This window comes from Physcomitrium patens, chromosome 6 (assembly GCF_059467195.1).
Source record: "Physcomitrium patens ecotype Gransden chromosome 6, ASM5946719v1, whole genome shotgun sequence".
In the NCBI taxonomy this organism is placed as follows: Eukaryota; Viridiplantae; Streptophyta; class Bryopsida; order Funariales; family Funariaceae; genus Physcomitrium; species Physcomitrium patens.
The window spans coordinates 12,918,055-12,989,601 of NC_143415.1; the positions used below are offsets into that span (position 1 = coordinate 12,918,055).

General features: G+C 36.2%; 5 protein-coding genes across 17 annotated transcripts; 2 read left to right on the plus strand and 3 right to left on the minus strand.

The window, feature by feature from the left end:
- Window positions 1-15,627: 15,627 nt before the first annotated feature.
- On the minus strand, window positions 15,628-18,178 carry LOC112283612 (uncharacterized). 3 transcript variants are annotated; one of them, XM_024522539.2, is made up of 5 exons: window positions 17,358-18,178; window positions 16,876-16,964; window positions 16,656-16,757; window positions 16,250-16,351; window positions 15,628-16,060 (listed from the first exon to the last, which is right to left on the minus strand). In XM_024522539.2, exons 1-5 carry the CDS (start codon window positions 17,569-17,571, stop codon window positions 15,890-15,892), a joined length of 678 nt encoding a protein of 225 aa, XP_024378307.1. In that variant the 5' UTR covers window positions 17,572-18,178; the 3' UTR covers window positions 15,628-15,889. The 3 variants fall into 3 exon arrangements, with proteins under 3 accessions (XP_024378307.1, XP_024378306.1, XP_024378305.1); XM_024522538.2 differs by having other exon boundaries at window positions 17,247-18,178; XM_024522537.2 differs by having other exon boundaries at window positions 17,241-18,178.
- Window positions 18,179-18,583: 405 nt separating this feature from the next.
- Window positions 18,584-23,351, minus strand: LOC112283610 (uncharacterized). 4 transcript variants are annotated; one of them, XM_090251306.1, is made up of 8 exons: window positions 22,285-23,351; window positions 21,835-22,069; window positions 21,136-21,648; window positions 20,827-21,006; window positions 20,268-20,708; window positions 19,662-20,163; window positions 19,400-19,481; window positions 18,584-19,254 (listed from the first exon to the last, which is right to left on the minus strand). In XM_090251306.1, exons 1-8 carry the CDS (start codon window positions 22,591-22,593, stop codon window positions 19,039-19,041), a joined length of 2,478 nt encoding a protein of 825 aa, XP_090107432.1. In that variant the 5' UTR covers window positions 22,594-23,351; the 3' UTR covers window positions 18,584-19,038. The 4 variants fall into 4 exon arrangements, with proteins under 4 accessions (XP_090107432.1, XP_024378303.1, XP_024378304.1 ...); XM_024522535.3 differs by having other exon boundaries at window positions 20,268-20,711; window positions 22,285-23,016; XM_024522536.3 differs by having other exon boundaries at window positions 21,136-21,651; window positions 22,285-23,016.
- A 7,013-nt stretch (window positions 23,352-30,364) lies between these two features.
- Window positions 30,365-34,852, plus strand: LOC112283405 (O-fucosyltransferase 30). The gene is made up of 2 exons (XM_090251307.1): window positions 30,365-32,439; window positions 33,290-34,852. Exons 1-2 carry the CDS (start codon window positions 31,901-31,903, stop codon window positions 34,482-34,484), a joined length of 1,734 nt encoding a protein of 577 aa, XP_090107433.1. The 5' UTR covers window positions 30,365-31,900; the 3' UTR covers window positions 34,485-34,852.
- Window positions 34,853-46,778: 11,926 nt separating this feature from the next.
- LOC112283818 (mRNA-decapping enzyme-like protein) lies at window positions 46,779-51,798 on the plus strand. 4 transcript variants are annotated; one of them, XR_002970204.3, is made up of 10 exons: window positions 46,801-47,444; window positions 48,148-48,188; window positions 48,298-48,347; window positions 48,673-48,817; window positions 49,346-49,399; window positions 49,779-49,902; window positions 50,051-50,506; window positions 50,767-50,851; window positions 51,220-51,323; window positions 51,536-51,798. XR_002970204.3 is itself a non-coding variant. In XM_090251309.1 (9 exons), exons 1-8 carry the CDS (start codon window positions 47,283-47,285, stop codon window positions 50,821-50,823), a joined length of 1,089 nt encoding a protein of 362 aa, XP_090107435.1. In that variant the 5' UTR covers window positions 46,779-47,282; the 3' UTR covers window positions 50,824-50,851; window positions 51,220-51,798. The 4 variants fall into 4 exon arrangements, 2 of the variants coding, with proteins under 2 accessions (XP_090107435.1, XP_090107436.1); XM_090251309.1 differs by having other exon boundaries at window positions 46,779-47,444; window positions 51,220-51,798; XR_016503366.1 differs by lacking the exon at window positions 48,148-48,188 and having other exon boundaries at window positions 46,782-47,444.
- A 2,045-nt stretch (window positions 51,799-53,843) lies between these two features.
- Window positions 53,844-57,777, minus strand: LOC112283178 (glucan endo-1,3-beta-glucosidase 5). 5 transcript variants are annotated; one of them, XM_024521587.3, is made up of 4 exons: window positions 56,530-57,777; window positions 55,763-56,234; window positions 54,870-55,564; window positions 53,844-54,766 (listed from the first exon to the last, which is right to left on the minus strand). In XM_024521587.3, exons 2-4 carry the CDS (start codon window positions 56,128-56,130, stop codon window positions 54,306-54,308), a joined length of 1,524 nt encoding a protein of 507 aa, XP_024377355.1. In that variant the 5' UTR covers window positions 56,131-56,234; window positions 56,530-57,777; the 3' UTR covers window positions 53,844-54,305. The 5 variants fall into 5 exon arrangements, with proteins under 5 accessions (XP_024377355.1, XP_024377353.1, XP_024377354.1 ...); XM_024521585.3 differs by having other exon boundaries at window positions 55,763-56,237; XM_024521586.3 differs by having other exon boundaries at window positions 55,763-56,366.
- Window positions 57,778-71,547: the final 13,770 nt, after the last annotated feature.

The following is a 71,547-nucleotide window of genomic DNA, read 5'->3' on the forward strand; positions in this document are numbered from 1 at the left end:
ATCAATCATCTTCGAAGAGAACAAAGATTAGAATATGTTGCGAATATAATGCGTCGCATCATAGATTTCCTCAACATATGATGACCGCTCCTCATGGAACTCGTCCCTAAAAGGGGGGTAATATCATGGACATACTCATGTAAGCCAGTAATTACATATATAAATAAGTAGAAGTAAGTAAAAGTAGATCAAAATAAGTTAATTCTATAGTATTTGATATGGAAGCTTCCTAGAAGCTTCATAAATACTGTTTTGATGTCATAGGTGTCTTTAATTGACTTTTTAGATTAGAAACGTGGTCAATAAGTTGGCCATGTACCACACATGTTCTTAACTTGAAGACCAAGCTAATAATGTATCCCACACGTACAAGGATTGAAAGTAGAATGTACTAAGAAGCTTCCATATCAAATACTATAGAATTAACTTACTTTTACCTACTTTTACTTACTTCTATCTATTTATACATGTAATTATTAGCTTACATGCATATGTCCATGACATTACCTCTCTTCTAAGGATAAGCTCCACGAAGAGCAGTCATCATATATTGAAGAAATCTATGATGCAACAAATTGTATTCGCCAAATACTCTAATCTTTATTCTCTTCGAAGATGATTGATAGGGCCTCTCAACTATCAGTAGTATCCCATATCAGGGCAAAAAGACCACCCAGTTATTTGATCATTATTGAGGCCTTTATAACTTCCTTCGAATAGAACATTTGGAACACCATCAAGAGTTGTTCCTACTTCTAGTAAAATCACCTAACATCGAGAGTCCCTTCCAAGGTCATGATACCAAATGCGTTGTATCTCGCCATCTATTCGAGGAAGAACATGTCATTCTTGAAGATCTTCACCTCGATTATATCGTCTTGAAGGTTATAACAATCGTAATATCTTATCCAATGCATCAACAAATAAAGGCTCTTGAGTCGAATCCATTGGTTGTTGGTTCTTCATTTCCTAAGCTTCACAACTATAAAGAAGCTACAAACAAGGATTGAAAGTAGAATGTTATCTTGCCTAGATCTTGTTTAATTTATAAAGAAGATTTTTATCTTGATTTTAATAGATGTTGTCGATGAAAAGCCTCCACCGCCTTTGTTGCATTTGTAAGATTCTTTACTGACTTCCATATGTGTTCACTAATATCATATCCGTGCTAATGGGTAAGATATTCTAATTTATTTCGACGCCGCCTTGAATCTAAGACTTCTTCTACTTCAAACTCTTTATTATTGTCGACTTCTATAAGAGGAGGTAGAGCTTGTTGTCTTCTTGGTATGTCTAGTGTCTTGTATGATTCAAGAAGAGATACGTAGAATACTAGATAGATTTTCATTGACTCCGATAGATGTAAACGATCTGCAATTGAATTGATTTGTACAGAAATAGAAAACGGTCCAAGCCTTCGATAGTCCAACTTGTCACAAGGACGAGTGGTCTTGATATTGTGATGAAGTAATCATATCTTATCACCCATGTGGAATGGTGGTTGTTCCTTTTGATAGACATCTGCATTGACCTTTTATTTTTCTTGAGCTTCTTTTAACAGCGCCTTCATCGTTGCATGTAGCTTTGATAAATGAATTGCTAAATCTTTCGCAGCAGGATTATCAACTTTTTAAAAGTCAAAAGTACCAAGTCATAGATAATAATCATAATTAGCAAAGAAAGGTGTTTATTTTGTAGAAGAATGTACTATGTTATTATAAGCAAACTCTGCCAATGGCAAAAGAGTTGTCCAATCATCTTGTTGGTAGTTAATGGTACATCTTAAATATTGCTCCAAAACTTATTTAACATGCTCCGATTGTCCATCAGTTTGAGGATGGAATGCCGAAGATAGTTTTATTTCAACTTTTAGAATCTTGAAAAGAGTCAGCGAAAATCTTGATACAAATTGAGTTCCCCTATCTGATATAATATCCTTGGGTAATCCATAATAGTGATAGATATTGTCAAGAAAGAGCTTAGCTGTTTCTTCACCTGTGATAGATTTTGTATATAGTAAAAAATATACCATCTTGGTAAAACGATCTACTATCATGAATATAGAATCATAAGAACCTCAGATTGGAAAATTCGTGATGAAATCTATAAAAATAGAAGACCATGGTTGTTCTGGAATGGATAATGGCTGAAGAAGTCCGTAAGGTCAATGACGAGGAGTTTTTGATCTTGAAAAAATATCACAAGATTATACAAAATGTTTGACTGCTTTCTACATTTGTGGCCACCAAAAATCCCTAGATATTAGTTCCAAAGTTTTATTGTACCCAAAATCTCCTGCTGCTGGAAAGTCTAGACAAGCTTGAAGAACACGTAATCAAGCTTCACCTTCTGGAACATATAGGCGTCCATCAAAATGTAGTAGATTCTTCTTGAATTCAAACTTAGAAGTATCATGAGACTTTGAAGGATTTCTCTTCATATCACAAATAAGAAGATTAGAAGATATACTTGACTAAACTTGCTTAATAAAAGTTGAATCAATAGTTAGTATTGATTTCATTAGTCAAATTAAAGATGCTCTAGCTTCAAGAGAATTGTTCATTGTTCATCAAAAGCAGCATCTCCTTCTTTTGGTGTAAGATAAGATCATCTAAAGAGTGCATCTGACAAACCTTGTTGTTTTCCTGATCAATAAGTGATCTTGAATTCGAATCATGACAAAGACATACTTCAATGGACTTGGCAACAATTCAAAACACGTGCTGACATAAAATATTCAAGGACTTGTGATCCATATACACTGTGACTGGATTAGAAGCACCTTCTAGATAATGGTGCCATTCTTGAAATGAATCTACAATTGTAAGAAGTTCTTTATCGTGGATCTTGTAGTTAAACTCGGCTGCTGAAAATTTTCTAGAATGAAAAGCTATTGGGTGAAGTTTATCATCTATTTCTATTTGTGACAATATCGCATCTAAAGCAATGTCTGATGTGTCTATTTCCATAAAAAATGGCTTAGAAAAATCAACGCTATACAAGATTAGTACGGAAACAAAGGCTTTTTTTAAAGCTTCAAATAATACTTCTGCTTCTTAATTCCATTGAAGTTTGTCTTTACAAGTCAAACATGTAAGTGGAGCTACAACTTGAAAGAAGTCTTTGATGAAGATCCAATAGTAGTTAGCAAATCTCAGAAAGCATTAGACATCTCTTACCGTTGTCGTGTTGTAACACAAATATACCGTGAAAATATAAAGAAAGTGGACTTTTATTAATGTTCAGTTACCTCAAATATTGGGAGCAATCACCGATTCCAGTGCCAATATTCAGGGGCCAGTTTCAAACACCCTGTCACAGTCAATCAGGGCATACTTACCAGTAACAAAATGCTCCATTCGAGTCCATTAGTGAGAGTCAACAGAATCGAAAGGACTAAATTGATGACTGAGCGAGCCTGACACGAAGGACCAATTTGATCCAATTACAAGAACATCCAGGTCTTATTACAGGCCTCTTAGCCAATATGAGACCTGAATTGGTCGGGCGACTCAATGTGGTCCCGATTATAGGGGTTTTGATTTTGTTTCAGGCTGTCCTGTTCTCTGTGCCATTTCAGGGAACATTGTTTCCAAAAAAAGAACCTTTTAAAAGGCAAAAAGTGGAGGAGAAAGCTTTGATAGTAGAGCCAATTCCAGATCCAAGATGGAAGATTGAAGAAATTCAGAGGCTAGGGTTTGAAAGAGGGGAGAATTAGGGTTAAAGGGAAGGATAGGTTAAGAAATGGAGGGGAGAGAATCAGGGTTTGAGAGGGGAGAGCTAGCTTCATACTTTCGGAGGAAAAAAAAGACAGAGAATTGGGATTTTTTTTTTTTTCTCTTCATAGGATTTTGGGAAGACTGAGGCAATCGTTCCTGAAGTCAGTGTTGCACTAGTGAATCGGGGTTTTAATGAAGTGGGTGTGATTATTCTTGATTGTTTTGTGAAATCGAAGTTACGTCTGTGATTGAAGAATTAAAAGGGTATCTATAGGATTGAGTATGTGGAGTGAATGAAAATTTTTGGATTAATCTAACAAGACAGTCAGTGGATACAAGGTCGTGAGTATAAAGCGATATCGGAGATTAGCAGATTGGATTGTTCGGGGTTCTCTGTAATGTCTAGAGACCTATCGACTGGGCAAAAAGGATTTTGGCGAGCAGTCAAAGGACATCCGTATAGATTTACAATATATTCTTGCAATCGTTTATATTCCAACAGTCAAAAACCGATAGACTGCTTGAATATTAGCGAATCTCCATACTACCTTCTACAGCCAGACGCCCAGTGTATTCTCGAGCAAGAAAGCACATAATACGACACCATTTTTGGGATCTTCCAATCCATAATAGTTTGAACTTTTTTAGGATCCATCATAAGTCCATCATTTGAAATGATATATCCTAAGAAATCGACTTGAGTAGTATAAAATATATACTTTTCTATCTTGGCATAGAGTCTTGCATCTCTTAGTTTTTGTAACACATGACGAAAATGAAGTTCATGTTCTTTTGGATTCTTAGAATAGATTAAGATGTCGTCTGGGTAAAAAATAATAAAAACATCTAAAAACTCCAAAAAGACATCATTCATTAGATGTTGGAATGCTCCTAATGCATTTGTAAGTCCAAAAGGCATGACGTTGTATTCAAAATGCCCATACCTTATTCGAAATGCAATCTTCCATTATTTTCCTTCTTTGTTGTGTACCAAATTGTATACTCTCCGTAGATCTGTTTTTATATAGATCTTAGCTTGATTCAAGTGATCAAGAAGTCCAGATATCAAAGGTAGCAGGTACCTATTTTTAATAGCAATTTTTTTGAGTCCTCGATAATCAACACATATCCGCTATGATCCATCTTTTTTCTTCACAAATAAAATTGGAGCTCCTGCTGGAGATTTGGAATGGCGTATGAAGTTTTTGGCCAGATTCTCTTTAATATACTCCTTGAATTCAGCTAACTAATTTTAAGATAAATTGTAGATTGGTCCAAATGGCAATTGTGCTTTTTCTTGAAGGTCAATTGAGCAGTCATAGGAACGATGTTTTGGAAGAGTATCCACATCTTTTTTTCTCAAATGCATCTTTAAAATCTTGATATTTGCTTAAAATGCCACTTGAAGTCTTTCCACCAATAGAAATAGGTATGGCATAAATGACACAAGGTGATCCTTCTTTTGTAGCGTGTAAGGAAGCACTTGTACCTATAAATATAGGTTCAATTATACTAAACTTATGACTTTCTACTACACTCTTAGTTATACTTTCAAAAAAGTCAAGACTACGAGAAGTCCAATCTATTTTAGGATCATATTTTTCTAGCCATAATAAACCTAAAATGACTAGATTAGAAGGAAATCTAATGATACTAAATATTACAAAGCTACTATGACCATTAGTTGCTATTTCTATAGGAAGGGTTTAATGAGTAACATCTCCAAAAGATAATAAAAGACCATCTATGACTTCTACATGAATAAGTTTAGTTTTCTTTACTAAAAATATGCTATATCTTTTAGTAAATTTTTCATCCAAGAAACATATTGAGGCTCTTGAATCTAGCAAGGCAAAGGCTTTGAGATGTTTAGGTCCTAGAATAACATTTATCGTAAAACATGGAGAGGGTTTTGAGGAGAGGATAGGACCTTCACTAGGTGTTCTACAAGGTTCCAACTGCACAGTCCCTATTGTAACTGAACAAATTCATTTTCCAACATGCTATCTTCTTTGATCGTCATACTCCTCATTTTATGGTTGCGTCGCTTCTTTGGACAATGTTGAGTATTGTACTTAGATTCTCTATAATATAAGCATAATCCTTCTTAATGACAACGAGTCTTTTCTTGCTTAGTAAGAGATTTGAAATGTATTGCATCAATTTGCATATCCTCTACTTTCGAATGTATGTGTTGAAGAGATGTTGGTGTTGCCATTGAATTATAGTTACGTTAAAATTCACTTGTACGGTTCTCAGATTGAAATTCAAAAAGGCGATTGTCGCACTTCACAACAAAGTCAATTGCTTGACTCAATGTTTCAAGATTAAGTAAGTTGAGCATTAATTTTTTTACCTCATATTGTAATCCATAGAGATATTGGCTAATAAGTGCAGCATCATCCCACTTGATATCAGTTACAAGTTGTCAAAATTGAGAAGCATAGAACGTTACTAATTAATTGTCTTGTCGTAAAATACAAATCTTATTGGTTGCAACACAAATTGCATCATGTTCTCCATATATAGGTCGAAACTCCGCCAGAAAAGCCTCTAGATTATTCAATATTAGATCTCGTCATTCAAGAAAAGATGAAAACCACGATAGTGCTGAACCTGAAAGAAGCGTACCAATGAATCTAACTTGCGATCTTGGAGTTGGATAGCTTTGGGGTTGAAGTTCAATCACAAGTTGCACTTGATTGATAAATCCTCGAAACTTGGATTTGGTGCCATTAAACTTCTCGGGTAGGTCAATTCTTAGTTCTCTAACATTGGAAGGACGTTCCACCATAATAGAAGGGACATGATTTGGTGCAGATATTGAAGCAGCTCCAATCATTTCTATATCTTCACATCTTGCCAATCTTGTTGCTCATTGTAGTGGTAAATTGAATTGATACATCACAAGCATTAACTCCCTTAATTGCTCTTGCATTTGTGCCATTGCACTCTTCATTTCAAGAAGTTTTGCCATGATAACACTTAGAAAAGAGAAGATGTCTAATATTACTCAAGACAAATAGAAGAGAAGACTTGAGAACAAAGAAAATACAAAGGACAATATCAGTTTAGAAGAGGGTAATCTGCAACTTCTAATATGCTTGTGTCTTATCAAAAAAAATGAGCAATCCACTCTTAATCAAGATTAGATATTGTAGGTGTATTCTTGTCAATCTGTCAAGGACAAGAACTTGATGAAAAAGCTCTGATATTGTAGGTGTACTCTTGTCAATCTGTCAAGGACAAGAACTTGATGAAAAAGTAATTCAGAGAAGTGAGCCTTTACTCATAGAAAGATGACAAAATAGAAATAACTTAATATATATATATATATATATTAAGAAAGAAACTGGAATGGTTATTGCCAAAAGCCAAGAAAACTAGAGATCCTTGAAACTAGATTGGAAGCAAGAAAGGAGTTGATAAGAATGAAGAAGACTTCACTCTTGTTTCTATATATACTATCTAATTAGAGGCTACGTGGCGACGTTCTATAGGACCTCCAATATGTGTTGACTTTGTAAGACACATGCCTTAACTTACAAGGCAAGTTTTTCTATGTGTGGGCGACATAGTTAGCTTGGTCTTCAAGCTAACAACATGTATGGCACATAGTCAACTTGTTGACCACTTTTCTAATCCCAAAAACTCAATTAAAGATACCTATAAAGTCAGAGCAGCATCTATAATGCTTCTAGGAAGCTTTCATACTAAATACTATAGAATTAAATTACTTTTATCTATTTTTACTTACTTCTACCTATTTATATATGTAATTATTGGCTTACATGCATATATCTGTGACAATATGCATTGACTTCAACTCTCTATAACTTCTTTGTTTGGACTCCAAATATAAAAAAAAAATTATAAAAGATATAAGTCATAAAATCGTTATTTCAATTGCATCTTTTGATCTCCAAAAATTGTTGTAAAACTCCTCGTATGCTCAAAAGAGCAAGAATATATCTTAAAATGATACCTTAACTTTAAATGGCTATAACTTCTTCAATCTAACTCCAAACTTACTAATTTTTGTGCCCAAATTGTAGCACAAACTCTAAACATTAATATCCATACTTTTAATTCTCAAACCTCTTCTGAAGTCACCAAAACCCTTGTTACGGGCACAAACAGCCTACTGAATGCCCATTGGACATGGATTTTAACCAATAGGAATAAAGATCTTTACCCTTTGCCTTCATCCAACCATGTCTTGATTTCATTCCTTCCTATAAGCCTCCTAGTAGTTTAGATTTTCATCCTTGGGCTTCTACCTTCTCTTAAAGCTCTATACAAAACATCTAAATCTTATATAATTTAAATATTATAATATAAATAAATAAATTCAAAATAAAGTTTTTTATATCTAATCTCTTTAAATTAATTTATTAACTATTCTAACACACTTCAAGACTTATGAATATAAAATATGTTTTAACTAATTTTTATATAATATAAGCATTTATAGTATGAAACCGATCAGCATCTGATTATGCTAGCAACTCTCTATCGTCCGATCAACATCAACAACCAGAAAATAGAGGAATTTATACAATGGCTTACAAAGGCCTTATAAGAGTCATAGCACTGCCTCTTTACTGTACAAAATCAATAGAAACAACATATAGATAATCATTGACAATATAAGATATTTTGAAAGGATAATCACGTGTTATCCTCCAATGCCAACTTGCCACTTGCTACATCAATCCAAATCTATAAACTAGTACCTTAGTCGCTTGAATCTTTCTACATTTTTGCAGTGATTTTGAATGTTGCATAGCGCCTCAAACTTCTACCATATATTTTGGTCCATCTAGTCTTCCATGTTTTGCAATTGAAGGAATTTCATACCAAGCCAAAGTGCTTTACAGATTGACACCAACCACCACCACTACCACTAGTTGTAATTGATGACCAATAAGAATATGAAATGCACAACATTTTGAAGCATCGCTACCTTTGACGTGGTAGTGGACATCCACAATTTTAGTAAAAAGTTCTTTCGAAAGGTTATTCCATTCATGATGCAACGTGAGAACTTGCACAAAACTTCACCCATTGCTAAGAGACAATTTGGAAATACCATCAAGAGCAAAACGAGAACATTCCACATTAGTGGAAGAAGATTAAATGTAACATGGTATAGATAAGATATTTGTGTAGGGATAGATAGTTAGAAACATGGGAGTTTTTATAATTAGAATTAAATTAGTGGACTAGATAGGACCTATCATAAAATATTTTAAAAAGAATTTAGGATAGTTATTTAGGTGGAGCCTACTATGGAACCTTCTAAAAAAAGCTTAGGATGGTTATTTAGGTGGAGCCTATCATAGAACCTTCTAAAAGGAATTTAAGGTGGTTATCTAAATGAGATCCACTACCTAAGAACATTCTAGAAAGTCCAAGGTGGTAGAACAAAGTATAAATAGGACTAGCCATGGCCTTTTAGAGCATTTGATTAAGTATGGCTTCAAACCTACTCTCTTAGTAAAGTTTGGTTTTGCATCTTCCTATTTAATTTTGTTTTGTTCTATTTTTGTTTGCTCAATTTTGTCTTCTGTGTTCCATTTTGTTTAGTTCTGTTCAATTCTGTTCTGGTTCAGTTTGTCCTATCTTGTGATGAGATTTTATATTGCAATAGATTATAAGGATCTTGGATACTTGAGATAGATTAGTCTTGCTTCATATTCATTCCTTCAATTGCTCTTATATTTGTGCCATTATATTCTTTATTTTAATAATCTTTCCTATAATAATATTAGAATAAAGAAGACATATAATATCACTCAAAACAAGTAGAAGAAAAGAATAAGAACAAAGAAATTGCTAAAAACAAAATTAAATTAAAAGTCAATAATCCAGAACATTTAATATACTTATGTCTTATCAAGAAAAAAGTAATAATCTACTCTTAATTAAGAAAAGATAAAGCTCTAATATTATAAGTGTATTCTAATTAATTTGTTTAAAAATAAAAATAAAAAATAAAAAAAAAAATAAAAATGATGATGAAGCCAAATAAATAAGTGAGACTTTTCTCAAAAAAAGATTGTGAGCTAAAATAAACCTCCATTAATTGGAAGTTTATTCTAATTCATCATAAGTAAATTAACTATGTAAATTTTTAGAAGTTATAGCCATTATTTAAATCCTAATCAAATCACTCTATACTCTTCTTAAATCACCTAAGAATTCAATCAAATTCCTCCACCAACTCACAATTATACTAATAAGTTGCTCTAAAAATTCATGCATTGGTAATTCTATTTATCTAATTAATTTTTTATTAATTTTTTATATTATATGTTTATTATATTTTTTATTTTTTTATTTTTTATATTAATACTTTTTAAATTAGAATTCATCCATCAACAACATTCATCCATGAATGAAATTGCATCCAACATAGTTCATCCAAATATGCCTTCATTTGTCATAGAATTTGTACCAAGGTATATAGGTGATAAGCTTGGAGCAGCTATGTCACTCCTGTTGGGATGGCAAACTCGCCTACAATGTTGTTCACTTCTTGAAATCTCCCCCGGAATGAAGTTGGGCACAATTGCCTCCAAGATTGCTTGCAGCTACTTCTTCAAGGACTAAAAAATTAATTTATTAGAATGGTATCACATTGATCCAACACGCTCCAGCCAGTCTTGGCCTTGGCACAAGAGAGAGCATGATTAAGAAATTACAATACGGTTTACTTTGTTGTCTAATTCCACACAGTTATTAGTCCTATGGGCTGGTCGTGCAACTCAGATACACTTCCAAGCTGTGTGATAAAATATAAATGCGTCTATACTCAACATTCACTACTAGCGAGCTTTTTGACCACTAGACCGAACCGCACTTGCTCGATGTGGGAACCAGCCTCTTGATTAATTTGGCAGTAATAGTTACTGCTTGCTCAATGCAAGGAGCAAAGAATCATCAACCCAATAGCTGGAACATCGGCCGCCACCAATCTGAATTCCTTCCACAACAGCTTGGAAGAAAACCAAAAAGCAACGCAAGATCGCCGCTTGCAGACTGGTCCACTTAACAACTTGGAACTTGCCAATCTCTGTTTAATTGCCGCGATTGAAGGAAAGTCGGCCAACTCCCTCTTGTAATTGTGGGAAAAAACGACCCACTAGCTCCTCAAGAATATAGATCACAATTCAATAGAATAGATGAATTGGATCCAATGCCTCTGGTATCCAATACAACGCCACCACGGCAATACCAAATTCGCATCGAGGAAAAAAACACAACACTTGATTCACTAGCCGCTCTAGTGCCAAGACGAGTCGAGGTCGAGCTTTGCAACACCAAATAAAAAGAACACGAGTAAAAGTCGAATCAAATCAATCACCGGCTGAAATCGACGGCGCTGCAAGTGCGCCGGATCACGTCGACGATGAATGGCTCAGCCCGACCGTAGCTTCCCACGCTGGAATGGAAGCCTTGCACGTTGACACTAGGGGCGGAAGGACTCGAATACCGCCCCGCTGCTGAATGATAATTTACGCCACAGCAAAACCAGATCTAACACTGCAATCGACACGCATCAGTCCACACTAGAACACCGCAACGTCAATCGCTCCAGGACGCTTTTGAAACAGCTCCATAACGCAGACTCCAGCTTTGCATGATCCTTGGAACAATGACTACGCCCTGTCCTTCGACCAGTTGCAACAGCCGCGGATGAAGTACCGATGACTAGGTCGAGTAGCTGCAAAAATACCGCTCTCCTAGTAGCACTACATCCACGTACTCACGAGCGGAAGTCAACTCAATGTATTCAATCTGGCACCCGAATAGAAGTAAACGGAGATGACGTAATCCGGCGACACCGTCACCAACACCAAGATTCTCGATCACACTTTTCGACGGCCTGCAGCTCAACCGTCGACGTCACCAAACCACTATGCCGCACACTCACAACCGATCGCAGCCGCTCTACACCACAAAACCGCAACACAACACCACTTCAGCGACAACGTCTCCAACTCCAGAACAACACCAAAGGAAGTCCAGCGCCGCACTTCCGCCACCGGAACCGTATTTAGGCAAGGATAGGAGTCGCTCCTTCGACACCACCGGCGTCACAAAAACGGGGTTGGCACGGAACGAAATGCCTCCTCCTTCCGTCGTAATGCACAACCACAGAAAACAAGTAGAAGGAAGCTTCCAAAAAAATTGGAGCACGGAACTCATCAACAAAAAAAACTGACAAAAAAGAAGAGATGGGATCCGGGGCTGCCCGGACCCCTATCGACAAAGAGGCTGCCGCAGAACCAAATGTATCCAATCTCTGGGGGTGTTCGGCACCTCTGTCTTTGTAGTCGATACTACCCCGACCCGCCATGAACTAGCCTGTCGATCACAAAAATGCATTTATCAAGGTCCCGATGACCACACCGAGGGTGCTCGCTGTTTTGACCCATCTACCCGCCGAGTCATCGTTTCCAAAGATATTCGCTCTCTCGACGAATCCACACCACGCGCGGCCCCTGCTCTTCTCCCTCCATCCCAGCAAGTATTCTTTTTTGGTATTCCACATCCTCAAAGTCGGACACCGAGTCCCGCACCTCTTCTCGCTCCGCTGGATCTGCGCATGGCTCTCGTCCCGACTGCATCGTCGGACTCCCTCAACTCCCTATCTTCCTCTTCATCCACAGCCTGTGACCCCCCCCCGCGACTTTGATCGGCCTCGCCACCCCCCAGCATTTCACATTGACTACATTCCTCTTCATCTCACCGAAACCTTCGTCGGCGTAATTAAAGAGGGTGGCAAGCCCCTCTCATACACCCAGGCTGCCGGCAATCCCCGATGGGCTCAAGCGATGATGAAAGAATATACCGCTATCGTAGCTAATCATACGTGGGACCTTGTCCCTCCACCTAGCAGCATCCGCCCCATTACGGCCCGCTGGGTTTATAAATTAAAACCCGATACACATGGAGAAATTGCCCGATACAAAGCACGTCCATGGAATTGACTACCAAGAAACGTTTGCCCCTACCGTCCGCTTGGAGTCGATTCGCACGGTCACAGCTCTCTATGCTCATCATGGTTGGCTCGTCCATCACATGGACGTATCAACCGCATTTCTCAACGGTCGATCTCTGGCTCTTCCAACGCTTGGTCGGCGAACTGAATTATTTGCTCAAGTCCCGATGGGACGTCGGGTTCGCAGTCTCGGTAGTAAGCCGCTACATGCATCGACCCCAGCAGGTACATCTCCAGGCAACACTTGACTTTCTATGGTACCTTTTGCCCCATCCCTCGATCTGGAAAGAGAAGGAACTACTCCTCTCGGGATACTCTGATGCCGATTACGCTGGTAATCCAAATGACCACACGTCCACCGGAGCATTCATCTTTCTTTGCGGCAGCTCCCCAATCTCGTGGTGCAGTTAAAAAAACACAACATCACATCACGATCCTCATGTGAGTCCAAATATAGGGCACTAGCCAAAGCCACCTGTGAAGCAATTTGGCTACGTTGATTGATATACGAACTTGGATTCAATTTGGCTACGTTGACTGATATACGAACTTGGATTCAGAGATGACACACCCACAACTATTTGGTGTGATAACCAGAGCTCTATCTAAGTAACAAAAAACCCAGTCTTCCATGACAGAAAAAAACATTTTGAAATAGATCTGCATTTCACACAACAGAAAGTGGAAGAAGGCACAATCCAGGTACAATTCAAAACTTCTGCCGATCAAATTGCGGATATATTAACAAAAGCTCTTGGAAGAGCTAAGTTTGAAAAATGCAAAAACAAAATCAGCTTTAGAACCCTTGATGAAATACAAACCTACTCTCAAATTACTACATAGATGACACCAGATCCTACGTTCTAGAACCTAGATAGTCACATGCCTCCTCTCTACTCCTAAAGCTCTTATACTAAGCGCCACGGTATCCAACCACTTTGCGCCTACACTTTGATAAAGAAGTAAAAATTCCAGTTCGTCTTCCCATCCGCACCGCATAGTAACAACTCACAAGATCCGAAGAAGTCTCTGCTGACGAGGTTGCCGCCGAACTAGAAGAGTGCCGACCATCCTGGCGACTGGGCGACGTTCGCACTGGCCTCACCAGTTCTCGATGCTGCTCACGAAAAACTATCCAATCCATAACGGAAACAAGCTCTGCGACGCATTGGTGTACAATCAACAGAATCGACCAAAACAGCACCAAGACGACCTGCGCCTGCCTTCATTCCAGTCACTTGTTAAACTCTAGCAATGGAATCGATCATCCACTCGGACAAACAATTTGAAACAGTAGCTCACAAATCCCGCACTTGACGAATTCGGTCCATCATAGAGCTAAAGAAGTGTTGCGAGCAAAAGGGGGTGTTAGCAGTTGCTCTCACCCTTAAGGTTGACACCCCTTTGCGGCTACAATCTCGTTCCCTATTACGAGAACGACGTTCTCTGATCAAACACTAGAGACTCTTTTAGTTCCCATCGTAGTACTTAGCTCGACTGTTTTCTCTTTGTTCAATGAACTGATTGTTCCCTCTAGTCTTCGGGTACAGTGTCTCTGTCTGCACAGTGTTTTACATGATCTCTTCTGTCTGCACAGTGTTTTACATGATCTCTTCTGTCTGCACAGTGTTTTACATGATCTCTTCTGTATGCACAGAGTTCTACATCTGCATGGCCCCATTCGCAGGACTTGGTAGCCCCTATCTGTCGATATTGACCTTTCTTCCAGTACCTCTTGGTTGTGTTCATTCTCTTGGCATTATTGTGGTTGTAGGATGCCTTCGGCGTAGAGGCTGGTGCTTTGGATGCTTCTGGTCTTTTTTTTTTGACTTTTTCGTGCGGATCATATTGAGTGTATGTCTTTAACAGAAAGATCATGTGTCGGTTATCTTGCTGGTGGTGGTGTCCAGATGAGTTTCTTTCATTACTTCTCCTATCATGTCTGTTTTTGACAACAAGAGTAGCCTACTCCCGAAATCAGCATCCTTCTAAAGATAGAAAAACATGGTACAATATCCAGTATTTTCTGTGTACAGTACACATGGACAACATTGATTTATACACCATAGCGAAAAATGTATCATTATTTGTACGATTATTCTTCAACCAATCATCAATCCTCTTATAGAACACTCACAGCTCCCGTAAGATAAAGTGTGATTGTACTCATTGAAAATGAACAAAACCTCTTACATTTGTGAGACGCTAATGCTCTAACCAAGTTTTATGACTGCAAAAGGTGCGACATTAGCAATAAGATAGCACGATCCTGTGCAAAGGGTGAGGACACTGACACACGTGTAACTTAACTAGCAAGGCAACATTGTGTGTGTGTATGAATGAATGAATGTATACACATCTCACTCCTGCCGCTCCAACAGTATGTATCGTCTTACTGTACCCGGAAAGTTGGTGCACCGTGGTCTGTTGATTGGCGAAGTCTACAGCGACTTTTTCCTCGAAAGTGGAGAGATGAGACGCAACTGACCAATGACTACTATAATTGATTAATTCAGTCCAATCTCTGAACAGCCATTGGATAGACAGTGCCCATATCAGAAATAAAACCTGGGTGACGTAGACTCCGAATCAATTCATTAACGTTTTGCAGTATTGATGCATTATTACTCTCCATTTTATGAAATGGTAAGTGCATGGGGAAAACGCAGGATACATAGCATAACATTCAACAAAAAGCTTAAAAGCAATGACTACACTGACTATGGAATCAAAGATCGATCTAGGTTTCGATGGCGTTCAACTGAAAGCCTCCAGGTAGTCGAATGAGTATAAGATTATCACCTTTATATTTTAGGTTACATGAATAAGATAAAATTCGGCAGAACACATGAAATGCAGAGGTCGGGGTCACCAAAACACATTAGTGTACTATATCGATTGTCAAAAGAATAAACCCCATCATTGGGTGCCAACTTGAGATAGAGGGTTGTATTTACAGTGTTGCAGTGTACAAAAACATGGTACAATACACAGGAAAAGTACACTAATCACAATTTATCAAGGCTACTTCCTTGTCCACCTTCTTACGGTCTGCAATAGCAGATACTCCTTCAAGAAGCTAGATTTCTACCGTGATAAATACTACAGATATATTACAACAAGAATGGAATGTCGCAAGATCAGCAAATATACATAAGATTTACAAGAAGTGCCACTGCTTGTAAGTTTTTTCTACAATTCCTCCACCTGACCTGATGGCGTAGTTCAGAGTGTCGACCGCGGGAGGTACTCCCCACAGTAGTGGCATGACCACCATCATCGTCAGCTTTTCATGTAGACCTTCAGTAGTGGCTTTTTCTGCTATCACCACCTGCAAGTGACATCCACAGCTCCAGTTAGAAGAGCTAGCTAACGTCTGAAAGTGCAGTTAATAAAAATACTATATCACGAAGTTCAAGGCGTGCCGGTAAGTCATCGTTTCCTCAGACAATTCATTACTTGACAGTTTACAAGTATGCTTGTGTTATGGATCAAATTATACAGGGAAAGGAAAAGGCACCTCGCCCCCTAAATCTAGAACAGTGTCTTCCACTACATCGTTCAGCATCTCAATAGATCGGCAGAAGCCAACCACACAAAGCTTCCGCCCTCGGTCCAAGCCCTGACACAATCTTTGTTAATCATAGTGTAAACAGTGCATGCGAAATGTGACTCACATATGGGCCGGAGAATAAAGCACAAGCACTTCCATGAAATAAGAAAATCTAGAGCAAAACTTAGCCAAGACAGTATTTTTTCAGAGAAGAGAACGTCAAGTTATTTTTGGATTCATTCCACATTGCCTGTGTAAGTATTTTTTTTTAAATCTGAACGCTTATGAATTTGGCATTGCAAGAAAAAAGTGGCCAAACTGAACGCTACAACCAGAACTCGTCACCCATTACCCCACAAATATTGTCACTCACATTGGTTGCTGCAATATCGAAAATGGCACCCAGACAAAGGCCTTGTTTCGGATCCATGTAATCCTCTTCCTTGTAACGCCGTCTTCTAAGCCGATGTTTTTTCTGCCAATCAATCTCTCAACTTCAGTGTAATATTAAGCAAGCAAGTCATACCACGGATCACACGAAACATATTGTTGGGTATCATTAAACAACGCCATCAGATGAAAAGAAGACAAACCCCAAATGATGGCCGAATTGAACCCCCGATCCGCACCAGCCCATCTGTGGTGAAGAAAGTAAATGTATCCTCTCGAACCCAATCCACATCTGTAACAAAATCCCACTCCCAGTTACATCACCAAGTTGAATCAAGACAGCAATCGGAATTGGCGATTATCAAACATGAAGCCCTGAAATCTTTGATTGTTTTATGGTATTTTAAGATCTGTAGCATTTTGTCGAAATACATCCTGTCTTTTGAGGTACAAAAACTCCACAATGCTTCACACATGTCACAGCTACAACACACCTACATATAGGATAAAAAAATGGAGTTATAAGAGATACTCGTCTCTACAACATTAAATGAAACCCTAAGATTACCCTTACAATCCCGTTCTGGGGAATCCCAAGACGGATCCCAAGGATACAGCCCGAATTTATCACGAGGGCTCCACCCTGACCTGCCATCTGAATCACTCTCACCGCCATCGCTATTACCAGAGTATCTTGATTGTGGAGACAACATTTTCATAGGACTAAGCCTCGTCTGGTTCGTAACTCTGAAACGGCTTGAAAGGCCTGAGGTACTTGACAGTGCTCGCCTGAACCGTACTACTTTGAAGCTTGCAACCGGCGCAGAGACTAAAACACACGCAAAGTTGGGCTGTGCGCAAGGAACCCAATTTCTCTGCACAATTGAGGCATGCCCCATCCTTGCCTGTTCACGTATCAAATTCCCAACTCGAGACTCTCACACAAAACTCCTCGTAGAATATTGAGCTCTAGCACACTCCACAAATTAAAAGTGGATCAAAAGGTGCGAAAATAATAGAACGATCACGCCCATCCAGTGATTTGACAATATCACGCGATCTGTACGCCTGTACACATTTTTCCAATTCCTGCTCCTGGAGCTGCAAAACCCTAATCATCAATCAACTGCACTCTCAAGCTCCGAGCAATATAGGTCACAGAAAAATTGCCTTCAAGCAACTAATCAACACCAGCAAGCGTCCCGACAGAAATCAATCCCCTCAGCCTTCTCGATTACACCCACAAGCTTCCACTCCTGGGCACACAAGAACCAGAGGACTAAAATTCACAATTGCTCGGAGCTAATTGGCTACACAAAAAGCCTCCTGCTACATAATCTTGCAGTTCACGCAAAGAGCTGGAATGCTAACGTTGGCGAATGGCATTAGCACAGGGATCGAACAGCTGAAAGTGAAGGTGATCGAAACTTGGTCTAGCGGAACTGAGGCGGAAAGGGCGCCTCGGCAGGTGGAACAGTCGCCTCCACGATTTGCTGGTTGGTTCGCAATTGTCCCTTCGCCAGGACCATTGAAGGTGGGGTTCTACCACGTGGTAAGTTTCAGGCTGAACCAGGTCCCACTTGCAAGTGGACTACGTTTTGGTGATGGATTTCCGATCACGTGGAGCCGCGTGAGCTTGGTACTTCACGCGACCGACGGCTTCGATTCCTTGAATTTTGTATCGACCTTACCACGGTTGTGAATCTAAATTGCAGGTCCCACAAATTCCATGTACATGTCTTACGAGATGACTGTAAAAACACTGCGCGCTTCAAAGTTTGCAGAATATTTCGATGGAGGAAGTCTGTTGGTTTTAACACAGGATTTGCATGTTATGAATTTCGTGAACGTATATGTGCACATACAATGTGTAAAATCCAAATCCTGAGTAGATTGTAGATAACAATTCAGTTTCATTTCACGGAACATTTCATTTCAGAAACGAAGAGAGCTGCAACAACACCCTGCATCTTGGGAGCTATGGCACTTGGGTGAGATCTTTCATGCACCATTTTCTCAAAACTATAGGCTCAACTCTGCCCCGGCGCAGCTAATGGCGAAACCGAACTGTGAGGTTCACTCTCATCTTCCATGGCTCTGATCTATCACATCGTGCACTAAACAAAGACCCAGAGAGCAAATAAGCACAACACGTCGTGAAAAGATCCACAGAATCCTCGTTCCCAGTAAAGAAGTGGATTTGTTTTAAGCGTAGCAGATTTGGAGCTCCACATCCCAACTCACATGCTCCAGTTTCAGACCGAATTCAAACCAGACACTAGGGTAATGCTAGGAGGTTTCATAATACCGACACTGCTACTAAGTCGCTGGGGGAGTAGCATGGTTGTTTAAAAGGAGCTGATTGATTATTTGGCTAGAAAACAGCATCTGAAAGAATAGCGAGTAGGAGGAGAGAGAAGGCCCGTTTCGCGAATCAACTCTGCCCGCTCGGCGGTTTTGGTAGCTTGCTCGTCTTGCAACGCCTGAGCAGCTGCCCTCATCTCCGCAGCCTTCTTCGCTGCAAATGCCAGTTTGCCTTTCATCTTCTCATTGGCTTCTGCTAGAATCTTCTCAACCTTCGCCTACATGGAGCATGATTTCATCAGTTGGGTCTTACTCAAGCTTCTTTTTCAACTTTTATCAAAACTATCCAACTTCGTTGATGGATGGAAGCTGAAATTATTCATAGCTGGCTTCTCCCACATAACGAATAAGTGAGACACATACCTCGATCTTCTTCATGTCAGTTTCAGACTGGGCTTTTTGGAGCTCTTCCCATTCCTTAATCTTGGCCTCTTTGTTCTTATACCTGTACATTCAACCCCCTGAATTGAACCGCGACTGGAATACTGAAGAAGACGCTTCTAAAACTTGAATCCAAATATTCATCGTTACCACAAATTTTGAAAAGCATCACGATGTGGGTTGCACTGAACGTCATGGTAATAAAATTAATTAAATAAATAAATAAATAAAGATTGATAGCAACCTGGCTGTTGCTTTTGCTTGCTCAGCCTCTACCCACGCTGAAACCTTCGCAGCTATTCGGGATTTCTCCTGATCTTCTGAATGCGCTTCTCTCAGACTTGCAGAGCTCTCCATCTCTTCCTCCTCACGCGTGGTCCAGACAATGTTTCGGTCCAGAGTGGGCTGGCCATCTACTGCCACTTTACGAAGCCCCAGTTTAGCCAAGTGGCAGCTTTGAAGTTCAAGAGCTTCCATTCCTCCGGGAATATCCCCAAGTGAAGCAGCCCGACGTGTTCCTGAGCGTGCAGGAGTGTTATGCCTAGTGGGCGAAATAGCAAGCCCTGGTGTTGTACAAGTTGAATTCTTCAGACTCTCAACTGGAGTCATCTGAGTTCCCATATCCCTACAGCGTGCTGCTGCAGATTGGAATGAGACAGGCTCTGCAGCCAACGGATCCACCGCGCTTATCTCCTTCATCGATACGGAACGTCCATGCTTCATAACTCCACTATCCTTGCAGCTACCTGCGTAACGGTGAATGTGTCAATTTACATCACCACTTGATACTAATAAATTCGATCAGAAACCTTTGTCCGTTAACATTCAGGTCAGAACAATGTGCCATTACCTGAGAGCTTCATCTCTGAGACGCCAACTGGAGGTTGTGCTTGCTGCCCTGCTTCCCTCGCTGATGGCGCTGCAGTCAACTCTCTAGCTTCATCACCAACAGTGGATATAGTTAGAGCATCCGTAGATGATGGGACAGAAGCTCCTGCCCCCTGAGCATCGTTGTCTTCCGTGAACAGTCTGTCCTGTGGCTGGGCTGCTGGTGGCTTACCAGATGCACGAGAAAGGTCAAACCTTCGTGAAAGATCACCAAATGAAAGTGCTTTAGAGCGTTTCTTCAGAGTATTGCCTTCAATTTTCCCTTCAATTTTACCAGCACTTGCAGATACATTCTCCAAGTTAGGAGACATGGGCTTCTCTCCTGCAGCGGTTAAGTAATCTGGACTGCCGACTTCATGAAGTGAACGTAAACTTTGAGCACCGGCAATTGAATGCCTTCGACCTGCTATCATTCCGAGTATGTTTGTCAACAAGCTGGATCAAGTATCAGCCATTTCAAGAGTTGTGAAAACAACAGACGATCCTTTGAGAGGTTCGGTTTCACGAACGGATGGACCCACCTGGTGCATGAGCCTGCAATGGTCGAATAGGGGGTTGCACTGGAGACGCCTCGTTATGGCCGGGACTAACGATCCATTTCTCAGCATCGTCCCATTTCGACGGAGGCGGTTTCGGAATCATACTGCCCAGGATTGGACCAGACAGAAACCGATGCTGGTAGCGAAGGGGTGTAGTCAGACCTGTGAAGCCAAAGTCGACCGTGACACTTAGAATTTTGCACTTTGACTTGCACTGATCAACGATTATGTATCATCGACTGAATACTACCCACGAGTTTAATGATCAGTGGAGAGGATAGGAGTGCGTACCTGTTGCACTAGCAGGACTGGAGGATCCAATACCTTTCTCAACTCGCGGGCTTGCCGAATACAGGGCAGGAGGGTTATTTACTAGAGGTGTCCCTGAGAGTCCATGCCAAACTGGAAAGAAACGCATGGGAGTTCCAGGAATGTAGCCAAAATTGCTCGCCGCACCTGGAGCAACGAGCCTCTTCTTGGTGACTTCTAGCTCTCTCTCCAGTCGATTCGAACCACTTGTTGAGAGCTCTGATGAAAGTATTTGAGATTGGGAGATATGGATTTCTCTACGCCGAGTTCCATTGTCGGATTCTGCATATAGTACGGTTGAGGAGCTGGAGGACTCCTTTCCTTCCTGGTCCGAGGCGCTATCAGATGAAGTTGAGGTTTGATACCACTCGCTAAGTTGATAAATCTGATCCTCGTCCTCACCAGCAGCTTTGTATGCAGGTATTACTGATCCTCTGCTACTTGGAAGTCTATTACTTTCAGTTTTTTGGGCGAATAATGAGGTTGTTTCGACATCTGCTGTACATCAATGCGAATCAAGAGCTGATTGGATGACATGTCTACATCAAGGTGAATAAATGAGTGAAAACTCCCAATTGGGCTAACACAAAAGCAATTGGTAGAAGCATTTCCATATATACTCTTGTCGAATTTGGCACTCCGTAAATGTGACAGAATGGTGTGGGAAAGATTCTTGCTCACCCCTTCCAAAGTCACTGGTTCGTTCAACTAATGCGGAAAGAGCTATCGGCGCTGAAGTTTCCAGACCACTCAAAGAGGATGGTGAAGAGAATGGACAGTTAGACTCGCCATCCCTCGACTCGCTCGTCGTGGAAGCTCTGGACATCTCTACTGCCGACGAGATAGTAGAATTTGTAGTATCCAACGCCAAAGAATGGGTTTCTGGCAAAGACTCTAATGGCCCCGAGTTTCCAACCTGCCAAGAAGATATGTAAGGTTTTTAATGTGAACAATACCCATCAATGGCGACGCAATATCAAGTAACATGTTCCTCAGAGTTTGAAATCCTTCAAAACATAAGACCAAAAAACTTGAAACAGTACAAACGACGTCCTCGTCCACATATATTGCGCGTTGCTGGACAACCATTATAAGAAGGATTACTGTTACGCAGGCTAGGCGCGGACACACCTTTCCAAGTTCTCGAGAAGTTCCTGAATAATCTACAAAAGATTCAGAATCGCTGAATTCTCCGTCTGAGATTGAGTAGCCGCGGTCATGGCGAGGCTGACCCTTGTGCAGGTTAGTTTCTGATAACGTGCGACGGTCAATGCTGCTTGACGAAGACGATGCCGGACTTACGAAGCGCCTGTCCACAATAACAGACTTGGGACTCAAGCCATCGTCCTCTTTGTTCGTCACTGGGCGCGGTATCATCGAATTCCGAAATGCGAACCGTGGGGTGGTCAGAACGTCCTCTGGGGGAGCGGGGAAAGCCATGTTGAGGTTCTGTCCCGACTGCCCCAATCTCAGACTCCTTCAGCAATGAACAACTCCCATGCCAACCATCACACTCTACGTTAAGCCTACAAAGTCTGCAGCATTTCAGCTGTGGATATCACAAAAGCAAGCATTTTCTCCACCTCTCATCTGCAACTCAGCACCAACAATTAAGTTTGAAACCTTTCAGCCAGCACCTTCCCACGTTTCAAGGTAGCATAACTCTTCTTTGTCATGTCACAGTCGCTAAAACGTCGTAAGGCCGCGCTACGGACACCCATTGAATGCAACGCCCGCATACAATGCGTTACAAAACAAAGCCTCGAGCGCAAAGATCCTAGTCAAGCGAGTTTTACTACTCCCTCCGATGAGTAGTATGGACTGAGAGCCACACCTGGAGCTGGCAAACTATCCTATTCAAACACAGCCGCAGTTCGTCTCCTGAATCCGACAAATAAACATCACCCGTACCAACGCTATTCACGCAGGCTGTCATTCACGTCTATCCCAACACGAGCGATTAATTCCCTAGTCACTTTTCCACTGATGCTCCGCCAGCTCTCGTGCTGAAGCTACATCGATCCTCAGCGTCCCTGGTGTAATGTGTACGTCCTCTTCAACGAGGTTAGCAATCCAGCGGAAGGGGGCAGCCATTACGAGCCCTCTTTCAAGAATCACCTCCTTACATAGTCGACTCGTCACCTTCAGAGACGGAGGTAGAATCTAACAGACTCTGAGCAACACAAAAGAATGGGATGGAATAAATGCGGACGACAGGGAAAGGTGGAGGAATTGAACATGATAGCAGTGCAGTTAAGGCGGCTCTGATCCTACGATAAATGGCTCCTTTACTCATTGTGCTTGGCAGCTAGTCTCCTGCTGACCGATCTGTGCCCCCCTGCCACTCACCACTCCCGCGTACGACACGAGCTACCTGCTACTGCCAAGTCTGAGCAACCACTACTTCTACGGTGCACACAAAACCCTCGGTACCAACGTGGATTTCTACAACAATGCTCGGTCTACAACGTCGATCGCCTCTGACGTGTCAATCTCCACAGCGCGCTCCATGCCACTTCTCCCCCTGAAGTTCCAGCTCTCTGAATGGCTGCATGGGTTGTGCGGTACACTGCAAGTCCAAGCTTGCGACGACGACCACGACGAGGAATTCGGGATCCCTCCTTTGTTTGCTCATACGGGAATTTCACTTCATATCACCCTCAAGAATTAGCGGGCACCATGTACATGCTCGACAACCTCCTTCTGCGAAGTCAATCGAACATCCCCATCCGTATCCTCTCCAGACACGGCCTTTTTGTTGGTAAACCAGAAGGGGGAAACCAGCGACCATTGCTGCATTCCTCCATGAATTCCACCACGGAGGACGCTGCAAGCTATCGCAGCTGCTGCTGCACCGATCCAATTCGCACTCTTCACAAACCCACTTCCCAATTTTCCAACACTTGGCACTCAGAGATCCTTTGGTAAGTCGGCACCCAAAACTCCGTAACTTCGAGCGATGCGAGTCAATTGGCATTGGATTCCATTTCTTGTGTAACGTCGCAATGCAGTGGACTCTTCGTGGTTAGTGGCTGTATTCACTCAGATCTTCCTCCCTCTGAATCGGCCCCATTGATTCCTCCCCGTATTCTGTTCCACAGAAAATGATCCATGTGCGTAGATCATTTTGAATCCGTAGTGTCCACGAGTATACATGCAAAAAGTTGATGACTCTACCACTCCTGCCAAAATTGTGTATAAATACTCAAGTTTCACTCCAGGTGAAAACAAAAGGTGCCGAATCTCCGAGACTGAAATTAATGGAAAACTGTATTCACTAGGTTGGTCTTTTCAAGGCATTCTCCTCACTTAAATGAAGCTGGACTTAACTTCGCTGCACTGCCCAGAAGTTCCACCAGAGCAATAAGCGATTGATGCCATGAAAGGATCTATCCACCATTGTAGTTTTGATAGTTAATGTTCTTAAGTTTCATATGCTATTCGATCCAAACGCTCTGGAGTAGTGTCAGTCCGTTGCGGTCTCGTGGATGAATGTCGTGTCCATCCCATGCTCCGGCATTCATCTTATGGATGAGAAATACAAATACCTCGATTGAAGGCGGAGTTGGTGAAATGCCAATGCGTTCACCCAAATAATGTAATTTTTCTTAATGAAATTGTTGTTACTGGGTTTTGTTACTTTTTAGTGTTATTATAGTTCTTTTTCTTCTGTATAAAACCTGCCTGTGATGGCAAAGATAATCTATACAGGTAATGGATTATAACATAACGGGTCATACTAGATACTGAAACGTTTTCTACAAAAACTTTAAAAAAATAAAAGCAAATATAATCAAACGACCATCTCTGCCATGAAATTAGAACAAAATAACATTTTATTTTTATTTTTTTCTCTTACACCATGTATTGAACAAAATATCAGATTAATAGATTTAAAATTACCAACTCAGTGTAATGTTTTTTTTGTTGATTTTAAATAAAACAAAGAAAACAGAATTTTCTTTGAGGACAGCTGGGTGTACCGAGGATTACACATGCCATACTGGTAGAAAATATTAGATACGGGTCTAAACATTGCCAAAACTGATGACTTTTTTTAATAAGCTGTAAACAAGCTCTAATGATGTTAAACATAATAATGTGTAGAACATTTTTATTTTAAAAAGTTATGAAATTGAGATTTATTTCTACATTTGATTTAAAGAATTAATTTATATAAATTTATGTATATTGATGTTACTATTACTCATCAGTTTTGAAATAAAACTTGAAACTCTAATTTAAGGCATATTCATGGCTTTGAAATATGTTTGGATTTTGCCTCTAAAATTTTTTATTCCTTGAAATCCAACACAGTTCTAAATTCAAGTCAATTTGTATATTTTCTTGTTGATATTGTTGTTTCAAAATTCTTATTAAAATATTTGGTTTGGGCTATGTTTGATTTTCTATTCCATCATTGCTTTAAATCTTGATGTCAATAGTTTTAATTACTAATATATAAGTTTGAATGTCAGTTATTTTATTCATATGTCATTTTTATAGCAACACTGGTTTTTCTTCCAGAAAAAAAATTAAGCACAAACTAACTTTAGTTATATGATTTACATAAGATTCTCACTTAACAAGATCTATTAAAAAATTGGACATTTGACAAAGTGATGTTGGTTGAGAGCTGTTACCCGGTAAAAGTTGGTAGTAATTTTATTTAGATATATCAACATCAAACATTTGTTTGTATGTCTGAAATATATATATATATATATATATATATATAATTGGAAAACTTGAATGTAAGACTTGGATACAACAGCTATCATTGCAATATATACTTATACAAATACTGAATGTCCTGCAGGCAACAATGCTTGAGGTTTAGGGTTTATACTAACAAGATCAAGGTTAAGAGTTTCACTGATGACTCCTTGCAACTTGTGACCAACATTTTTGTTTTCAGGTAGAGTACTCAAATATTTACTCACATTGCCTGGTACAGCCTTCACTTAACTGCAACATGTATTTGGGTAAATTTGAGCTCTTTCAACTATTCTTTTTACTAAGGTAATCGCAGTAACAGCTATACCTGTGGGATGCTTGAAAAGGGCCTCCCTTTTAAACCATTACTGATTTGTAAGGTACCAACAAACCTCATTCTGGACAGCTAAAAACCTTTGAAGGAGGGTTAGGCAACCATGAATTATTAAGGCAGCATTCTCAGATATTTCCAACAATGAAATGTGGGTACCTGATTCAGAAGAATGTCCAATAAATATCTCTCTCTCTCTCTCTCTCTCTCTCTCTATATATATATATATATATATAATCATGAATCTCATACGTATTTTGTCTTTTCTTTCTAAGATTCATTCAAGAATGGGTATATATATATATATATATATATATACATATATATAAAAACAAATGTACACTAATAATTGAGAGGATGAGGAATAGCTTTCAGATTTTGGTTGGAATCAAAACAATAGGCATCTTTCGCTGGGTGTTTGTGTGTTGGAGTATTGGAGGGGGAGAGAGGGGAGCTCTGTAGAGCCATTCATGCAGCTCTAAGTACATATTAAAAAGGTTGCTTGTGCTGCTAAGAACCAAGTGAAGTGCAGGGTGAAGGCTACAGCATGTGGGGCCTTTGAGCCAACATCTAGTGGCAAGTCCCTTTCACACACGAGCTCCCTAGTGGGGTTAGTACTTGAGTAGGCATGTGAACTGAAGGCACCCTTTGTGGTTGCTCTTCTTAGTCAGAAACCCCACCTTTGACATCCATGCAAAGATGGATGAACAGATACTTTCATGGATGGTCTCTGTACCCGTTTTGTTGGGTTCATTTCCTTGCATGTGCCTTGCCAACATGGATGAAAAAGAGGGTAGGGGGTGGTGGGTGCCCTTGTGCGGTACAAGTACCATATGTTGGTTATTAATTCAAGCACATTGGTGGTCACATCTATCCCACTCATTTCATCAACACAAATTGGTATTCAGTAATAACTATTACTAGTAGTAGTAGAAGAATCAATGTCAAAATCCTGCAAGCTTACCCAAAATCTTGAATCAAACACAAGAGAGGTTATGAAAAAGACGAACTTGTATGACAAACTAATGATATCTGCAAGTTAGGGCACTCATGCACATGATTCAAGGTTATACAAGTTGTCTGTGATGAGTATACATATCATACATTAGTAACAGCTGCAGGAGCACGTGTTTTAGCTCAATGTAAATTGAAGGTGACTACAATTTTAATGTTGGGTAAATAATTTTTCCAGGTATATATGTATGTATGTGTATACATACTTTCATGTGAATCTTCTCATTATGGTTGTAGTGAATCATTTGGATGAGAAAAATGAGTGAAGAATCTACAACTTAAGATAAAACAAATGGTATTAGAATGATACAGACACAACAAGTAACATTATTCTGAACATCCAAGAAAGAAACAAACAAAAGTAGAATGAACCTGTCTGTTGAAACACGAAAAAAACAGAGTGACATGGGCCAGTAAATGAGGAGTGAGAATGATATTTCCCTTTCCTGTCTGCCGGAGCTTGCTTTGTGTAGTAGGGATAGTAAGCCTCAGAAGGGGGCAGCCCCCACTGCAGCAAAGCTAATGGAATTGCAATAGCTCATCTCCCAAAAGAGAAACTGGAAAATGAAATGGTTGGCTGGCTGACAACTCACAAAACTGACACTTCTCTCTCTGGGCAACTCCACTTTCAAGGAGGCCCTGGAAGTTTCCCAAATCTTCAGATTCCTGGGTTATCAGGTGCCCATCAGAACTGGACTGGGGTCAGGGCTGGGTCTGTGTCTGGGTCTGAACAGGCTGGTGGTGCAAATCAGATGCAGCCACAATTGTCTCCCACCCCCACCACCAGGGGGTGGTGCTCCCTGCTGCTGCCATCATGGGCTCTCTCTCTCACAAATGCCAATGCAGACTAATCTGCTACTACTAAGGTAGACAACCCATTTCTGATAACTTAAATACCCATGGGTAGGGAAATAGAAATCACAAGGATTTCAAGTTTTTTCACACAATTTTGGCCCAAAGATAGAATTTAGTTGAAGATTCACAACAATCCATTTTTATTTATTTATATATAATGTTGGAATACCTTAAATTATGCCAAGCCCCTAAACCAACCCATAGACCTTGTTAGAAGCCGCCCTTACACAAAATCAAAACCAACCATTCTTCTTCTAGAAAAACCAAGTCCATTCCAAGTTCATCAATGATTGGCAAACTTTATGAGAATGAAGTTGGTGGTTTAGAGTGATGTAGGTGATGGTTTAATGTGTTTTTCTGGATGGTTTTGTCCAAGTCTATGTATTGGTTTAAGAGCTCAAAGTGTAAAGCTCTTTGAAATTTTATATCAATTAAACCATTATAGTATTTGTATTTTTTTTTCGGAGCACATTAGAACCTTAAATTTCTACCAAAAAAAATATCTTTTCCAAAAAAAAACCCCCTTGAAATAGCTGAAAAGCCTTAAATTAGTGGTTTAAGATATTTTGATATTAGGCCAATCTAATTTTGATTGGTTGTCCATTATAAAACCAAGAATCCAACTTTTATAAAATTTTAATGTATAGAATTTAATTATGCTATCAAACTTCAACTAATATTGTACTACTTGTAGATGTAAATGTGTGGATGAGGCAATAAAAATTTAAACATTTGATTGTAAGTAATCCAACATGTTTAAGTTGGATTTTTGCCATCATTCTTCCTTGTTTCCACTTATCTCCAAACAATATCTCACATATCCTCTATCTTTTGATCTTGCTCCAATGACTCTCAATTTGTCAAACGAAAATCAATTGCTGCATATGTGCAACTCTACTAATGCAAAAATTTATTTTTGATAGTTTATGCATATCAATTACAAGTACAATGAATTCTTTATATTTCTTATAACTTAACATCATTTTTGGTAGGCTCTTAACTTATTTTTGACCACAAAATGTCAAAATTAGTCAATAATAGGTCACCAATCAGCAGAAATATCACCTTGTAGTTAGAAATGGTGGAGTGGTTAACAATGGATTGGCTACCTTACTACTACTACCACCACCATTACCACAACTTCAACATTAAGAGAAGAAAAGTGGAGGTGGTTCTTCCTCCTCCTCAGCTTTTGCACCAATATCTATAAGTAGTATGTATTGCACTATTTGGATATTGGTGTAGATATTGATATGCAAAAGGCAACCACAAAAGATTCAAAAATTGGATTTCAACAGAAAAAAATAAAAATTAACAATTAGCTTTAAATGGAACAAAGTATCTGAAGGAGTGATGCTATGCAGTGATTGTTTTATTTCCACACTTTGCAAATAGTGTGGTACTCACTAATTAAGGATATTGGTGTAGCATCCACAACAAGAGCACTACATGAAGAAGGCAGAAGAATGGCTATACAATTTTGGTGCTGCTGGTCTTTTATCTTTTTAAATCTTTGCTTGCACTTGTAAGTCTTATATTTGAATTATTCATGTTGTAGAATGATGGATAAGTTTTGTTTAGAATGGAATCATAACTGATTTTTTAAAGATAAGAAGCCATATGTATATATATATATATATATATATAAGGATTTTTATTACTATTTTAATTTATGAATAGAATCTATTCAATCAAACAATAGGTTCAAAATTAACCTACATGTGTGTGTATATATTGTTTTGGAAAGACATTGAAACTCATGGTTTGTTTTAATGTGTGTGTCTATATGTGCACACACATGCATACATACTCCAATTAGCAATTTTTTCTGGTGATGTTTGGTTTTACAAACAACAAAAAGTGGTGGGAGAGGGGGATGGGCATGAAAATTATTAGCCAAAAGGAACAAGTGGCTTGATGGCTATTTAATGAATTGCAGAGGTACTAAAATCAAACTGTGTGACATCAGTCTGGAAAATTCTCTCTGAAGTTGAAGGGAAAACAAGGATGATTGTTTATGGCACAGCTTTACTCTGCCATAGTGCCATTTGAAGTAAAAAAATAACAACCTGGTTCAAAGACCATAATTCTAACACAACTTTGAGAATGCCTAGGGGAATTTATTAATATATCTTGAGAAAACATCATTGATTTGTAAAATAATAGCAAAGAGATGTTCGCCTTGTGTTGTTTAAAATTAATATTGAGAATTAAAATAAAAGTCAAGTTTATTACCCGAAATAGCTGGCTCCTTCTTCTTCTTCTTCCTCTTCATCGTTGTAGATTTAGATCAACTCTCGGTGTAGAATGGGAGGGTGAAGGCGCACCATCTCCACCGTAACGTGACGCCATAGCCTTGGGCAGGTCAGACTCTGGTGATGCAGCAGGTATGTACCTCCTTTCTGGTCCTCACGGAAGCGCATATCGCTTGCGCCTCGAAATACAGCCCTTCCTCGGCGATCCTCTCCATGTGTCTCCTTTTCAACTGGTTGCTGCTTTCGGCGCCACAGTACCTGTACCTGTGCCTGGCATCCTGACCGAGAAGAGGATCACTGGAACGCCATGTAAGATGGTCTGCCAAGATTGTGAGGGTGAACTACAATTTCAAAGCTCGGGGAACTTGTTTCTGGTTCGTAGGGCGAGAGAGCCTTACAGCCCTACTACAGGGTTGTCGCAGTTGAGGAAATGATTTCTAATTTGTGGAGAGCCTTAAATGTTGTGCTGAAAGTGTGAGTACGATGGGGCATGTATCTTGTAAAATATCGGTTGGATGAGAATTTTGGTTGTGTAAGTTCGGACACGCTGCGTTATTTGAAAGACTGCTAAGAATGAGTTGACAATACTGGTGGATGGCCTCGCGGATGGACAGTCTGTGTGTGTTCAAGAGTTGACAAGGTTTGTATCACGTTATCAGTGTTAATCAATCTGTGTCAGGAGTCATCTGTGGTAGAGTACAATGTCCAATCGCTATGAAATTGTAGCTCTCTGAGATTTCTAACTGGAGTTGAGTGAATCATGATGTAGCATAGAGGTTTACATCATGCAGGTTTTCAATGACATTCAAGTCCGCATGAGATTTTGTCTTCATGATTTAATCTTGAATTCACAGGAAATGATCAAGATAGGACCGGAATTGCTTGCGTAGACATGCAGTTGTATCCAATTTGTCACTTGCTTTGACAGCAACATTTAATCATTAAGTTGATTAGTGCTTCAAAAATCAACGATGCCTTTATCTACACACACAACGATGGGCTCGTCATAATTGAATCACAGCGAAATTGAATCGCAAATAGAGCCAGGTCCGAAGATGATCACCATCATAGCTTCGCTAATGTCTTGATCTTCAATTTTTGATGTGGAGAGGTGGATGTACTCTTCAGAAGAAATGAATGACGAAGTGACCACAATTACACCGAGCTGGATGGGAATGCGTTTTTGTGCACGAAGACAGTCACTTTCTTGTTAAATTAATAACCTGCACCATTGTTCGTGTTAACTAAAGCTGTGAGCGGAGCGAGTGGCAATCAGATGTGGACTAATGGCAAGAAAGACCTACAGACACATCACTTGCTATATCTTGGTCGAGCATCATGGGCGTGTGCCCATTTCTTGAATATATACATTTTTGAAACATACGATTGTCGAATGACTGCTTGCATGTGGCTACTCATCTGAAGTCTCCCCTCGTCAATCTTCTCATGGAAATAGCGCCAAACAGCATTGGATTTCATGAAGAATAGCTATTGGGTACTTGTATCGGTGGATAGGATGGACGCTGCCCTCGAGATTCCATGCAGGATAATATAGTGAGTTTGCAACGGGACCATAATGAAGAGCAAGAAAGAACTCACCAACGGAAAGAGAGGCTGCAATGGGTGGAACAGCGTGAGACGATTTGTGCACATTCGCTGGTTATGCGCGGCGTCGTTAGTATTTGCGTTGTTCCTCGTTGGCGTCCACCATAGCTTGATGGACAAATTCATGATCGGCGTCGACGTCGTATCAGTGGGCGTGGCCACCAAATCTGGCCTGCCTCGATGTATGCAGTGCAATTCAGGCATCTTCAATTTCCCTCAGAAAAATGGAAGTAGGCGAGGTGTGGAGAAGCTCTTGGGGCAGCAGAAGTTTATCGAGGACGATGAGAAATTTATGTACTATTCACCGCATAGCGGCTTCAACAATCAGTTGTCGGAGCTTCGGAACGCGCTTCTGTTCTCAAAAATTTTAAATCGAACTCTTATCATTCCTCCCGTGCTCGATCATCATGCAGCGTGGTTGGGCAGCTGTCCTAAGAGACGCGTGTTGCGGCCACATCGTCTCCGTGCCCTCGTCTGGACGAAGATCTTTGATTTGTTAACAAATTCCAGGCCAGTACTTCCCGCATTCAATCTTAATTGATCATGAGCAATTCCCATCATATTCTCTTTGATCGCGTTTGAATTGGTAGTGAACTGTGATCGTGTACTGCTTACAAAGAGGAGAGGACATTGTTTTCCACTGCGTCCAGTTGGTCAAAGTTCTTCTCGTCGTACTGGAATCTTGATATAATAAAAAATAGTGTTGAAATCCATTCTTAAATGAATTTCTGTTCACTTTGGAGTAATAAGAGTAGCTCGTGTTTGAACTGTTACCGGAAAATGCGTGCTGGGTGATGTATTTAGCGGGTTCTCTGCCCAGCTGTAAGCACAGAAGAAGTTGATCTGATGATAGTGTCTCATCTTGAGTCGCTGCATGGCCTTTCTAGCTTTAGAAGATGTAATCTTTTGCACTTCCTTTCATTAATTTGCAAAGTCTCCATCAGAACTACAGGAGACAACTTTCTAAAACCGATTCTGTTTAGGACTTTAATTACATGCTTTGTTGGTTACCATCAAAAAGAAATATACTGCATCAATATTTTTTCTGAAATCGAGATAAAATTCCTTCTTGTGTATGTAAATGTGCATATATATATATATATATATATATATAAATGCACATAAAAAAATACTTTTAGAAAACTGGCTGCTCGCTTTGATGCTTCTTTGGAGATCATGCCTGTTGTAAAATTGAAGAAAGAGTCTTTGCAACAGAGATTTTTGTCAGCATTCGAAAGGAAAACTTTAAATGAAAGTTGTCCTTGAATTTATAGAACATGCTTCAATGCCTGGTAGTGATATCACCATCCTGCAGAATGTACAAGGGGATAGTAATAATCTTAATGGTGTGGTGCTGCAGTGGCAGGTATACTTCAATAGCAGATATAATCGATTTATCTTCTATTACGCCATCAAAAGTGAAAACCATCGACCTGCGAATCTTTCTATCTCTCTGGTGTAATGTTGATATTAAAGCTGCTTGTGGAGGTTCATTGTGTAAAAACTTTTCTGGCATCTTTGTCGATCGCAATTATGCGACTTGTGCTCAGCTACTTAACCCTTTGCCACGAACTCCGCAGAATTGTTGTGTTCATAATGTTGACAATGACTGCACCTCAACAATCTGGAAAAATTATCCGAAATCTCTGAAAAACAATCACGCATCTTTTGGCGTTCAGGAATCGCGCAACGACAGTACTCGAAGGGTGCAGCGTGCAAGACGTCGAGCTCTACTGGCAGAAAATTTGTCAAATGAATGGAAAGCAGAGAAGGCAACGAGGTCGGAGATAGAAGTACTGACAATCGAAAGTTCTTTAGGGTCAAATTCCTTTGCTGGAAATTTTTGTGTCTTGGCATTCGGAAGCATGTTCAGCATGAGTTACAAAGGGATTATATCACACATTGACATTCGAGCACCGTCGGGAGACAAGGACTTGGATGACCTAATTCACTCGCTCCAAGTCTTTCCGTATTCTTTGGACCTTGTCGCAGCAGCAAAATCATACATCCGCGAACAAATAGCTCAACCGTTTTACTGTGCTCAAGTGAGATTACTGGATGGGCAGTTTAAGAATCACTGGAATTCGACAATTCAGTTTTTTAAAGACGAGCTAACGTTACTTAATTCGGCACTTGGGTCCAGTAATCCAACTTCCTTATTTTTAATGACCGATCTTTCTTTTGAAAATTGGACTAAATCAGACCTGAAAGAGCTTCTGGATTCTCGAGATCTGTTTCAAGTGCACAAGATCGACACCAGGAATGATTTGATACAAGAAGCAAGCAGGAGAGTACTCACAGCAGAGTCTGGCTTCTTGGTGGGCTTCACTTCAAACGTGAAAAGGATACAGCAAAATCAGGCCCAATCTCCAATGTTAGATAAAAATACTCATGTCAAACTTGCTATGGAGGAGATTGTATGCAGTTGTGCCAAACTTGGATTCTCGGGTACAGAAGGATCCACCATAGCCGACAAAATCAAGGATTTAAGAGCGCAAGGCATCTGCAGTGGTTTCGATTTGTTTGTTCACAATGACGTGTTGCAGAAGCAATAATTCCATTGCATCTACATCTAATGGCTGCAACCTGTGGACACTGTGTGTGTGTGTGTTTTTTTTTTTTTTTTTTTTTTTTTTGGCACAAATGAATATGTATTCATTGCAGGGAGTAACCGATACAAGGCTAGGCAAAAATAGAGTTAAAAAAACCTCTGCCTGACTGGACTGGTGACTCAACATTAGTTATGGTGCAACCCAGCTAAATGGGATCATGGTCTACTGTTCAAAGTGTTACATTTATACGTGAGCCAGTATAGCTGGCTGCCCGATCTAGAGCAAAGTACACTATTACTACTCCATGAGTTGTCGAATGATTTGGACCATAAATCATTAGTATCTTCAAGATTTGCCAGTTTTGGATCAAATCATTCCACTCTATTCTACTATAGTCTGGCAGGTTGCACCAAATCCAAGTGGTTGTTTGTGCCAGTGGCTAGTCGTCGTCATGGAATTCTTTAGCATTTCGCTCCAGCTAGAGTTCCCAGAGGGTGATGCCGTGCAGTAGAGTCCACATTAGCTTGACCTTACTAAATCTTTTGAGCAAGTTCTTTGAAAAAAGGTAGTGGTGCTAGTCATGCTTGAACTACGTGGGTGGTTCGCTCTTCTTGCATTGTATGTCTTGTATTATCATTACACACTAGTTCCAGATTCTTAGACAGAGTCCTCCTGTTGTATTTGTTTCTTAAGTCAAGTGTTTTTCCAGTCAAATTTGGTAGAGGGTAGGAGCAAGTTCTTCCACTTGGTGGAGTGGAAATTAAGTAGGATATTTGTACTGTATAGGCATTCATGTATGGCTTTGGTGGTGAAAGCTAGCACAGAAAGCTTGCTTGGCTATTTGAATCTTTCCAGGTCAAACTGGAGGTCAAGGAGTGGTCTACAGTAAAATTGGGTATGATATTGGTGTACTCCTTTCATGATCTCAGTAACTCTGATTTTTTGTAATGTACCTCTAAGTGTCATTTCTTCGGTGTTCCCAACTGAGTAGAGCTATGGAAAAGCCTCCATGGCTGTTAGCCACATTCAAATATCAGGGAGGGTCACAAGCATCTGGATTTCCTGTGCAAGTATATACAGGTCCTTTGGAGGGTCTCTGATTTTGATGGTGGTTTCCAGTTCACATTGGGACATGAAAACAGAATGCAAGGGCAAGGACAAGAGGCTAGTGCAAAAGGAAAAGATCCAACCAATCATTTTGGCTTGGAGCAACAACTTTGGTGGAGAAGAGGTGGCCAAATTCGTTCTGAATGGCCTTTGAAATCGTATCCTAGGCAGATATCTCAACATCTTGAAGGCCAAAGTGGGCCTGTACTTCTGCCTGAGGGAGCAAAAAATTTGTGAGAAGATCCCAGTAATCTTGAACTATTTTGAGATTTGAGTTGAACTCATGTGCCTTGATTTTGGGAATGGCTGGGATGTATACTATTGGCAAACTCAGGACTGTGCTATAGGCCAACATTTAATACTGCTTCAAAAGACTTCAACCTACACCATTGAAATTAGTTTATTATTTGTTTCCATGCATTTATGACCATGTTCCATACCTTAGAACCTGTAAAGCATTGATGATTACATATCAGAGGGTAGTGGGGTCAAAGTACCAATGACCTCTCTTCTCAAATTGATAGCATAAAACTCTATATTGGAGAAAATAGTGCAGGTTAGAGCAATCAGGCTCATAGGCGTTTACCATCCATTTGTTGAGTAATGCAATCATTATATTATTTGGATCAGTGAGGCTAAGTCCTCCTAGTTGCTTCTTGTGGGTATAAACATTCCATGCAATTCTTGTTTGTGTCCAACCCAGAGGCAGTTCCTAAGGAGACCTTTTATGTGCTTAATGACATGCTTAGAACCACCCCAAATACCAACAAAGTATCAAAGAGTGGACATGAGGACTTGATTAACAATTAGTCTTTGATCAGCTAGTGAGAGTTTGATTGTACTCCAATATGTAAGTTTCTTCTTCACTTCATTAAGAAGAAAATTGTCAACTTCTTTAGGCTTCATAGAGAGGCCATATAGAGTACCTAAGAGCTTTCCAAGGTGGCTTTCTTCTACCTATATCCATTGATACACTTGTATCTATGGGAAGGGAGGGCCTGACTTTTCAATCCAATATGTATTGAATTTTGACAAATTGATAATTAATTCCAAAGCCATCCTAAATATATCAAGAATATTAATCAAATTAGGTACAAAGAATTCCTCTACATTACTTATGAAGGAAGTATCATCTATATATTGAAAAGTGAGATGTTGTAAAATTGCACTTAATAATCTAACTCCTTGAATGAGGCCATGCCATTGAGCTTGTTGTACCTTGTCATTGAAGACTTCTCCAACTAATAGAAATAAGTTAGAAGCCACCAAACATCCTTGACAAATTCTTCTTTGAATTAGAAATGAAAATGTTATTTGATTACTGATATTCATAAAAGCCTTTGCACTCAAGAGAATAATATTTATCATATCTATAAAATTTTGAAAAAAGCCCATAGTCACCATGATGTCAAGAAAAAATTACCAATTTATTCTATCATATGCTTTGAAAAAGTCTAATTTAAAAAAATGGTGTCTTGTTTAGATTTCTTGGTTCATGATATAGTTTCATGGATGAACATAATATTGTCTAAGATAAAAAGATTTCAAAAGAAGGCACTCTAATCATAATTGATTAATCCTTGTAAGTAATTATGAAGTCTAAGTTAAAGAATTTTGGCATAAATTTTATAGACCACATTGAAGAGGATTATTAGTTGTTAGTTCTCTAATAAATTTCTTTTTCCACATTTTTGGATAAGTGTAATCAAATCCTTCATCATCTCAAGCAAAAAGAAGCCATGTGATATAACTCTTTATATCATTTGGAAGTAATCTTCTCCAATGGTGTCTTAGAATATAATGAAAAATTCCATAGCAACTCTGTTTAAATCTAGGACTTTGCCAATGGCCATTTTGATAGTAGTTGTGTGGAATTCAGCACAGATAAAGAAACTTTGTAATGAAAAAGTCATGAGAGGAGAGGTATCTATTGGAATTGATTTTTGTATAACAACTTTTGCTTTAATAGACTCATAATCCTATGGCTCTTCCTTGTATAACTCTAAAAAATATTTAATGTATGCCATTGTGATGGCTAAGTTACTTATCATGGTTTCTCCATTTTGTCCACTAAATTCAAATTAGATAGAATATGCAAGTTTTTTTTCAAATTACTTTTAAGAATTTGGATTTCTCCCATCAGCAATGACCTTCAATTGTAGCCTAATTTGGATCCTACAATCATCTATTTTATAATTTTTGATACTTACTAGCTTTTTTCAATATTCTTCTTCTTCTTGCTAAATGGTTCTATTGTTGAGGTTGTCATGGATTAATTGTTGAATTTGGATGAGAGCCAGTCTAGTTTCTTTTTTAGACTAACTATTGAATTTTGCTTTTTGAATGGAAAAGAATTTATACCATTTTGTGAAGTATCAAAGTCACATGAAGAACATGGCTTAGAGTCGCCTTTCTTCAATCTATATCCAAGTGATGGCAACTTTTACTTTGAGATCAAAGAAGTACTTGGAATTTATTTTGTATTCCTTTTTCCAATAACTTTTATCGATTAGTCCTAGATTCATACAAATTGGCAAATGATTAGAGATTGTATTGTCTCTGAGAATGACACATGTTCTTACTACTTCACAAAGGTTTGTAGATTGGCTTCCGGATATGTAATGGCAATCTTGTCACTCAAAGATACAATAGCCGTCTTTTTGCCAATTATCTCAAAAAAATCAAGCTTAACTTGGCATATTAAAGAATTTGTGATATAAGACACAAACTTCACTTGTTTCCATGTAATTTTTTCACTACTAGAGAGTAGCTAATAGTTAAATGTTGATTTATTGTTGGATCTTTCAACCATATTGAATTCTTTGTTAATCTACCATTGACAATTAGTAGGGAGATTTAGAAAGATCTCTTCCTAGATGATACAACAATTCTTTAGGCAATTAGATACATATAGGTTGAGTATCTTTAAATTGCTCCTAGAGATACTGCTAAACCAAATGTAGACTACCATATTATTTATGATGGTTCTACTAGATGAAATCAAGAGAAGAAATGTACATAATCTTCTTCTTCTCTACTCTTTCAAACCATTGATATAGTAACTCGGAGTTGCTTTAATGGCCCATTGTCCATTTTTTGGCCATATATCTTTCTATAATTTTTTATGCAATCATTGCAAAGCTTATGCTTTTGGAACATAAATACATCTAAGTTATTTTTTATATTATTAAAATAGTTTCAAACTTTATCTATGTTTTGTCAATTATTAAGGCCTCTTACATTGAAAGTTATAGATATCAAAATCATGAAAGGAAGAGGGGGCGTTTATGCATGGAATTGCCTTAATGTTAAGAAATTTTGTTAGTTTTTGTGAAGGTGGGCATTACACTATGGTGGAGGTGCATCTAGTCATGCACCTTGGGCTTCTATTTTGACTTTAGCTGGGTGGTAAAGAAGATTTGCAAGAGATAAAGATTCGTCATTGTCAAAATGGAGTACTTCATTATTAGAGCTAATTGGCTTTGGAGAAATTGAATTATTTCTCATAAAGAAACTTGTATCAACAATCAAAATAAGATTCATTGAAGTTAGAGAGTTAGTAATTAAGCAATTATAAGTAGAGATCTTGTATAAAATATTGTTTACTTGAGATTTTGATGGATCATCCTAAACGATAGTTGGAATTAATTGGAATTTGTCGAAATTGGTTATGTTGGAGAGGGAAGAAATGTATGTGTACTAGTGTAGCAATATTAAAAGGAAGAAGTTGAGGAAGGATCTCATTTAGCTAAGTTTGTAGCTCATTAGAATGTAGAGGATGTGATGATGTCATTGATTTGAAGGATACCTATTTGGTCCCTCAGTTCTTTTGTCAATGATAATAAAGCCATCTATATTTATATTGGTCTTGTATTGATTGACACCTTCCTTGTTGTGTATTGAGTGGTGGTCTCTTCTATACTATTTTATAAGATTTGTGCTTGTTTTTGGAGGTTTGATGCCATTGGATTGTTATTTACTTGTTCAAAGTTTGTGGTGGCAAAATCTAACCTTATGTTGTACATCAAGGCAAAATCTCCACCTTATGGAAAAGTGGGCATAATACACTAATATTGTGATTATATGGCAATATGTACAATCTTTTATCTCAATTTCAATTTTTCAAATGTTTCTTATGTCAAGAGCTTCACAAAACCAAGGTTTTGCAAAGTTACTAGTTTCCATATCTTTAGCTAGCACTTTACCTAAATTGCCTACAATCTTCAAAGCAACACAAGCATATTGCGACAGAAGTCTTTTCAATATAATTCAAGTAGAAACTAATATACCTTGATAGGTGCTGGGTCAAAATAGGGCATCTGTTGTTGGAATGTGCATACAGTGTTGTCTGATCTATCCATTGTGAGAATTAGGATTTTCAAGGCCACCTCCTTGCTTGAGGTGTTCAGGCAAAAGAATCCATTGTCAATGTTCTCATTGGGTAAATTCTCTCTCGCCATTGGTTTAGTAAAAAATTGCAGAGCTCCATTGTGCCTCCCAGTGGGTTGATCCTTCACAATCTGTTCCCCCCAACCTGTGGACACTGTGGGCATGTGAAGTGTGGCTTGGCTCTTCAGATCAATTGAATATGGGGCCAGGTTGCAGAAAACCACATGAGCCTTGGAGGGAATTATCAGAATCTGGACTCACATAGTTTTCAACAACCAGTTATTGAAGAAGCCTCTGTGATCTCAAGTCTCACCAAGTAATTCATTTTGTATGGACTAACTAGACCTCTAGGAAAAAGGATTTATTTTCATTTTTATTTATTTATGATCTTTTTAAATTTTAAATAATGTACTGCATGAATTTACTCAACCCTTCAATAGCTGGACACCATGAAATTGGCAAGACCCATCTGCACTTGGGTACAAGTCTGCAAATCAAAGTACTGGTAAGCACATCAAAACAGAAGATGGTGTCTGCCACTATTATTCAATACTTGCAGTGAATGTGCAGTGAAAAATGATGTGATCAACACACAACATCAACCTTGGGAACTTTGTCAAGTTTATAAGCAAACTGCACACAAAACCTTGAGAAAATTGAGTCATGTCATTACTGAAAAGCATGTACTGTGGCCCATGTCTGTTGCAGGTCGCTCTTCAATCACTTTCTCTGTTTGGTGAAATTTGTTCACTTTTTTCTCTCTATGCCAAAGCCTTTGTGACTGTACTGATTAAACTGGTGGATCACATATTTTTAGACAAACCTAAGGTAATAAGTTTAATTTTGCATCTGTTATCTAACAAACATCAGTGAATCAATGAGACACTAGAGTAAGTTTTATTATAAAGTTGGAAGACAAGGGTTGACAATGTTGTGTGAGGGTAGGGTCCATTTTAAGTTTTCAAGTGATTGTCAGGATTATTTTGGGTTGTGCTACAAGTACCCTCCATAGTCATATTCCCACTTCTTAATGGGAAGCAAGAAAAATCCTTTCAGATAACTCAGGCATAGTGGGAAAATAATAATAATAATAATAATAAAACCTTTGAAGATTTACAGATAGTACTAAAATGGAAAATGGGGTACATGGTTTCAAAAAATACAGACAAAAGCTATTATTGAATTATCATCCAACACATGAACACATATTGTCAAAGTTAAGATCATTGCCAAAAAAAATTTGATTTGAATAAGAGGAACATCTTCTAAATTTCATGTTACATGGTTATTAAATGTCAATTTTTTTGGTATTCTAAAACATAAAAACTTATTATGGTTTTTAAGTAAATAAAATTTACTTGATTTAAATTTGTAGTCTTATAAATTGATAATAATAATAATAAATGATTTTATTCTAATTATATTACTTCTAAAAAATTAATAATTTTAGATTTGAACAAATATTTTTATAATATAACTTCGATTTTATGTGATTTGAAAAAAAAAATTAATGAAAAAGATAAATTACTTATCTTAACATTAAAAAATATTAAATATAATAGTTAAATTAAATATCTATTAAAATATATTTGTATTGTTTAATTGCTTTTGTTGTCTATGTCCAACATATATTCTTTTAGTTGGTATATAATATAATTCCACTCATATCTACCAAATTATATATATATATATATATATATACTAAATATACAAATAATTAATATATCTATTATTACATCCAATTAAATCTTCAATGTAATATAATCCATATATGACACTAAAATATGATGTGGTAGTCTAATTACCACACACATCTAATAGTAGGTTTCAAATATGGCACTTTTGCAAAACCAAATAACTAAGATTTAGCATTTGATATTTCTCGGATCACTCAAAATATCAAATCTAAAATATCATTGTTCAAATAATACTACCCCTTGATATTACTCCATGATTCAAACTTTATTATCTCCTTTGTATGGAGTCTAAGAGAGAAGAGAGTTGAGGCAAGCAACGCGGTTTTTGATATTTGATCCTCTTCTCTTTTGATATTTCAATTTCAAAATCACTCACTTCACAAGGTGGGCGATTTGGTGAAGTATCAAGTGATATTTCAAAATATCACAAGATACTTTAAGCTTGCATCATTGGTGAAATATTATCCAAAAAAGACCGTGTTTGAAATCTCCTAATGTAATACCATAATCAAATGTGATATTTTAATGTGATTTGATCTACATATAATATATTAATATTATTTTTTAAATTTTAAAATAGAAGATATAAATTTAGTAAAATAATGTACAAGTTTAGGATTTAAAATTATAGGTTCAAATATTAAAATATTACTTAGAATATTAAAATTTTAAATCAGATAATAATTATATTAGAATGATAATTATTGAATTGTAATTTTAAATAAAAAAATATAAGATAAAGGAGAAGGATATAGATTTTATAATATAAGGTATGAAATAAATATTTTAGATGATAAAATATATGCATGAATGCTAAAATTTTAATATACAAGAAATAATATATCAAACTTTTTTTTTTGAATACAAAGAATAATATTTAGGATTAAAATTGAAGTATATAAAAGAAAAATAAACTTGTGATTTTTACATTAAATAAATAAATAAAAGTCAGATAGAAGAAAAAAGAACAGAAAAGAAAAATTAGGTATTGATACTTACACTACCAAAGTAAACCAAAGTATTTTCAAACAGGTAGATACAAGTTGATATTTAATAAAATAAATGTTTTTAAATTTCTATCTAAATTCAAAAAAATTCTAGTTTTATATCTATTGATATTGTTTTTAATGTGGGATTTATTAGAATTATTTGTTCAGCCAAAAAAATGAGAATAAAAAAAAAAAAAAAAAAAAAAAATTATAGGAAATAAATGTAAGAACAAATAAAAGAACTAACTCTTATAATTCATCAACTTCTTTTGCCACCACAATCAATATTCAAAGTGACAAGTTATAAAGATGGCAAGAATTTCTTCAGCAACCATAATAACTTAGGTCATTCTTTCTATTGCATATATGAAAATTACTTTATTGTTTGTATTAAAGAACTATCTTTTTTCGTATAATTTGATAAAAAAATAGATTTTAATTTTATATGATTATCAACCAAATATAATCTAATACTAATTTTCAATCATACAATTATTCAATACCAACATTTTAAGTTGAATTTTTTAAAACAGCATTTAGTAAATCAATTCCATTTAATAGGAGTATTACTCAGAGCAAGCAAACATCAATATGAAACAATTTCGATGTATATCTAACAAAATTTTAATCCATCCAATATAAAAAAAAAATATTCAATACAAAGTTTTTTTTTATTTTTTTATATATAACATAGAATCTATTTTTTATTTTTTATTTTTAAAAAATGACTAAAAAAATGGTGCTATTATAAGATAAAAATAAAGTTATAAAGAAGAGATAATCATTAAAAATAACAAGTTAATATAACTATACTAAATATTATAGCATTGCATTCATACTCAAATTATCTTACAAAGGTTATGTATTCTTTATCTAAATCATCATCTTATCGTATAGTATAAATTTTTCTAAGATCTAAAAATGTTTAGTTTATATTATTAAATTTTAAATATCTCATTTTTTCTTCATAAATATTTTTTTAAAGAATTATAGGATATTTTTTATATAATACTATATATATATATATATATATATATATACACACACATAGACACACATATATATAGAGAGAGTGGTTAAAGCCACACTAAAATGTTGTTAAAACCAAAGTTGTTAAAGCCACAGTGAAATGTTATTAAAACCACACCCTCCAAATCATGTGATGATTAATTTTGAGAGACATGAGACAAGGGATATGGATATGAAATGGGGGATAGGGAACATAAAACAAGAGATGGAGATAGGGATGGATAGAATCAATCATGAGATAGTATTGTGAGGTGTGACTTTAGTAACATTAGAGTAAGGCTTTAACAACTCTTTATATATATATATATATATATATATATATTATATTCTTAAAAAAAATCATATATACTCTTAGTACTAGAAGTAATTATATACTCATAAAACATTGTAGTATTTGACATTAATAAATGTTTCAATTGATTATTATGTTTTTTTTAATTATAAATTTTAAAAAACAATGATATAACTAAAGTAGATGTTTTTATTTTTGAATTATTTATTCATCGAAAAAAATTAATATGATAATTATATCATGTATTTAGAAAATTTAAAATTTTATATTTTAAAATAAAAGTATTTGATCAAGTTGCTAAAAAAAGAAATTTGTATGTTACTAATTTGATACTTAAATTCTATTTAAATAAAACTTTTAAAAAACTCTATAATAATATGAGGACTTTTAAGATAATTTTATAATATATTTTTTTAATAATTACTACTAAACTTAATTTATGAACGCATAATTAATTTACAAGTATAAATTCAATAATAATTTTAAAAAATCACAATTTATTGTAAAAAGAACTAGCTTCTTTATACTAATATATTAGTAGAAACATCACTAAAATATTAAGTATAAATTTAAAGTTACTTAAAAATCTACCTATCTTTTTTATAGAATTAAAAGATAGTTTCTTCTAAATGTGTATAGATCTTTTGAAAACTTAATATAATAAATGTTAGAAAATTGATATCTTTTACTTTTATATTCTACTTTTATATTCTAATTAAGTTAATTTAAGATCTATACTATAAGAAATCTAATATGAGCATAAGTCAAAAAAAAATCTATTCCTAACTAAATATGGATAATTTAAGTTTCACATATTATTTTATTTGACTTACAAATTGAAATAGGACCAATCTATTTTAGGTATATAAGACTCTTTTAATCCTTAGTGACATAAAACCTCATTACAAGGTAGGACAAACTAGACCAAAATAAAATTGACCAAAACTAAACAGAACAGAAAATAGAAGACAAAATTGAGCAACCGGAATTAGAATAGAACAGAACAAAACAAGAAGATACAAAATCCAATTGTATTAAGAGAAAGGGTCTAAAGCCATACCTAACCAAATGCCTCAAAAGACCTTAGCTAGTCTTATTTATACTTTGTTCTACCACCCTAGACTTTCTAGAATGTTCTTAGATGATGGATCCTACTTCGATAACCACCTTAAATTCCTTTTGGAATGTTCCATAGTCAATCTTACTTGGTCTACTAACTTAACCCCAATTCTAGAAACTTCCATGGTTCTAACTATCTATCCTTATGTATCAACAATATAAATATCTTATCTAAACCTTGTTACACAAATGCTTTGACTATACTTTAATATTTTGTTACTATATCTCTTTAGTAGTTTTTAAATGGTTTTTTTTTTTTTTTTTTTTTTTTTTAATTATATTTCAAAGTATTCTTATTTCTTTAAAAAAATATAAAAATATAATTTTATTTGTTTATTCATTTATTTTATAAAAGAAACATACAAAATTTTATTCTAAAAGATAAAAGTATATATTTTTATTGATTTAGGTAGAATTTTAAAATATATTTTCTCAAATAATGGTTCAAATATGATTTTTTTTAAAATTATGATATATTAAATATTTTAAAAATAAAATTGATAAATAATTCTATCTTCAAAATATAAATAATATATTCTTGAAAAAAATTGAAGATGTTTTTAAAATTTATATTAGATTTTAATATTTTTGGATGTTTTATGTAATAAATATAACTTTTTATAGAAGATTTCTATATCTAAGAAGTTATTACAAGAATATTGAGCAAATTAGATACTTGGCTTACATTTCTTGTAGTTTTTAAAAAACTTTTTAATTGTTTGTTTATTTGTAAGTATATATAGATAGAAGATAAAGATTATTATTACTCTTATATATGCTTTTTAATTATTCTATTCTATTCTTGCTTCAAGTCTTTTAAAATTTTTTTGTACTCAACATTACTAATTCTAATACTGTCTTATCTTTCAAATAAATCTCTTAATTTTTTAATCTTTAAATAATTATTGACTATTCATAAACATATTTTAGTAATTATTTTAGATACATATATTTATGAAAAAAAACATAAAAAATAACTAAAAGATATAAGACATATAATTTTAGTTTTATTGTAAAAATTTAATTTTTTTGATACTATTAGAAATTTCTTGCAATATTTATACAAATTAAAATAAAAACCCAATAGAATAAATAATATTTTTATTTTCAAAATTACATTTTGACTTCACTACTTTAAGAATATGAAAGTTGTTGAATCTTTATCAAATTTTCTTTTTTCTTGTTAATGGTTTTGTTTAGTATTAAAGGTGGCATAATTATTTTTTAACTGTGTAATTAATCCCAACTTTGCCACACACATATTTGCACACCCTTTGCTGCTTCGAAATAAAATAAATAAATAAACTCCACTAGTATTCTCCACTAAAGTAATTAATTAATTAATCAATTAAGATATATTAAGTGCCCTCCCTCGTTCCCTCACCCAGTCACTTACTCCCCCTTGCTATAATAATATCATCCCGACATCCCATATCCTTGCAATACAATCCAGTTGTAATCAAGCATTTATTTTATTTTATTTTATTTTATTATAGTGATTGAAGCATAAAGTATTATGGTAATAATGGATTATTATTATTATTATTATTCTAATCAGCAATGAGGATGGGGATGATGATATTTTCTTTTTTTCCTCTCCTGTCAGACATTCGGGGAATTGGAAGCCATTAGGCTCCCAAGGCTACGTCCAAGTCTCCAAAGACCACCCATCTCAAGACCCGCCGCCCTTGCTCTTCGCTGCCCCTTCCTTCCTTCATTTGCTCAGTCCAGCTTCGCTTGCCATCTCGCTCTCTCCCTCTCGCGTTTGAATCATTCCTCGCTTCCTCGCTTGCTCGCACGCTCGCTAGCCTCCCCTGTAGCTCTCTCCTCCTGTTTACTACACCAACGCGTTTCTTATCGAAATCGTGTTACGGTTTTAGTGTAATAGTTCGGTAAGGACAAGTTTCGTGGAGGAGGAGTATCGTTCGTTCAATTCCGGAAATTAAATGTTAAGAAGAGTCGGACGAGGGGTGGAAGCCATCGTGGAGGAGGTTGTTGTGATTTTGCGTAGAGGCGTTGGAGTTTTGGTGTTGGAGTGGATCGAGGAGCGGGAGCGTGAGAGGGGGAAGCGTTGGAGTGGAGAGGGTTGGCCGTTTTATTTGTAGATTGTTGATTGTTAACAGGTTGTGGTGTTTTTTAAGACGGTGGGAGGGGGGAGAGTGAGTGAGAGCAGTTAGCGATGGCACAGAATGCGAAGCCTCTTCCTCCGCAGCTCGACCAGAACAGCACCAAGGAGCTTAATCTCACTGTCTTGCAGCGGACGGACCGGCATGTGGAGGATATCTTGACCACTGCCGCTCATGTCACCTTCTACCAGTTCAATTCGGATTCCAACCAATGGGTATGTTGCGGTTTCATGGTTTGCAGGGATTGTGGCGGAGCAGATTTTTGTGGAGGGATGTAGGACTATCTGCTCTGTTGTGCTTGTGTTAGCTTTACTCGAGGGGCGTTTTTATTCATGAGACGAAATCTGGATGGGTGGAGTGGGAGCAGAGGTCGCTCTGCGGGTTAGAGAGTTGATGAGTGGCGATGGCTTCAAAAATGGAAGATGATGTGTAATCACTGAATAGGCCGCGGGTTTTGAAGGAGGTGATCTAGCACTATTGTCTGTGTTGAGTAGGGCGTCCAAATGGTAGGTTAATTAGTGTGTTGACCTAGTCAGGTGCGGATGCTTTGAAGAATTCTAGCACAGTAACATGGGACTCCTATGTTATCCTGAGCGTTGAAGCCCTGTCTATGTGGTATCCACCTTCAGAGTGCTTTTTTCACCGCGAGTATGCCTGTGAGGAGTGTGTCGAGATGCTGCATATGCAGCAGAATGGACTTGTTAGGGTTCTGAGCGTATGTGGTGCGTTACATTGCGTCAGAGTGTGGAGTCGATGGTTAGATTGTCATTGTTAACAAAAGCACGAGGAGACTGATATGGTCTGAAACGCGATAACCTGCGTGGATCATTTTCTACTGGATGATAAATCCTTCTAGGTTTGAATTACAGTAGATGTCAGTCGATGCATTGATAATTTCTCCTCTATGTTTGATTCCAGAGTCGCAGGGAAGTGGAGGGTTCACTTTTTGTAGTGAAAAGGTGAGGATTCAGTACTCAGCTGTAGCATGTTCTGGTTTCGTATCATGCTGTTGTCTCGCTAGGGCGTTTTTGTGAGCTCGTCTGTGATGTGTTAAGATCTTTATTGCAGGCGATCCCAGCCACGGTTTCAGTTCATAGTGATGAATCGACGAAGTACAGGTAAGTTTTTATAGGAGTACAAGTGGAAAAGATTTTGGAATATTTTTGTTTTCTTTTTGTTAGACTCAGGGCTGTTGCTTTACATTCTGATCATCAAATGTGAGAACACAAGTTGTGAACACATGCTGGCTTGTAGTTTGGTTTCAATATATTGATATGTTGCCTGAGATATGATATGCACATTGGATATAGGAAAGTTACTTTCAGACCATAGGTAGCCAAAGTCACATGAGATGTGTAGTGGAGATTGCCCCTCATTTACATGAGTTTGGAAGGTCCCGTAACTGCGCTGTAACCCTTTTCTGGTTTGTCGAGTTGTGAGCAGACAATTTGGTGGAGAATCTATTGGGTGATTTTGAGTTCGAGGTACAAACTCCGTACATTCTGTACCGCAATGCCAATCAGGAAACAAATGCTATCTGGTTTTATTCTGCGCGGGAGTGTGAAGATGTTGCTAACCTTTTCCAGAGGTAATCTCAATACGTGTAGGTCTGTTTTCGGTGAAGTATTTCCTGGAAACTACTTAGCGGACGTCGTCTCTCACTTATTTTTCTTCTTTGTCTACTTATAGAGGTTTAGGCGAAGATAGTCATTACAGGAGTGTCTTAGTTCTGAGGCTGAGCTGCTATAACTCCCTGTAGAAGGCCAGTTTGTCTATACAATTACAGCATATCTATCGGTGTTTTTTGCAATATGTTCCTATTCAGGCGTGGATTTTGTTTAGGTGTAGTATAAAATGGATTCCCCCTTCCCCTTCCCCTACTGTTAGCTTTAAGAACTGGAATCGTCTATTGGTGTACACCTTTGGAAACTGAAGCAATTTAGTTGATGAAAATGGTTACCCGCGTGTGTTCTGTGTTTGTGAAAAGAATGATTGCATTATCTGGATAGGACCATCACAGGTAATGCAATACAAAGTGCACGAAGTTTCATGTTGTATGCGGGTAATTAATGAAGTTCCTGTGACTTATTTGAGCTTCAATATTGTGCTGCATCAGGATCATGAACGCCTTCTCAAAACTTCCTCCAAAACCAAGGTTAACTCCTCCAAGGTTTGCGCTTACTACAAATTTGTGCTGTATTGGCGTATCTGGATATGCACGAAGAACAATTTTATTTTTGGCTTATGTTTTGACTGGTTACAGCCAGGTTCTGGTCATGTATTCCATTCAGTTTGTTACGGTATGCAGCTTGTTAGATGTTGTATTTTAGGCCTGCTGGATTTGGCGCCTGACCTCCAAGGTTCTTTGCTTGGTTCATAGATGCAAGTTTCTTGTGCAATTATCCTGAATTTAACATTGTGCATGATAATGTACGAACTTGAGGTTTTATGTTTATAGTTGCCTGTTTCGTCTTTTACATTTGTGATTTCATGATGTTTGCTTTACCAGCTCGGGTAGTAATAGCTTGTATTACATGTACTTCTTACAGCTCAGAATTTACGGAACTTGAGGCCGTTCCAACATCATCCCATTTGGAAGGGCCATTGGAGCGTGGTCCTCTCGCATCTTCAGCTCTCCCTGAGACACAGGATGAGTCATTTGAGCGTTTCTTCGTATGCATCTTTTCCCTCTGTCATTTGCTGTAGACTATGAAGTTCTTTTTGATTGAGGTTACTCGTTTTGTACCAATGAAGCCGTCAAACATTGACAATTTCATTGTGTTTTATTGATACAACTCAATCTATCGTTGTGAATATGCAGCATAACACAGTGCGCAGCACTACACCTGATGCTATTCCCACAACAGCGTCTCGTCCTCCTGCAGCTCATTCATTACAATCGCGTACGGCTCCTGGAATAGCTTCTCATTCTCCATTGCCTATGCCATCTATAATCTCGCCATCAACCGCTTTACCCCTTACTTCTTTAGCACCATCTTCGGCCCTTGATACGCCTGATACCACTACTGGGATTCGTGCAACCCTCATAAAGCCATCTTTCTTTGTTCCTCCACCTCTAACCTCAGCACCCATTACCGCAAGCGCTTCTAGTGCTCCTCCAGTTCCTTCTACAGCTCCTGTAAAACCTTCACATGGCGCTCCATTGCTTCAACCCTTTCCTCCTGCAAATCCTCCACTTTCGCTTGCCCCATCTGTGCAGTACAATGTACCAATAACCAGGGATGGAGTTCGAGAAGCACTTAATCGCCTGGTCAAGGTAAAACTTCCTGCAGCGTTGAAAGCTGTTAGTTGCTTTGAGATAGATTTGTTTGTCGCCAGGATGTTCCTTGTGAATGTTGTGGGGAAATTTAAATTCTCTGTTTTATGACCATGTACTTATAAAGTGCACGGGTTTATTTTTTTATTGATTGATTTATTATTTTTGTTTTCCACCCGGGAAGAATTTGCTTTCCTCAGTTCACTGGGGAGTTTATGTTTCTTAGAACTGAATGCTGATTTGAGGATATGGTTGTGCAGAGCGAGCAATTCATAGACATGGTGTACCGAGAGATGATGCATGCGCACAGTGTCTGATGCATTGGAAGTATCGAGGCATGATAAGGTTTTCCCTGACTGTATGCCTGTGAAGATTCCAGAGAACGTTTGGGCTCTCTCACGTTTGGACTTTAATGTGCTGTAGTCTTTATAGGGTTCACTATAGCATGAAGAAGTTGCTATTTACCGAGCTGTATTATGGCTTTAAGAAGTGTTTTGCCTTTTGTGCCCCAATTGAAGTACATATTTGGAAGATTGAGAGCATCTGAGCTTGTGCAGCTGTTTGGAACAGTTTTGTTGATGCTGAAAAATGTGTATGAATAAGTATGGTATTTTTATGCTATGTACCGAAACGAGGACCTCGGGAGCACCTTGTGAATATGTGACAGTTGGCCTATATCAGTCGTAACAGTTTGTCTCTCTGTGAATCGACAGTTAAAATCTGTGCTACAAAAGCTATTGATATAATCCAAACTGGCTGTGTCGACATCGAGCACAAAGATCCTGTGGATAAAATATCTGAACGTTCATCAATTGATGTAAGTGGAGCAATCAAGGATGGGGTAAAAGCATTAAACCCCGCTAGCGGCATGATCGTCCTTCAGCACTGCAAATATGTTTTCTTGTTTTTTGTTCTTCTTATTTCTTTCTAATTTTGTTTTCTATAATCCTATCCTCTCATTTCTGGTTGCTCACCTGCTAGATGCGAACAGACCCTTTTTCATGTGGATCATGCTCTTCTATTGTACAGATAGGCATCACGAATTAGCTCGTTTCGGCACCTCTGTCAACAACGTACGGTTTTGTGGCACATCGTAGAATGGTAGTCAAACATTAAATGAGCTTCAGAGCATTTAAAACGTAGTAATTATTTGTTATCAAGTAATGAATGTCCATTATAAACTTGTTCTATAAGTAACTTTCCTCCTTCGGTACATGAGTAAATTCAAGCGACGGAGTGAGTTCCGGTCTCAGTTTTGATATTTACATAGTAAAGATAGAAATTGTTTTCTATTTCTTGCATTGAATGGCTTTGTTGACTTCTGAAAAGGTTATGGAGAATTTGACGATATATATATATATATATATATATATTATATTTGTTACTAAAATCCACATGTAGCTTTGAACAATTTATGTCATTGATTACGATTAAGAGCACTTGAATAATATTTATTATGGTAAGTTTACCAAAGTATATGACATAGAATAGTAATAATAATTTTAAAATAAAAAATAACTATTTAATGTCTTCCTTAGGATTTCTTTTTATGGTGTGCTTAAAGTGAATTGTAGCATTTTTATTTGTAAAGTAAGAAACTTAAGTAAAGTATTTAAAGTACATAAATAAGATTTTGTAAAGAGGGTTTAATTTGTTGCATTAAAAAAGTTATTACAACCACTTGTTGAATTAAATACCAATAATAAATATGAAATAGAAAAAATCTTACATTTTAGATAATGCCAAAATAAATTAGAATATTTTGAATATTAGTGCAAATATAATATTAGTAAGTATATATTAGAATTGTTTGATTATTTTTCTAATTTATATATATAATAACATCTCTCCAATTCAAGAACTAACTAGTGACACTAATATAATATGAAATAGTAAGAAGCAAATTAAAGAACCAAGTTTTTTGTAATTTCAAATGATGGAGAATTAATAGCAAGTGGATTCATTCTAAAAACTAACATTTGTAAAGAAACTATGTGGATTGTCATCAATTTTTAGATTGGTATGCCAAATGATATCTAAAATGGTTGTTTTTTTTTTTAAAGTAGTTATAAAAATCTTAATAATCATCAAATAATTATGTAGTTTTTTGGTCCAAGTGTAGAACAAATTAAATGGTTCATAGAGCTTATTAATTACTTTTGTGTAAAGCATAGATAAGATTTTTTGAAACATAATATTTTATACATTCCAAAAAATTTCAAACTATGAAGCAGCTAAACTATTCATTTATTTTTTGCAAATTTTGTTTTTAAGAGAAAATAAAATTTTAATCATTAGCTTTTTAAGTGAATAAAATTATGTATAAGTAGATAATTCATATTTTAGATAGAAAATATTTCTCTCATGTATAACAATAATATTTGGATATGTATTGAATCTATGTGCATTTATTTATATTTATAATACCAATAAGAAATAAAACATGTTTTAGAGACCAAAACTTCTTTTAAGTTTTTTTTTTTTTTTCTTATTAGAATATAAAACTAAAATGTCTCAATTATAACAAATATATATATATATATATATATTAAGTCTATGCATAGAGAAGAAAGCAAGAAGCTATAACTTTCAAATCCTTTGATTAGTTGAAGTTGAGAAGCCTCACTTAATATCTTTAAAGTACTTCTAATGTCACCTCAATTTTTGTTAATACCATCACAACACACCATCTTCTACACATATATATTTTTTGATTTTTTAATAAATTTTAAAATGTTTATTTTATATGATTTAAAATTATAATTATTTAATTTTTAAATATTAACATAAAGATTTGATGAAATAGAAAAAACCCAAATAATTATGTTGAGCATGTAGCAAATTGTCATGGCAGTGACAAATTATAGTAACATGTGCAATACCCATTTTTTATATTGAAATTAAAAAAGTATTTTAGTACCTGTTGTTACATATTATGGAATGCTGTCTCTAAAAACAGACTTTGAAATGAGAGTTTGTTCTCCAAGCAAGTTACTTTTGTACAACTTTTGTACCACAGTTTTTCAAAATGAACTTCTAGGATAATAACTCCTTTCAATGCAATATTGATTAATCAATTTAACAAATTCAGAAAATTTGGATACCCACTCACACCAAATGGTATATAATAATCCATTACTTAAAACATATCCTTTTTGCATATCTTTAACTTATTCCTTCTATTTACAACCATCGTAACCTCACCAACTTGACCATAAACTTTCTTTATGTTTTGTGTGACCACTCATCACTGCATGATTAGCACAATTCCATCATGAAATGATAGTTTTTTGTGAATTACCATTCTAGAAAATAGTAATCCTTAAATAGGACATAATTTGTGAAACATGGAGCCAAAAAAATTACAAATTAAAATACACCATTACAAAAACAAGCCACAACATTTTAAATTTTCCGCTTTGTAATAATAGTCAAAAAGGCTAAGTGGAACATTTCCTATTCACCGTGCATTTCAAATCATACCCACCGAAATCGCTCACACCAGGATCAGAACTAGAAAAAAGCTCAACCTCAGAACGGTGGATCAACTTCCAGCTGATAAAAACATCGACAGACCTTGGGTGCATAAAATACATTACAATCAATTGAATGGGATCCAGAACAAAAATCGAAAACCAGAAAACAAAAAAATAAAAAAAACTCAAAAAATTGATGGGATGGCACCATCTGAGGTCCTTGACAGATTTTGAGTGAGAGAGAGAGAGAGAAAGAGAAAGGGGAAAAAAAAAAAAAAAAAAAAAAAAAAACGGAACCATTCCTTGCAAAACTTCGACAGGGTTTAGGGGAAAAGGGACGCAACAATGGCAGCAGCGGCGATGGAGATCAGTATTCTCAAGCTGGGAAGGGGCGACGACGTCGATGCGGCGCTGCGACCGGCAGATCCTGGTGCAGAAGGCGTGGAGGTGGAAGATTCCGCGACCCCAATCACGAATTTGCAGGAGCCGACAGACGGATCGGTGGTGACCACCTGGGCCAGGCCTTGGAAATCACACGCCGACTTGAGCTGGTTGTTGAATTGGTAATACTGATTGAAGGCGTAGGACGCGTTCTGTTGCAGTGTCAAGCCGCTGCACGATCCTCCAGTCGTCAAAGGTGTGCAGTCGGCGCGAGAGCATGCGTAGTCGAGGTTGGCTGGCAATGTGGACAAGTCCTTGATGGGGTTCAACACGCACCATTGACTTGGGTAGTAAGGTACATTTTGAGCTCCGATGAGCCTTGTTTGAGTGCCGCTGACACCACCTGCAGGTACTCGCAAAAACATTTTGTCAGGATGACTTACATGACAACTTTGAATTCGAGTTTCGTTGGACAGTTGGTAAGCTGCGTGGAGAAATTGAAGTACCTGTGAGGTCGAGAAGGTACTTGACGGATCCATCGAAATTGAAGACACCCCAATGTCGTTCAAAATTACCCGGCAGCGTGCTCTTCGCATTCTCATCGAGCAGACTGAAAACATAGGCTTCCAGTTTGCCAGGGCGAAGTGGCGTGCCCTTCCCGCTCTCTACGTGATTCACAAGCTGCTGGTTGAATTTCTGAGCTAGGGTTATGTTGGCATAAGCGTTGCCGTCTGTCGGCCAGCCAATCTCGCCCACACTCACCACCATGTTGGGGTAGCCCGCGGTGACTAAGGCACTCACCACACCGTCATAGCTAGCGTCAAAGACATTGTCATACGTTTTCGTCCCATCCACGAGGGGTGTACTGTACCCCGAGAAGAATGCGTAGTCGATGGGGAAATTGGTCCCAAGAACCAAGCTCAGAAATGGATACAGGTTGACAACGAAGGGAGATTTTGTGCTGTCCAATGCTTGAGCAATGTTCAACATGATTGGTGCGAGGTCGGACCGAAATGTTTGTTGCGACGGAAGAGGGTTGTTGCTCAAAATGTCTGCATTACAAGGCACCACGGCCTTCACTGTCTCCGCAAGCCCTGCTGCCGCTAGCGCTGCTTGTACATTTTTTAGAGCTGGGTATGTCACGTCGGTAAATTTCCCATTATAGCCGTTCAGGAATGGTTCATTTCCGACTGCTACATACCTGCCACGAGAAGAACGTTCCAATTTCAATCGCCAGACTTCAGATTAGAGATGCGCGCTCGAAGTTCGTCTCCCCGAGCACGACTTCAATTCTATTGGTTCTGTACTGCCCACTCCAAATCTAAACGATTTCTTCAGGAGTATCATGTCAGCATGAAAAGAGCTCAACTGAGTGCAAAGTAGTAAAGAAAGCACGTACTTTATATTGACACCACCACTACCGAGGTGCGCAGTGACGTTCTGCTTAACCCAAGCAGCCGCTGCGTCTGTCCCCGCAGCCATAGCCGCAAGCATGTCATTAGTGATTGCGACCATGACCTCTAGGTTTGTCCCCCGCATGGACTCAATTACATTTGGATCCGCATCGAAGAGTTTTACCTTGGCGAAATTGTTATCCTGTAGCAGCTTCACCACGATGTTGTTGGGGAGCGGGTCGTGAGAGATCGTCCCCCAGTTCACCCCAAGCTCACCATTTCCTTTTCCTAACTGCCATCCTGTTATGCACAGCAATACCACTGCTGCAACGCGTGCGAAAGCTAAAGCCTGCCTCCCCGCCACCGCCACCATACTGCCGATTCAATCGTGGTCTTTACTCTCAACAACACACTCGACACCCCGTAGCCAACAATCTGTCGACCTGGACAGATTGCCCTTAGGGAGATCTGGAACACCTGCTGCAGGAAATGGTCCACAGAAGCAGCTCAGATCGTGCCTTCTGAGCTATGTCTCGGCGACACCCAACCCAAGATCCCGCACCATACATCCTCTCCCATTCCTAAGCTGCAGTTTCCCCACCTCCACAACTGCATACGCAAACCAATTCTTACTTGACCTCAATCAGTTCACTCTGATGGCACCCAGTTATCCTAATAGGGCATCTTTTCAGAAAGCTCACCGCTACACATACACAAAATGAGTTGAGGTTGTCCAAGATAACCAAGAAAACTGTTCCAGTAGGGCAAGTACCGGTGGACTGTGACGCCAGGAGCCAAGCCGCTGAGGTGACGGTGCACGTAGATTGCGACGGGCATCCAGCATGGGCTGAAGAACCGGAAGAACGTCTTCTGATTCAACTCCGCACTGTTGCTGAAACTAACCACAATTGGAGCAACGTTCATGCACAGAACTAATTCCTGAGAACGACAACGACGATGAAGGGGTTGTTCTTTGCCAGGCCTCTCCTCTGTCCGTCTGCCAGCTCTCCAGCGTGGAGCCTGTTCCACCTCCCAAGTTCTCAAAATTGAAACATATGCGCGCAAATATGCTATTTGATTACTACTCACGTGTTAGCCATCCTCCACTTAAATTTGCTTTGATTTGGCCATCGTTTTTACTGCCTGGCAAGCCCATCCATCACTGCATCGGTTGGATTGGGCCGTTCGACGGTCTGCAGTGACGAGCAGACAAAACGACACTCATTAACTCAAACTCGACCTCTTTTCCTACACCATCCAATTAGTTTGATAAGGAATCCGACCTTGAAATACCATATTGCAATTTCAGTACCACTGGGCTGTTGGGCTCGGACTAAATTGCACCCAATCAAATCAATCAATCAATCAATCAGTCATTCCGATCTCCACACTTTCTCCCCACAACTGAGTTTAACCCTCCCCCTAGTTTGCCTTCCCTCACAACCCTACATCAATGCTTTTGTGTGCGTTTTCAACTTCGATTCTTCGGCATAGGTCCAGGTATAGGTAGATCATGGAATACCGCATTAACATTAAAATTTTAGAGGAACATCGCACGAACTCCTAGTCACAGCTCTCTTCCAAGGGTCCACAGTGCCGGCAGCAACCTTTCTGCGATGCCTACCAGTACGACACTTGGAAAGAAATCCCGGTATGGATGGTATTATTGACTCACAAAAAGAGGGTGCGGAGTTCGGTGTACACACACAATTCCCTCGAGGAAGCAAACACCGGTAGTCAGAGTGACCGCCTTTGCTGGGCCACGGCCATCAGCAGCATTTCTTGCCACGAAATGGGGGAAAAATAAAAAAAATAAAAAAATAAAACGAAACTGTGGAAATGCATTCAGAAGTCACACAAGAAGAGATGAAACCCATCAGGATGGATCCAATCACTGAATGCATCCGTTTGCGGTGCAGACGATAAATCCGCGGTAGAGGACCCGTTCCAAGTCCCGAATTCCGCCATCCCCCCATGTATCTGCACAACAACAGCTTTGGTCGTCTGTGGATCTGAAGCCTGATTTCGGCACCTCAGATTACATAATATAACATACCCTTCTTTCCTTTCCTTCCTGGCACCGTGCCGGTTGTAACGTGGTGGTCACAGCTACACTCCAGCCAGGCTCTCTCTCCCTCGCATGTTTGTTTGTTTATTGGTTTAGGGTTCACAGTTTAGGGCTTCCCTTCACTTCACTTCATTTCACATCACTTCACTGCTTGAGTTCGTTGTCGACGTACTAAGGGGGGGGGGGTGTTTTTGGGGTATTGATTGGGTTCATGTTGTGGAGGGAGATTCTCTGGTAGTGAATGAGATCGTGGTTTAATTAATTAGTCAATGGAGCTCCGTTAGTTGTCCTGGTTTGGTTTGACCAGTTTTGGGACGGTAATCTCGGAGACCTCCCAACCCTACCCCCCCCCCCTTTTTGTCTGAACTATAGAACTGAGCGCCAATCTTCTTCGTTGCTAGAGTCGATGATTACAGTCATAAACTCCCATGCGATTCTGCTGCTTCAGCCCTTCTCCCTCCTCCAAGCACGGTACTTCACTTCTAAGCCGGCCAAGTCCATTGCCTTCCCCCCCCCCCACTCCCACCCTCACCCCCCTCCAACCCTTTTTTTTTTATTTTTTTTTATTATTATTGGTGGCTTTATACTTAGGAGACAAAGGTGCCAGATTTAGATTTGGATCTTTTATATCCTTAGATATAAAATTTGAAGTTTGTCATCTTATCCCTTGAATTTAAATATCCATAACTTTTAGGATTGGCATGAGTATGAAGGCTTAAAGGGAATTCTTGCACCAAATTATATTGGCTTTCTATATATATATATATATATATATATTAGGAGGTTTCAAACATGGCGAAATTGCAAAACCAAATAACTAGATTTTACCACTTCATATTTCCAAGATCACTCAAAATATCAATATCCAAAATATTATTATCAAACCTTAGTACTCCTTGATATTTGCTTTAGAAAATATATAACATCTACATTTAATATAGTAATTTTGTAAAGTATCAAGTGATATCAAGTTAGCATAGCATGTCAACTTGACTTCATTGATTATATTCTACATCCATTATTTTTCATTCTTTTTTGCTATTCTTTCATTCATCCATATGCTTCCAAAGAAGACTCCTAGAGTTGTAGACTATAGCAAAGGATGTCATTTTGGAAGAATTGAATATGCTGCAATCATTTCTTGGTTAGAAGACCTAACAAAATTTTAAAAGTTGCACAATTTAAAGAAGAATGAAGTATGTGGAAGACAAAAGTTGAATTTTGGATATCTAGTGCATTTAGTTATTCAAGTAAGTAAAACATCAAAGGATAAATTCAATCTTTCTATGATTAACTTGTTAAGTCAATTGTGTATTTTTAAAACTAAGTATATAATTGCCTATAGTTAGTCAATGGATATCAATGAAAGTATTGATGAAATGAATTGCATGCATAATATATATATATTGTGGCCACAAAATTAGAGGACACTTATCCATTTTTTAAAAGAATGCATGTTTTATACAACATAAGGTCAAAAGTAACTGTACTCTACAAGAGAGATTCCATGATGGTAAAAATTACTAATTCATTGTTGCCATCGCTGAACTTGAACTTTCTATCTAAAGAAATACTATTCAAGAATATTTAGAATGCCTTATTACAAGACAAATATGAAAAGATAAACAATGAAGACAATAATTTTTTATTTTCACTCATTTCTCCTCGATCATTGTTCTTATAACCATCATCACCTCTCTTAAGATATCCATTAGTTATCAACACTGTAATTATCATTCCAAAAAAGAAAATTTGGCTACTTATTTTAGACACAAAAAAGAATCCGTATAAGAATAGTACATAGTGGCCAATGTATTTGCGGAGTCATCGCAACTAAAAATTGTTGTAATAACAAAGAGCTTGATATTACTAAAGCAAGATATTTAGAAAGTAGAGGCTCTTTTACAAAAAAAATTAAAAATATAAGAAAAGATAAAGAGAGATAAGACGAGAATTGAAAGAAAGAAATTGGCAACAGAGCATGAAAAAAAGAAGGTGATTTGGAAATGTATGAGAAAAGACAAGCTGTCAAGGATATAAATCTCAAAGAAAGAGAATCCTCAATACATTCTTGTGTCACTAAAGAGAACTAAAAAGTCACTCAAAAAGTAATGTAATATCAACTAGAATGACTATTGCCAAAAACAAGAAGACTAGAAAGTCTTGAAACAAGACGAAGGACTAAAACGACGTTGACAAAAGTGAAGAAGGCTTCACTCTTGCCTCCATATATACTCTTAACTAAGAGCTATGTGAAAATGTCCTATAAGACCTCCAAAATATGTTGACATTGCTAGCCACATGTCTTAACTTGTAAGGCAAGTTATCTATATATGCGCCATATGCACAAGCTATTATGTAGAGTTAACTTATTCTACAAGCTATCAACATGTGATTAACTTATTGGCCAAGTTTTCAACCTACAAACACATCTAAAGTCAAAACCACATCTATGAAGCTTCTAAGAAGCTTCACTAAAAGACTATATGAAATTAAATTATATTTACTTATTTCTATTTAATCATATAAGTAATTATTGAAGTAAATGTATATGTCCATGATATAATCTCATGTTCTAGGGATGAGTTCCATAAGGAGTGGTCTTCATATATTGACTATTAACCTTCTACTTATTTTTTTGGACCATAAATAATACAAAATAAAGTAGATTAGAAAAATAAAGAATATGAATATTTATAGAAAGAATTTAGGAGTTGATTTTAAAAAAACATAATTCAAAAAGACAAAAATTAATACCTAAAGAGGGCCAGTTATCAACCTGGGTCGAAATCAAATCCTAAGGCACAAAATTAAGTACCAATGACAACTTGGAGGTTCTTTTGTAGATTGAAAAGTTGATTAGATACGGTTTTTATAAACACTAATTTTGTGTGATTTGGATTTATAATAACTTTGTAAAAACTTTACAAAGTCAAGTTTGTTTTTAGATGACTTGGATTTTGTGAAATAAAATAGAGTTGACAATTTGGATAATTTCAAGAGTTTTAAAACAGATCTATAAGTCAATTTTTTGGATTAATTGTTTTAGTTGTGCTTAATATATATTGTGAATTTTAGTTAGATCTAATGGTTGAATTGAGGATTTTTGGAGTTTAAGTGGATCAAGGTCTCAAGAAGTAGAATTTAAGGTCTAATGAGGATTTTTAAGATTTTTTATAATTTATTAATTAGATTGGAGTGATATTTATAGATAAGAAAAGAAGACCTATTTTTCTATGTATAGAAGAATTTTGAAACCAATCTAATGGTATAAGGTAGAAATATTGGCTTTGAAAGATTGGCATCAAGGTCAAAGAAGGAGGCTGATCAACACCCGAGTACATTTTTGAGGTTATCGTCTATTTGGTAATTTCGGTACTTTTCAAAATTTTTGTACTTATTGTCAACTCAATTATTAAAAAGTGTACAAATTTTGAGTTAAGATCAATGGTTTATTCATTAATTATTGAAGTTTAAATCTGTTGTAGGAATTATTAGGATTTGATTTGGGTTTGGTTTAAGATTTAGAATTTGGTTAGAATTTGATTTAAGATTTAGGATTTGATTAGGGTTTGATTTAGGATTTAGGATTTGATTTGGAATTTAGGATTTGGTTAGGATTTGATTAGGATTTAGGGTTTAAGATTTGGTAAGGATTTGATTTAAGATTTAGGATTTGATTATGATTTGTTTTAGGATTTAGGATTTGGTTAGGATTTGGTTAGGATTTGGTTTACGGTTTAGGGTTTGATTTAGGATTTAAAATTTGGTTAGGATTGGTTAAGGGTTTAGGGTTTGGTTAGGATTTGGTTGACGGTTTAGAACTTGATTAGGATTGATTTACAGTTTAGGATTTGATTTAGGATTTAAGATATGATAAGGATTTGTTTTAGAATTTGAATTAGGATTAGGATTTGATTTAAGATTAGGATTTGGTTAGGAGTTGATTTAGAATTTAAGATTTTATTAGAGTTGATTTAGGATTTAAGATTTAGTTAGTTTTTGGCCTAAAGTTTGAATGAAATCCAATAGGATTTTAATTAGGATTAAATTAAGATTGGGTTGAGATTTATTTGACATATATTTGTGATCATTCTAATATTTTTTTAAGATTTTTTTATTATTTCTTTATAATTTCTTTAAGGTTTCTTTGAATTTGATAAAAAATTGCTTAGCATTGTTAGTATTCTATTAGAGTTAAGATTTTGTTGTTGTAATTTCCATTCTACCTTCTACAACTAGGTGCGCAGAACATTTTCAAGCAAGACTTCACGTATTACAACATATTTGGTGAACCCGTTGTCAAAAGCTTGAAGTAGAAGGTATTTGGATATTTTTCTTGGTTTATTTGAATTATAGAGAAAAAAGGCAAGAGGATGGAAGGAGGAGTTTTTGATGGTGCTTCAAGTGGAGTTGGAAGTTGTTCTTCAAGTGGAATTGGAAGAAGAACTTTAATTAGAGGGCAAGGTATGTATTTTGACCTCAAATTTGCAAGCATGTTTGAAGCATTTGCCTTATTCATGCAACAACAACAAGTTAAAGTTCGCAAAGAGGGTATGACTAAGAAAGCATTACAAGCGGTTGTGGACAAGATTGATCAATTTGAAGGAAAGGATATTACAAAATATCTAAAGTATTATATAAAGGAAATGGAATTGAAGCATATTTTTGAAACGGAGATGGTTCAATTATTTGAACTGGCTATTGTACTAGAAATAAGAAGTCATGTGAAGTCTATTATAGGATAATCTTAAGGTTCATGGAAAAATTTATCTCAAGCATTAAAAGATGAATATTTTTTAGAAGATAGTGACAAGGTTACAAAAAGCTATTTTTTGAGTGGATTGAAAGACCTAAGAAGGGTCTCCAAGTAACAAAATTATTGAGGGAGTTTGAAAGGTAATATTTGTTTTTTATCAAAAAAAAGAAAGATAATTATTAGATCCAAGCAAAGTGGAGTTATTTCTTCAAGCAACTGATGGAGAATTACAAGATAAGTTAGAAATTTTGCTTGAAGAAGAAAAAAAAAAAATGGATTGAAAAAAAATGGATTGAAAAAAAATTTGAAAAAAATAGAAGAGGCAATAGTGTTACTTGTAAAAAAAGAAAGAAGAAAGGACAAGGTAGATGTTCAAAAACCATTGCAAGTATGTAAGGCAAAAATACCTTCTACTCATCCTACATATATGACTGAACCTTCAATGTCTATGTCAAAGAAAGAAGAAATAAACATAGATGAAATCATACATGGGATGAGAGATTTATAAATTAAATTTGTAAAACTTGAGAAAAAATATCAAACATCAAGAATGTCAATAAGATAAAAATTGGGACCGATCGAAGGTATAGTGCATTGGTGCATGTGGTGTGATAGCATAGATCATTCAAGAAGGGAGTATGAAGATTTTTGAAAGGCGCTATGCAAAGGAGTTATTTTTTTCAAAGATGGTATAATACACTTAAAAGAGAGTGGAGAAAAAATAGAGACAAATTTTGATAAAGGAGGAATGAAGATGTTTGTAGGAGATGCTTTTAAAGTGCATATAATTTCAAGTAATGAAGCATCAACATTTTGGGTGGAGGGAAATCCAAGTAAATATTTAAATGTAAATCTTCAGTATCAAGAAGAATCTAATTCTTTGTGGATAAGTACAATGAGTTATACTGAAAGCAAAAAATTTACAAGAGACAATTTAAAACGTATTGGTAATAATATTCAACAAATTATTAGGTGGGATGATCCAGTAGATAGATTATTTGTGCTTGCTCATATTGCAAAGAATCAACATGAAGTGTTAATAGAAAAAAATGAAGAAAAAATGAATGTAATGAAGGGCCTTCAAAAAAAACTACAAAGGGAGAAAAAACAAGGCAACAAAAGAATCCTATATATGAAGAGACAATAGAGAGCATTTCCACAAAAGAAAGGAAAATTGGAAAAGAAAAAACAAATGCTCATGCTTATAAATTACAATCTGATATTGAAGTTGCTACAAATTTGAAGAAGGTATTGGAGGAGCGGATTTTAAGTAAAAAGGTTGAATTCAAAATAAGTAAAATTTTGAGAATTGTAAAGCGTAAGTTTGATGAAGTTATTATTGATACAATAAAGAAAAAACAACAATCTATAAGAGACTTTATGATATCAAATGCACAAAGAATAAGAGCAATGGAAAGCAATGAAGATGAAGAAGATGAAATACAAAATTTTGGGGATGTCTTGAAAGTAAGATTTGCAAAAAAAGAAGATGCCATTCAAGCTTCTAGCCATTATTCTAGAAGTCATTGGACAAGGCTTACTACGGAAACTTTGATAAAATTGAAGAATTTAGAAGAACTAATTGTAGCATTGATTGACTATGGTTCTGAAATCAATTTAATGTCAAAAGAATTTTATAACAAGGAAAAATAGCCTATTGATACTGAACATGGATGGATGATAAGAGCATCAAATAATTCAAAAGGAGATTTGTATGGAGCATGTCCAAATATCAAAGTGACGTTAAGAGATGTTATTCATGAACAAAATTTCTTTGTACAAGACATGACTACATATCCTATTATATTAGGACAACCATATATTATTGCCACACAAATGGAGATAAAGGTTATGGATGATGGATCGGCTTGTGCAAGGATAAGAAGTCAAGAGGGAAAGAAGGCGGTGCAATTTTTAACTGTTTGAGTTAATCATGAGAGAACTCATGATAAGTTGAAAGAGAAGCCATTATCAAATGAGAAATTTGAAGACCTTGAAGGTTTTACTGCACACCATCGTAAGGCAGGGTTGCAATGGATTAGAGAAAGAAATGCTCCCGCTTAGTTTAGAAGAAGAAATATTATCTACTAGACTTATTGGAATGACACAAGATTGTGTATTGACTTTTAAGACTATTGACAAGATGAAAAGGATGGACAAATATTATATTAAAAATATTGAGCAATACTTGAAAGAAAATAGAGAATTGATTGAAAATGAATTTATTTCAAGAACATATGAAAAAGTAGGTTTTACAAATAATATAGGAGAATTAAATCATCTATTACAATGTGGGTTACAAGTAGAGAATAGAATTATTAATGTATATTCTAAAAAAATTTATGATGAAATTCAAGGATTTATAGAAATTTTAAGTCACCAAGAGATATATGTTAAAACTAAGTATAAATCAATAGTAAGAAAGGTCAAACTAGTAGCTTTGCCACTGCCATTAGATTATAAAGAAAAGATAAGTAAAGCATCCACACAACCAAATTTAAGGGATCTAAGGAAGATAAGGTATAAATTTATGGATGCTATATTAGATGGATTAAATGTTGGATGTGATGGATTTTTGACAAAATATGAAGAAAAATATTTTAGTGATTTGCTTTCACATCATGGAAAGGCTTTTGTATTTGAAGTACATGAAATTAGGTGTATTGATCCAAGTATTGTAGTATCCATGGTTATTTTTACTATTCCTCATGAACCATGGAATTTGTGACCAATTCTAGGAGCAAGAGCACATTTATCTAAGTTAATAGATTTACTCAATGAAAAGATTAAAATGAAAATTTTGGAACTATCTATAGCACCTTATTCTAATCGATGGTTTATAGTATGGAAGAAAAATGGAACAATGAAATTTATACAAGATATGTAGCGTGTAAATAAAGTGACTATTACAAATATGGATTCAAGTCTAATTGTAGATGAATTTGTAGAAGCATTTGTTGGAAGAGCTATCTATTCAATGGACGATCTTTATTCACGTTATCATCAACTTCAATTGATAATACAAAGTAGGGATTTGAAGATACCATTAAGATTGGTTAAAATGTATACATTACCACAAGAGGCTACAAATTGTATGGCACATATGATGAATGGAATATATAAGGTGTTAAGAGATTTTATCCTAAGAATAACTATGCCTTTCTTAGATGATGTACCAATTAAGGGATGTGAAGAAGAAAGAAAAGATGAGACTTTGGATTCAAAAGGATGTAGGAAGTTTGTGGCAGATCATATTGAAGATTTTGAGAAGATTTTGAAAAGGTTAGAAGAAGTTCATTTAACCTTATTGGGTGCAAAATCAATGTTTGGAGTAAAAGAAGTTTTGGTGGTAGGATACATATGTAGGTCATATGGATGCAAGCTAAGTATAAAAAAGATTGATATTATTAAAAAGATAAAAAAATATATAAATACAACAAAAGTGAGAAGATTTTTAGGAGCATGTATTTTCTATCATATATGGATAACTCATTTTATACATATAGCAGATCCATTGTATGAATTGTTAAGAAAGAATCAAAAATTTCAATGGAAAGAAGAACAACAGAAAGCTATAGAAAAATTGAAAGAATTTCTTTCTCATCTCCAACTTTGAAGAAAATAAATTATGAAGATGGAAGGCTAGTGATATTAATAGTATATATAAGTCCAATTAGAATAGGTTGGGTAGTTGGACAAGATGATGAACAAGGGAATAGATATGTAGTAAGGTTTGGAGCAAAGGTATTGAATGCCAATCAAAGGACATATGCGCAAATCAAAAGAGAATTATGGGGTATAGTAATAGTTATGAAAAATAAAAAAGAGTACTTAATTGGGGCATTAGTAGTTATAAAAATAGATTGTCTATCTTTGTTAGGCATAATTATAAGTTGTTCAACTCCTGATATTACTATGTTGATGTGGATAGCATATATCAAATCTATAAATCCAAAATTTAAACATATTGTAGGAAAAGAAAATTCAGTTGTAGATATGTTATGAAGAATAAGGTATAATTATGAAGAAGAGATGATTGATTTAGAAGATGATGTGGATAAATTTTTTTTTACTAATGCATTATCAAATAAAAAAAGCATATATTTGAATACACCATTAGAAATATTTTTAAGAGATTTATAAAAAAATGAATGGAAAGATGTTAGAGAGTATTTGAGCACATTAAAGCAAGAAGATAGTTAGTCAAATGAAGAATTTAAGAAAATCCGTAAGAAAGCCTATGGATATTTTTTATGTGATGAATATTTATGGAAGCATCTAAAAAAAAGAGAAAAAATATCACAAAGGGCGATATATGATTTACAAGCTCAACAAAGGATTATTAAAGAATTTCATGAAAGTTTATGGACAAGGCATCAAGGTATTTGTGTAACATTTACTAAGTTAAGAAAAAAATATTAGTGGAAGAGAATGTACAAAGACGTAGCAAGTTTTATAGGATCTTGTGATACTTGCCAAGTATATTCAAATATTCAGCATCAAGATGGATTACACCAAACATATCCTTTGGCTTTATATTATAAGTGGATGGTGGATTTAGTAGAAATGCCTATGGAACTTAGACAAATGAAGTATTTAGTATTTGTATAAGAAGATTTATCACATATGGTTGAAGGACGAGTATTAAGAACAAAGGATATTAAAGGTATATGCTAATTTCTATTAGAAGAGGTTATTTGTTGCTATGGTTGTATTGAAAAAATCATAGTAGATAGGGATGAATTAAATGCAAAGGAAGCATGAGAAGTTTTTAATAGAGTAGGAATTAAACTTTCTTTAAGAAGAGGATATAATCTAGAAGGTAATGGTAAAAGTGAACGTGGACATTCATCTATTGTTTAGGCATTAATAAAGGCATGCAATGATAAAGCACATGAATGGCCTAGACTACTACCATTTACACTATGGATAGATTATATAACTCAGAGTTCAGTAAAACGTTATATGCCTTTTGAATTAATATATAGGCAAAAATCAATAATGCCAATAGAAGATGTAGTATCTACATGGGATGTACTACCTTAGAAGAATGATGTCAACAAAAAAGAACTTTTAGAATTACAAATTCAAAAATTAGAAAGAAGACCTAATGATATTGAAGTGGCAATAGAAAAATTGAAAGAAGCAAGGAAAAAGAATAAAGAAAGATTTGATAAAAAACATCGACTATGACCTAAGGCAATTGAAGATGGTGATTACATATTAGTTTATGATAGTAGCTTGAACAATCAACATAGCACTATAAAGAAGTTTGTAAAGAGATGGTTTGGGTCTTATATTGTCAAAAGGGCATACAACAATGGAACATACTTGTTACAAGAACTTGATGGTATAGAATTGAAGGTGCATATAGCAAGCAATTGAATCAAGTTATTTAAACAAAGAAATGAAGAAATTTAATTTAATAAAGAATAAATTTTAATACAAGATATTGAGATTGGAGTAGAAGAACATATTGAATATTATGAATGACCAAGATGAAGAACATTCTATATCAACATATTAAAGATTCATTGATGCATATTGAAGGATGCCTAGATTCAAAGAAGGGGGAGAAGGAGGGTGGGATGTCATGATGTAACACGACTAATAGGTGAAAGAGTATAGAAATTATTATAATATAAGGGATCTTATTTCAAAGTATAAGAGTAAATTATCTTAGAAATATATTTATTAGTCAAATGGGTAGTAAAACTAAAAAGTATATGTATTGCATTTTATAAAATGACCTTCTACTTACTTTTTTGGACCATAAATAATATAAAATAAAGTAGATTAGAAAAATAAAGAATATGAATATTTATAGAAAGAATTTAGGAGTTGATTTTAAAAAAAAATAATTCAAAAAGACAAAAATTAATACCTAAAGAGGGCCAGTTATCAACCTGGGTCGAAATCAAATCCTAAGGCACAAAATTAAGTACCAATGACAACTTGGAGGTTCTTTTGCAGATTGAAAAGTGGGATTTGATAGTTGATTAGATACAGTTTTTATAAACACTAATTTTGTGTGATTTGGATTTATAATAACTTTGTAAAAACTTTACAAAGTCAAGTTTGTTTTTAGATGACTTGGATTTTATGAAATAAAATAGAGTTGATAATTTGGATAATTTCAAGAGTTTTAAAACAGATCTATAAGTCAATTTTTTGGATTAATTGTTTTAGTTGTGCTTAATATATATTGTGAATTTTAGTTAGATCTAATGGTTGAATTGAGGATTTTTGGAGTTTAAGTGGATCAAGGTCTCAAGAAGTAGAATTTAAGGTCTAATGAGGATTTTTAAGATTTTTTATAATTTGTTAGTTAGATTGGAGTGATATTTATAGATAAGAAAAGAAGACTTATTTTTCTATGTATAGAAGAATTTTGAAACCAATCTAATGGTATAAGGTAGAAATATTGGCTTTGAAAGATTGGCATCAAGGTCAAAGAAGGAGGCCGATCAACACCCAAGTACATTTTTGAGGTTATCGTCTATTTGGTAATTTCGGTACTTTTCAAATTTTTTGTACTTATTGTCAACTCAATTATTAAAAAGTGTACAAATTTTGAGTTAAGATCAATGGTTTATTCATTAATTATTGAAGTTTAAATCTATTGTAGGAATTATTAGGGTTTGATTAGGGTTTGGTTTAAGATTTAGAATTTGGTTAGGATTTGGTTTAGGATTTAGGATTTTGTTAGGGTTTGATTTAGGATTTAGGATTTGATTTGGGATTTAGAATTTGGTTAGGAATTGATTAGGATTTAGGGTTTAAGATTTGGTTAGGATTTGATTATGATTTGTTTTAGGATTTAGGATTTGATTAGGATTTGATTTACGGTTTAGGATTTGATTAGAATTAGTTTAGGATTTAAGATTTGATTTAGGATTTAGGATTTAAGATTTGATTTAGGATTTAGGATTTGATTAGAATTATTTTAGGATTTAAGATTTGATTTAGGATTTAAGATTTGATTAGGGTGTGATTTAGGATTTAGTATTTGATTAGGATTGATTTAGGATTTAGGATTTAGGATTTGGTTAGGATTTTATTTAGGATTTAGGATTTGATTAGGATTTTATTTAAGATTTATGATTTGATTAGGATTGAGGATTTGATTAGGATTTGATTTAGAATTTAGAATTTTATTTAGGATTTTATTTAAGAGTTAGGATTTGGTTAGGAATTTATTTAGGATTTAGGATTTTATTAGGAGTTGATTTAGAGTTTAGGATTTTATTAGAATTGGTTTGAGATTTAAGATTTATTTAGTTTTTGGCCTAAAGTTTGAATGAAGTCCAATAGGATTTTAATTAGGATTAAATTAAGATTAGATTGAGATTTATTTGAGATATATTTGTAATCATTCTAATATTTTTTTAAGATTTTTTATTGTTGCTTTGTAATTCCTTTAAGATTTCTTTGAATTTGATTAAAGATTGCTTAACATTATTAGTGTTTTATTAGAGTTAGGATTTTGTTGTTGCCATTTCCATTCTATCTTCTACAGGTAGGTGCGTGGAGCATTCTCAAGCAAGACTTTACGTATTACGACACCAGTAGATGTAATTGATAAGCATCAAGATTGATTTATTTACAAATAGAAAAAGATCTCAGCCTATGATAGTCTAACTTATGACAAAGACGAGTAGTCTTAATATTACAACAAAATAACCATACCTTATCACCTATGTTGAATTGTGGTTGCTCCTTACCATAGGCATCCGTGTTGTTCTTTTGTCATCCTTAAGCTTCTTTTAATTGTATCTTGATTATTGCATATAGCTCTAAAAAGTCATTTGTTAAATCTTTTGTCTCACAATTATCCACTTTTTAAAAGTCATAAGTATCAAGGTATAGATGATAACCATAATTAGTAAAAAAATATGTTTGTTCAGCAAAAGAATGTACTCAATTATTGTATGCAAACTTTACCTATGGCAAAAGAATTGTTCAATCATCTTGATGATAGTTGATAGTTCACTTCAAATACAGTTTCCAAATTTGATTCACTTATTCTGTTTGCCTATCAATTTAAGGATTAAATGCCAAAAAAAGTTATATATCCACCTTTAGAATCTTGAACAAGGTTTTCCAAAATCTTGATACAAATTGAGTCCTCCTATCTGATATAATATCCTTTGGCAATCCATGATAGCAATAGATATTATCAATAAAAAACTTAGCTACTTCTTCACCTGAAATAGATTTTGTATATGGTACAAAATATGCCATTTTGGTGAAGCAATCTATAATTATGAATATAGAATCGTGTGAACCTGAGATTGAAAGATCCATAATAAAATCCATAGGAACAAAAGGCCATAGTTGTTCTGAAATAAGTAACGGTTGAAGTAGTCAACAAGATCTATGGTGAGGAGTTTTGGAGCTTGAATAAGTATCACATGATTGTACAAAGTCTTTTATTGCCTTTCTCAATTGCGGCCACCAAAAATCTCTAGATATAAGCTCTAAAGTCTTGTTGTATCCAAAATGTCATATTGTTGGAAAGTCATGACGTGCTTGAAGAACACATAAACATGTTTCTTTTTCTGGAACTTACAAGCATCCTTTGAAATAGAAAAGGTTGTTTTTGAATTTAAACTTTGAAATATCATGAGACTTAAAAGAAATTTTTTTGATATCATAAACAAGAAGATCAGAGGACACACTTAATTGAATTTACTTGATAAAGGTTAAATTAACAATCAATGTTGATTTTATTGCTTAAAGATGAAAATACTCGAGCTTCGAGAAAATTATTCTTTCTTGATCATAAGATGCATCTCCTTTTTTTGGTACAAGATAAGAACGTCTAGAAAAGACATATGATAGATCTTGTTATTTTTTGAGTTGATAAATGATCTTAAAATTGAATCTGGATAAAGTCATGTTCCAACAAACTTGACAACAATTCAAAATATGTACTAACATGAAGTACTCAAGGTTCTTAA

Coding starts and splice junctions, on each gene's coding strand:
- LOC112283612 (XM_024522537.2), bottom strand. CDS start 17,571: ATGGGGCATGCCTCAATTGTGCAGAGAAATTGGGTTCCTTGCGCACAG. Junction 16,758..16,875: donor CAATTCGGCCATCATTTGGG/GTTTGTCTTCTT, acceptor ATTGATTGGCAG/AAAAAACATCGGCTTAGAAG. Junction 16,352..16,655: donor TCGATATTGCAGCAACCAAT/GTGAGTGACAAT, acceptor AGATTGTGTCAG/GGCTTGGACCGAGGGCGGAA.
- LOC112283610 (XM_024522534.3), bottom strand. CDS start 22,593: ATGGCTTTCCCCGCTCCCCCAGAGGACGTTCTGACCACCCCACGGTTC. Junction 21,652..21,834: donor AACCAGTGACTTTGGAAGGG/GTGAGCAAGAAT, acceptor ATTGATGTACAG/CAGATGTCGAAACAACCTCA. Junction 20,164..20,267: donor CTCAGAGATGAAGCTCTCAG/GTAATGGCACAT, acceptor ACCGTTACGCAG/GTAGCTGCAAGGATAGTGGA.
- LOC112283405 (XM_090251307.1), top strand. CDS start 31,901: ATGAAGAGCAAGAAAGAACTCACCAACGGAAAGAGAGGCTGCAATGGG. Junction 32,440..33,289: donor GATTTGTTAACAAATTCCAG/GCCAGTACTTCC, acceptor GTGGTGCTGCAG/TGGCAGGTATACTTCAATAG.
- LOC112283818 (XM_090251309.1), top strand. CDS start 47,283: ATGGCACAGAATGCGAAGCCTCTTCCTCCGCAGCTCGACCAGAACAGC. Junction 47,445..48,147: donor ATTCGGATTCCAACCAATGG/GTATGTTGCGGT, acceptor GTTTGATTCCAG/AGTCGCAGGGAAGTGGAGGG. Junction 49,400..49,778: donor CCAAGGTTAACTCCTCCAAG/GTTTGCGCTTAC, acceptor TACTTCTTACAG/CTCAGAATTTACGGAACTTG.
- LOC112283178 (XM_024521587.3), bottom strand. CDS start 56,130: ATGGTGGCGGTGGCGGGGAGGCAGGCTTTAGCTTTCGCACGCGTTGCA. Junction 55,565..55,762: donor AGTGGTGGTGTCAATATAAA/GTACGTGCTTTC, acceptor TTCTCGTGGCAG/GTATGTAGCAGTCGGAAATG. Junction 54,767..54,869: donor GTACCTTCTCGACCTCACAG/GTACTTCAATTT, acceptor GAGTACCTGCAG/GTGGTGTCAGCGGCACTCAA.